General features: G+C 47.1%; 2 protein-coding genes across 3 annotated transcripts; one reads left to right on the plus strand and one right to left on the minus strand.

Annotated features, from left to right (window-relative positions):
- Nucleotides 1-23,208: 23,208 nt before the first annotated feature.
- On the minus strand, nucleotides 23,209-46,907 carry FAM76B (family with sequence similarity 76 member B). 2 transcript variants are annotated; one of them, XM_069759178.1, is made up of 10 exons: nucleotides 46,427-46,907; nucleotides 43,510-43,574; nucleotides 43,091-43,145; nucleotides 42,045-42,200; nucleotides 41,767-41,966; nucleotides 40,117-40,164; nucleotides 39,817-39,897; nucleotides 36,958-37,093; nucleotides 23,818-23,919; nucleotides 23,209-23,450 (listed from the first exon to the last, which is right to left on the minus strand). In XM_069759178.1, the coding sequence occupies exons 1-10, from the start codon at nucleotides 46,508-46,510 to the stop codon at nucleotides 23,361-23,363; spliced, it is 1,017 nt and encodes a 338-aa protein (XP_069615279.1). In that variant the 5' UTR covers nucleotides 46,511-46,907; the 3' UTR covers nucleotides 23,209-23,360. The 2 variants fall into 2 exon arrangements, with proteins under 2 accessions (XP_069615279.1, XP_069615278.1); XM_069759177.1 differs by having other exon boundaries at nucleotides 36,958-37,108.
- Nucleotides 46,908-47,335: 428 nt separating this feature from the next.
- On the plus strand, nucleotides 47,336-59,067 carry CEP57 (centrosomal protein 57). Its single transcript, XM_069759179.1, has 11 exons — nucleotides 47,336-47,464; nucleotides 47,825-47,987; nucleotides 50,315-50,494; nucleotides 50,601-50,722; nucleotides 50,988-51,104; nucleotides 52,333-52,410; nucleotides 52,533-52,631; nucleotides 55,123-55,203; nucleotides 55,449-55,675; nucleotides 57,808-57,952; nucleotides 58,755-59,067. The coding sequence occupies exons 1-11, from the start codon at nucleotides 47,435-47,437 to the stop codon at nucleotides 58,962-58,964; spliced, it is 1,452 nt and encodes a 483-aa protein (XP_069615280.1). The 5' UTR covers nucleotides 47,336-47,434; the 3' UTR covers nucleotides 58,965-59,067.
- Nucleotides 59,068-60,948: the final 1,881 nt, after the last annotated feature.

Genomic DNA, 60,948 nt, shown 5'->3' on the forward strand with positions numbered 1-60,948 from the left:
TGCTTATTATGGCGTTGTCTGCACTAACCAGCCGTGTGCATTCCTCAAAACACTGAAGGACTTGACACATGTCTTGAATCTTCGACCACTGCACACCTGACAACTCCATGTCTGCCATCCTACTGCCTGCCCGTGTATGTGTATCCTCCCACAAAAACATAACAGCCCGCCTCTGTTCACACAGTCTCTGAAGCATGTGCAGTGTTGAGTTCCACCTTGTTGCAACGTCTATGATTAGGCGATGCTGGGGAAGGTTCAAAGAACGCTGATAGGTCTGCATACGGCTGGAGTGTACGGGCGAACGGCGGATATGTGAGCAAAGTCCACGCACTTTGAGGAGCAGGTCGGATAACTCCGGATAACTTTTCAGGAAGCACTGCACCACCAGGTTTAAGGTGTGAGCCAGGCAAGGAATGTGTTTCAGTTGGGAAAGGGAGATGGCAGCCATGAAATTCCTTCCGTTATCACTCACTACCTTGCCTGCCTCAAGATCTACAGTGCCCAGCCACGACTGCGTTTCTTTCTGCAAGAACTCGGACAGAACTTCAGCGGTGTGTCTGTTGTCGCCCAAACACTTCATAGCCAATACAGCCTGCTGACGTTTGCCAGTAGCTGCCCCATAATGGGAGACCTGGTGTGCAACAGTGGCAGCTGCGGATGGAGTGGTTGTGCGACTGCGGTCTGTGGACGAGGTCTCGCTTCTGCAGGAGGACGAGGAGGAGGGGGTGCGAACGGCTACAGCCAACTGTTTCCTAGACCGTGGTCTAGGCAGAACATTGGACGTGGTATATCTCGATTTTTCCAAAGCGTTTGATACCGTGCCGCACAAGAGGTTGGTACACAAAATGAGAATGCTTGGTCTGGGGGAAAATGTGTGTAAATGGGTTAGTAACTGGCTTAGTGATAGAAAGCAGAGGGTGGTTATAAATGGTATAGTCTCTAACTGGGTCGCTGTGACCAGTGGGGTACCGCAGGGGTCAGTATTGGGACCTGTTCTCTTCAACATATTCATTAATGATCTGGTAGAAGGTTTACACAGTAAAATATCAATATTTGCAGATGATACAAAGCTATGTAAAGCAGTTAATACAAGAGAAGATAGTATTCTGCTACAGATGGATCTGGATAAGTTGGAAACTTGGGCTGAAAGGTGGCAGATGAGGTTTAACAATGATAAATGTAAGGTTATACACATGGGAAGAGGGAATCAATATCACCATTACACACTGAACGGGAAACCACTGGGTAAATCTGACAGGGAGAAGGACTTGGGGATCCTAGTTAATGATAAACTTACCTGGAGCAGCCAGTGCCAGGCAGCAGCTGCCAAGGCAAACAGGATCATGGGGTGCATTAAAAGAGGTCTGGATACACATGATGAGAGCATTATACTGCCTCTGTACAAATCCCTAGTTAGACCGCACATGGAGTACTGTGTCCAGTTTTGGGCACCGGTGCTCAGGAAGGATATAATGGAACTAGAGAGAGTACAAAGGAGGGCAACAAAATTAATAAAGGGGATGGGAGAACTACAATACCCAGATAGATTAGCGAAATTAGGATTATTTAGTCTGGAAAAAAGACGACTGAGGGGCGATCTAATAACCATGTATAAGTATATAAGGGGACAATACAAATATCTCGCTGAGGATCTGTTTATACCAAGGAAGGTGACGGGCACAAGGGGGCATTCTTTGCGTCTGGAGGAGAGAAGGTTTTTCCACCAACATAGAAGAGGATTCTTTACTGTTAGGGCAGTGAGAATCTGGAATTGCTTGCCTGAGGAGGTGGTGATGGCGAACTCAGTCGAGGGGTTCAAGAGAGGCCTGGATGTCTTCCTGGAGCAGAACAATATTGTATCATACAATTATTAGGTTCTGTGGAAGGACGTAGATCTGGGTATTTATTATGATGGAATATAGGCTGAACTGGATGGACAAATGTCTTTTTTCGGCCTTACTTACTATGTCCCAAACTTGCTGTCCCCTGTGGACCCTGCATCCACCACATTTACCCAGTGTGCCGTGATGGACACGTAACGTCCCTGGCCATGCCTACTGGTCCATGCATCTGTTGTCAGGTGCACCTTTGTGCTCACAGATTGCCTGAGTGCATGGACGATGCGCTCTTTAACATGCTGGTGGAGGGCTGGGATGGCTTTTCTGGAAAAAAAGTGTCGACTGGGTAGCTCGTAGCGTGGTACAGCGTAGTCCATCAGGGCTTTGAAAGCTTCGCTTTCAACTAACCGGTAGGGCATCATCTCTAACGAGATTAGTCTAGCTATGTGGGCGTTCAAACCCTGTGTACGCGGATGCGAGGCTAAGTACTTCCTTTTTCTAACCATAGTCTCATGTAGGGTGAGCTGGACTGGAGAGCTGGAGATCGTGGAACTAGCGGGGGTGCCGGTGGACATGGCAGACTGAGAGACGGTGGGAGATGGTATTGTTGCCGCCGGTGCCCTAGATGCAGTGTTTCCTACTACGAAACTGGTGATTCCCTGACCCTGACTGCTTTGGCCTGGCAAAGAAACCTGCACAGATACTGCAGGTGGTGCAGAAAATGGTGGCCCTACACTGCCGGAAGGGATGTTGCGTTGATGACTAGCTTCATTGGCCGAGGGTGCTACAACCTTAAGGGACGTTTGGTAGTTAGTCCAAGCTTGCAAATGCATGGTGGTTAAATGTCTATGCATGCAACTTGTATTGAGACTTTTCAGATTCTGCCCTCTGCTTAAGGTAGTTGAACATTTTTGACAGATGACTTTGCGCTGATCAATTGGATGTTGTTTAAAAAAATGCCAGACTGCACTCTTTCTAGCATCGGATACCTTTTCAGGCATTGCAGACTGAGCTTTAACCGGATGGCCACGCTGTCCTCCAACAGGTTTTGACTTTGCCACGCGTTTTGGGCAAGATACGGGCCCGGCAGATGGAACCTGTTGCGATGTTGATGCCTGCTGCGGCCCCTCCTCCTCCGCTTCAGAACTGCTGCCGCCTGCACCCTGTTCCCCCAATGGCTGCCAATCGGGGTCAAGAACTGGGTCATCTATTACCTCTTCTTGTAGCTCGTGTGCAACTTCGTCTGTGTCACCGTGTCGGTCGGTGGTATAGCGTTCGTGATGGGGCAACATAGTCTCATCAGGGTCTGATTCTTGATCAGCACCCTGCGAGGGCAATGTTGTGGTCTGAGTCAAAGGACCAGCATAGTAGTCTGGCTGTGGCTGTTCATCAGTGCACTCCATGTCAGATTCAACTTGTAATGGGCATGGACTGTTAACTGCTTCACTTTCTAAGCCAGGGACGGTATGTGTAAAGAGCTCCATGGAGTAACCCGTTGTGTCGCCTGCTGCATTCTTCTCTGTTGTTGTTTTTGCTGAAGAGGACAAGGAAGCGACTTGTCCCTGACCGTGAACATCCACTAACGACGCGCTGCTTTTACTTTTACCAGTTTCACGAGAGGAGGCAAAAGAGCTAGAGGCTGAGTCAGCAAGATAAGCCAAAACTTGCTCTTGCTGCTCCGGCTTTAACCCCTTAAGCCCCGAGGGTGGTTTGCACGTTAATGACCGGGCCAATTTTTACAATTCTGACCACTGTCCCTTTATGAGGTTATAACTCTGGAACGCTTCAACGGATCTTGGCGATTCTGACATTGTTTTCTCGTGACATATTGTACTTCATTTTAGTAGTAACATTTATTCGATATAACTTGCGTTTATTTGTGAAAAAAACGGAAATTTGGCGAAAATTTAGAAAGTTTCGCAATTTTCCAACTTTAAATTTTTATGCCCTTAAATCACAGAGATATCTCACGCAAAATACTTAATAAGTAACATTTCCCACATGTCTACTTTACATCAGCACAATTTTGGAACCAAAATTTTTTTTTGTTAGGGAGTTATAAGGGTTAAAAGTTGACCAGCAATTTCTCATTTTTACAACACCATTTTTTTTTAGGGACCACATCTCATTTGATGTCATTTTGAGGGGTCTATATGATAGAAAATACCCAAGTGTGAGACCATTCTAAAAACTGCACCCCTCAAGGTGCTCAAAACCACATTCAAGAAGTTTATTAACCCTTCAGGGGTTTCACAGGAATTTTTGGAATGTTTAAATAAGAATGAATATTTAACTTTTTTTCACACAAAATTTATTTCAGCTCCAATTTGTTTTATTTTACCAAGGGTAACAGGATAAAATGGATGCCAAACATTGTTGTACAATCTGTACTGAGTACGCTGATAGCCCATATGTGGGAGTAAACCACTGTTTGGGCGCATGGCAGAGCTCGGAAGGGAAGGAGCGCCATTTGACTTTTAAATGCAAAATTGACAGGAATTGAGATGGGACGCCATGTTGCGTTTGGAGAGCCACTGATGTGCCTAAACATTGAAACCCCCCACAAGTGACACCATTTTGGAAAGTAGACACCCTAAGGAACTTATCTAGATGTGTGGTGACCACTTTGACCCACCAATTGCTTCACAGAAGTTTATAATGCAGAGCCGTAAAAATAAAAAATCATATTTTTTCACAAAAATGATCTTTTCGCCCCCAATTTTTTATTTTCCCAAGAGTAAGAGAAGAAATTGGACCTCAAAAATTGTTGGCCAATTTGTCCTGAGTACGCTGATACCCCATATATGGGTGTAAACCATTGTTTGGGCGTATGGCAGAGCTCGGAAGGGAAGGAGCGCCATTTGACTTTTCAATGCAAAATTGACTGGAATTGAGATGGGACGCCATGTTGCGTTTGGAGAGCCCCTGATGTGCCTAAACATTGGAACCCCTCACAAGTGACACCATTTTGAAAAGTAGACCCCTTAAGGAACTTATCTAGATGTGTGGTGAGCACTTTGACCCAACAAGTGCTTCACAGAAGTTTATAATGCAGAGCCGTAAAAATAAAAAATCTTATTTTTTCACAAAAATGATCTTTTCGCCCCCAATTTTTTATTTTCCCAAGGGTAAGAGAAGAAATTAGACCACAAAAGTTGTTGTGCAATTTGTCCTGAGTGCGACGATACCCCATATGTGGGGGGTAAACCACTTTTTGGGTGCATAGCAGAGCTCGGAAGGGAAGGAGCGCCATTTGACTTTTCAATGCAAAATTGACTGGAATTAAGTTGGGACGCCATGTTGGTTTGGAGAGCCCCTGATGTGCCTAAACATTAAAACCCCCCACAAGTGACACCATTTTGGAAACTAGACCCCATAAGGAACTTATCTAGATGTGTTTTGAGAGCTTTGAACCCCCAAATGTTTCACTACAGTTTATAACGCAGAGCCGTTAAAATAATTTTTTTTTTTTTTTCGCAAAAATTATTTTTTAGCCCCCAGTTTTGTATTTTCACAAGGGTAACATAATAAATTGGACCCCAAAAGTTGTTGTCCAATTTGTCCTGAGTACGCTGATACCCCATATGTGGGGGGGAACCACTGTTTGGGCACATGGCAGAGCTCGGAAGGGAAGGAGCGCCATTTGGAATGCAGACTTAGATGGATTGGTCTGCAGGAGTCACGTTGCATTTGCAGAGCCCCTGATGTACCCAAACAGTACAAACCCCCCACAAGTGACCCCATATTAGAAACTAGACCTCCCAAGGAACTTATCTAGATGTGTTGTGAGAACTTTGAACCCCTAAGTGTTTCACTACAGTTTATAACGCAGAGCCGTGAAAATAAAAATTATTTTTTTTTTTCACAAAAATGATTTTTTAGCCCCCAGCTTTGTATTTTTACAAGGGTAACAGAATAAATTGGACCCCAAAAGTTGTTGTTCAATTTGTCCTGAGTACGCTGATACCCCGTATGTGGGGGGGAACCACTGTTTGGGCGCATGGCAGAGCTCGGAAGGGAAGGAGCGCCATTTGGAATGCAGACTTAGATGGATTGGTCTGCAGGCGTCACGTTGCATTTGCAGAGCCCCTGATGTACCCAAACAGTAGAAACCACCCACAAGTGACCCCATATTGAAACTAGACCTCCCATGGAACTTATCTAGATGTGTTGTGAAAACTTTGAACCCCCAAGTGTTTCACTACAGTTTACAACGCAGAGCCGTGAAAATAAAAAATCCTTTTTTTTCCCACAAAAATGATTTTTAGCCCCCCAAATTTTTATTTTCCCAAGGATAACAAGAGAACTTGGACCCAAAAAGTTGTTGTCCAATTTGTCTCGAGTACGATGATACCCCATATGTTGGGGTAAACCCCTGTTTGGGCGCACGGGAGAGCTCGGAAGTGAAGGAGCACTGTTTTACTTTTTCAATGCAGAATTGGCTGGAATTGAGATCGGACGCCATGTCGCGTTTGGAGAGCCCCTGATGTGCCTAAACAGTGGAAACCCCCCAATTATAACTGAAACCCTAATCCAAACGCACCCCTAACCCTAATCCCAACTGTAACCCTAACCACACACCTAACCCTGACACACCCCTAATTCTAATCCCAACCCTAATCCCAACCGTAAATGTAATACAAACCCTAACCCTAGCCCTAGCCCTAACCCTAGCCCTAACCCTAATGGGAAAATGGAAATAAATACATTTTTTTTAATTTTATTATTTTTCCCTAAGGCTAGGTTCACATTGCATTAGGGAAATCCGTTTAGCACTAGCGGATTGCGCTAACGCAATGTCTTTTTAGGTGTCGTGTTTAGTGGTCGCGTTAACGTCCCCGCTCTGGAAGATCGGGGATCGGACCTCGGGCGCGCCGCGGACGCTGCAAGCAGCGTCTGAGGCGCGCCACAAAAGAACGGCACCTTGCTAGCGCGAGCCGAAAATGGCACGCTCTAGCGATGCGCTACACCCGAAAATCACATTGCTGTCAATGGTTGTGCTAACGGACCCGTTGCACGGCGTTAATTGTGACATTTTCGCCGTGCAACGCTGTCCGTTAGCGTTAACCCATTAACGCAATGTGAACCTAGCCTAACTAAGGGGGTGATGAAGGGGGGTTTGATTTACTTTTATAGCGAGTTTTTTATATCGGATTTTTATGATTGGCAGCCGTCACACACTAAAAGACGCTTTTTATAGCAAAAAAGTTTTTGCGTCTCCACATTTTGAGACCTATAATTTTTCCATATTTTGGTCCACAGAGTCATGTGAGGTCTTGTTTTTTGCGGGACGAGTTGACGTTTTTATCGGTTACATTTTCGGACATGTGACAGTTTTTGATCGCTTTTTATTCCGATTTTTTGTGAGGCAGAATGACCAAAAACCAGCTATTCATGAATTTCTTTTGGGGGAGGCTTTTATACCGTTCCGCGTTTGGTAAAATTGATGAAGCAGTTTTATTCTTCGGGTCAGTACGATTACAGCGATACCTCATTTATATCATTTTTTTTATGTTTTGGCGCTTTTATACGATAAAAGCTATTTTATAGAAAAAATAATTATTTTGGCATCGCTTTATTCTCAGGACTATAACTTTTTTATTTTTTTGCTTATGATGCTATATGGCGGGTCGTTTTTTGCGGGACAAGATGACGTTTTCAGAGGTACCATGGTTATTTATATCCGTCTTTTTGATCGCGTGTTATTCCACTTTTTGTTCAGCGTTATGATAATAAAGCGTTGTTTTTTGGCTCGTTTTTTTTTTTTTTTTCTTACGGTGTTCACTGAAGGGGTTAACTAGTGGGCCAGTTTTATAGGTCGGGTCGTTACGGACGCGGCGATACTAAATATGTGTACTTTTATTGTTTTTTTTGTTTTTTTTTTATGTAAAGAAATGTATTTATGGGAATAATATTTTTTTTTTTCTGCTTTATTTAGGAATTTTTTTTTTATTTTTTTTTACAAGTGTGGAAATTTTTTTTTTTACTTTTTCACTTTGTCCCAGGGGGGGACATCACAGATCACCGATCTGACAGTGTGCACAGCACTCTGTTAGATCGGTGATCTGACATACAGCCGGGCAGGATTAGAGCTGCAGCTGCAGCCTGATCCTGACCCGGAAGTGCTCCCTGCAGGACCCGGATGCAGCCCGGCGGCCATTTTGGATCCGGGGACTGCAGGGAGAAGACGCTCGGTACACGGTGAGCACATCACCGTGTACCGATCGTCTCAGGGAAGCCCGCAGGGAGCCCTCTCCCTGCGCGATGCTTCCCTGCACCGCCGGCACACCGCGATCATCTTTGATCGCGGTGTGCCGGGGGTTAATGTGCCGGGAGCGGTCCGTGACCGCTCCTGGCACATAGTGCCGGATGTCAGCTGCGATAGGCAGCTGACACCCGGCCGCGATCGGCCGCGCTCCCCCCGTGAGCGCGGCCGATCGCATATGACGTACTATCCCGTCCATGGGAATTAAGTCCCAGGTCACCTGGACGGGATAGTACGTCATATGGGATTAAGGGGTTAAAAGCGGTTTTCCTACTCCCAGAAAAGGGAGCGTTCGAGGCCTTGTGTAGCCAGACGACGAACCTGGCTCCACAGCTCCAGACTTAGGTGCAATATTTTTTTTCCCACGACCACCTGATTCTCCACCACTACCACTACCCTCATTACCAGCTGACAATGAACGCCCCCGGCCACGACCTCTTCCACCAGACTTCCTCATTGTTTTAAAAACGTTACCAAACTAACGGTATTTGTTGCTGTCACACAACTTACACGGTGAGCTATAACTTCAGTATGATTTAGCTACCCCTTTACAGGTGGGTGAGACCACAACGAAAATCAGGCACAATGTTACACACTCTGTTGTTGGTGGCAACAAATGAGAGAGATGCCACACACGCAGGACTGTCACTGAAGCGCAAATGTAAATATTAATCTCCCACTGATTTTTTTTTTTTTTTTTAAAAGGGAGACTTTAGAAAAAAAAAAATAATTAAAAAAAATGATTTTTTAAGGAAGAATTTATAAACCAAATAAAATGAAATGATTGTTTCAGGGAGAATTTAGAAAACAAATAAAAAAAAAATAGGCTTTCTATGGCCCACTGAGTGAGAGAGGACGCACACAGGAGTCAGGAGTGCCACACAAGCCCAGAGGCCAATATTTATCTCCCACTGATTGATTTAGTGATTTTTTCAGGTAGATTTTGGAACCCAAATCAAGCAAAAAAATTAATAGGCTTTCTATGGCCCACAATTGGAGAGAGAGAGATGGCACACCCAGGAGTCAAGACTGGCACACAAGCAGAAAGGGCAATATTAATCTCCCACTGATTTGATTTTATTTATTTTTTTCAGGGAGACTTTAGAAAAAAAAAATACAAAAAAATGAATTTTTCAGGAAGAATTTATAAACCAAATAAAATGAAATGATTGTTTCAGGGAGAATTTAGAAAACAAAAATAAAAAAAAAAGGCTTTCTATGGCCCACTGAGTGAGAGAGGACGCACACAGGAGTCAGGAGTGGCACACAAGCCCAGAGGCCAATATTTATCTCCCACTGATTGATTTATTGATTTTTTCAGGTAGAATTTAGAACCCAAATCAACCAAAAAAATAAATAGGCTTTGTATGGCCCACTATTTGTGAGAGAGATGGCACGCTCAGGACTGGCACACAAGCCCAGAGGCCAATATTAATCTCCCACTTTTTTTTTTTTCCAGGGAAAATTTATAAACCCAATAAAAAAAATAATAAATAGGCTTTCTATGGCCCACTATCTGAGAGAGAGAGATGGCACGCTTAGGACTGGCACACAAGCCCAAAGGCCAATATTAATCTCCCACTGATTGATTTATTGATTTTTTTCAGGTAGAATTTAGAACCCAAATCAAGCAAAAAAAATAATAGTCTTTCTATGGCCCACTGAGTGAGAGATGGCACACACAGGAGTCAGGAGTGGCACACAAGTCCGGAGGCCAATATTTTTCTCCCACTGATTGATGTAGTGATTTTTTCAGGTAGATTTTAGAACCCAAATCAAGCAAAAAAATAAATAGGCTTTCTATGGCCCACTGAGTGAGAGATGACACAGACAGGGATGGCACTCTAGCAGAAATGCCAATCTTAATCTCCCACAAAAAAAAAAAAAAAAAAAAAAAAAAAGGAACTGTCCTTCAATTACTATCTCCCTGCAGTAATCTCAGCCAGGTATGGCAGGCAGCAATAAGGAGTGGACTGATGCACAAATTAAATAAAAAGTGTGGACAAACAAACAAGATAGCTGTGCAGAAGGGAAGGAACAAGAGGTTTTGTGCTTTGAAAAAAGCAGTTGGTTTGCACAGCGGCGTACACACAGCAATGCAGCTATCAGGGAGCCTTCTAGGGCAGCCCAATGAGCTACAGCGCTGAGGAAAAAAAAAAAATGTAGCTTCCACTGTCCCTGCACACCGAAGGTGGTGTTGGGCTGTGGAAATCGCTACAGCACAAGCGGTTTGGTGGTTAATGGACCCTGCCTAACGCTATCCCTGCTTCTGACGAAGCGGCAGCAACCTCTCCCTAAGCTCAGATCAGCAGCAGTAACATGGCGGTCGGCGGGAACGCCCCTTTATAGCCCCTGTGACGCTGCGGACAGCAAGCCAATCACTGCAATGCCCTTCTCTAAGATGGTGGGGACCAGGACCTATGTCATCACGCTGCCCACACTCTGCGTTTACCTTCATTGGCTGAGAAATGGCGCTTTTCGCGTCATTGAAACGCGACTTTGGCGCGAAAGTCGCGTACCGCATGGCCGACCCCGCACAGGGGTCGGATCGGGTTTCATGAAACCTGACTTTGCCAAAAGTCGGAGACTTTTGAAAATGAACGACCCGTTTCGCTCAACCCTAATAATGAGTCCAGATTTGTCCACATTGAGCTTGAGGAAGTAAAAGAAGGAGGATATGGCTGATAGACACTCTGGGATTCTGGAGAGCAGAGAGGTGACATCTGGGCCAGAGAGGTAGATCTGAGTGTCATCAGCATATAGATGGTACTGGAATCCATGGGTCCTTATGAGTTGTCCCAGGACGAGTGTATAGATTGAGAAGAGTAAAGGTACCGTCACACTTAGCGACGCTGCAGCGATACCGACAACGATCCGGATCGCTGCAGCGTCGCTGTTTGGTCGCTGGAGAGCTGTCACACAGACCGCTCTCCAGCGACCAACGATGCCGGTAACCAGGGTAAACATCGGGTAACTAAGCGCAGGGCCGCGCTTAGTAACCCGATGTTTACCCTGGTTACCATCCTAAAAGTAAAAAAAACCAAACACTACATACTTACCTACAGCCGTCTGTCCTCCAGCGCTGTGCTCTGCTCTCCTCCTGCACTGGCTGTGAGCACAGCGGCCGGAAAGCAGAGCGGTGACGTCACCGCTCTGCTTTCCGGCTGACCGACGCTCACAGCCAGTACAGGAGGAGAGCAGAGCACAGCGCTGGAGGACAGACGGCTGTAGGTAAGTATGTAGTGTTTTTTTTTTTTTTTACTTTTAGGATGGTAACCAGGGTAAACATCGGGTTACTAAGCGCGGCCCTGCGCTTAGTAACCCGATGTTTACCCTGGTTACCAGTGAAGACATCGCTGAATCGGTGTCACACACGCCGATTCAGTGATGTCTACGGGGAGTCCAGCGACGAAACAAAGTTCTGGACTTTCTTCCCCGACCAGCGACATCACAGCAGGGGCCTGATCGCTGCTGCCTGTCACACTGGACGATATCGCTAGCGAGGACGCTGCAACGTCACGGATCGCTAGCGATATCGTCTAGTGTGACGGTACCTTTAGGGTCCTAGGACAGAGCCTTGAGGGACTCCAACAGAGAGGGGGCGAGATGAAGAGGGTGTATGGGAGTAGGAAACGCTAAATATGTGGTTTGTAAGGTATAAGGAGATCCAGGATAGGGCGAGGTCTTTGACACCAAAGGAGAGGATCTGTAGTAGGAAGCAGTGGTCAATGGTGTCAAAGGCAGAGGACAGGTCTAGAAGGAGTATAGAGAATTGTCTGTTCCCTTTGGCTGTAAGTTGTCAGTAATTTTGGTCAGGGCAGTCTCAGTGGAACGGTGGGGACGGAAGCCAGATTGTAGGTTGTTGAAGAGAGTAAGATGCAAAGTGAGAGGAAAGTTCAGCATGGACATGCTGCTCAAGGAATTACACATACACATGTATTGATATACACACTGCATACATACATTTATATACACTCACTGCACATACACATGTATTCATATACACACACTGCACATACGCACATTTATACACACACACACACACACTGCACATACACATGCTAACTTCGGGGTACCGACCCCAAATGTCTGCTGCGAAACAGACAGGGGATTCCTGAAGCAGGTTGGTCTGGCCAGTCATGAAGCTGTGGTACCGAAGGTGACGGTACAACCCTGCGATATTCCTGGATTAGTGAGGGACAGTACAGGGATAGAAAAAGTTATACTCTGTGAAGAATCTAATGCGGCCTTTGTGACGAAACCGGACACGCTGTGTAAAGAACTGAGTACTTATTTTGTTGGAACTGGATATGGACTGACTCTCATTGCGTGATATTCAAGAGAAGAAAGCCCCAGCAGACTGGAGTGGACTCTGATGTACAAGTAAGTGAATCACCAAGCGCACAACAGAAGGGACAAGGTTTACGTGATGGAGGGCCAGGGTGTGCTATTACTACCACCCTCAGCCATGACTACTAATATATATATATATATATATATATATATATATATATATATATATATATACACATATATACACACTGCACATACAGATTTTATACACGGTTATATACACATGCATTTATACACATTACATTCACACACTGCACATACATTTATATACACACTAATACACACTGCACATTTATATGCACACTGAAATACATGTATTTATACACATACACTGCGCATACAGTACTTGCCAGCCTGTCTCTTCAGTTCCACTAGACTCCTGCAGTTATATGTGACCATGATGCCACCAAATGTTCTTTAAGCAGTCTTCACCTCAGAATACAAATGCTGGCGGCCCTAATTTCTGGTTTGCCCTCACTCCCCTTATAAAGCAGGTCCTGCATAAAATGTCTGTCTCCTCATTAGTTCCTCTAGACTACTGCAGTTAAAAGACTTTTGAGGACTGTGATGTCACCAAAAGGTCCTCAAGAAGTTTTAGCCTCGGAATACAACTGCTGAGGCCACTAAGAGAGTGGGGGCCCTGAGCAATTAACAAAACCAAAAAAAAAAAAAAAAAGGGTATGTTTCCACATTCCAGATACCCCGCGCCGCCCCCTGTTGTACACGCGGTGATTCCAGACGTGTTCATTGAACACATGTGGAATCACCGCATCATATTCATTGACTTATCTTGCGGAGACGGAGCATCTGTGCAAGATAAATAGATATGCTGCGGTCTGGAAAGACGTGCCGCATGTCTGGATACACAGGGCTGCCGGATGTGGCCCTGCACACTTAGTGGAGATGAGATTTCATAAAATCCCCTCCACTATGCTGTAACATCTGAATGCTGGGGATTGGATGCTGCGGCTGTACGCAGCATACAATCCACAGCAAATACTGAACGAATACACCCCATGGAAACATACCCTAAATGCAGTATGTACGCTATGTAGGAACATAGCCTAAAATCTCTCTCACATATTAGGTGGAAACAAAAATAAAAAATTGCAAAGCGAGACTCTTTGCTTCTGAACTGGAAGATACTACTGTGAGCATGTGAGAGAAATGGAGTGTGCAGCATGGAAAAAGCAGCACAGATCTCCCATCTTACTCCATGCAGGCTGTGGTAATATGCGTGTTCTGAAACAGCAAGAGACCAGAAACTGAGGTAAATCCTGTCACAGCTTCTCGGTATATTGTAGCAGTCTGTTTATCCTTTTCTTTACAAGCAGTCATGTCCTCCTTTTGCAGATTTAACCTTTAGAAGCAGTTATGTCCTCCCTCCTTATATAGGACACATACACAGACATGAAGAAATAGGCTGGAAGGGAGGCAAAGTTTTGCCTGATATGCATTTCACTTATTCACCGCCCACTGGGATGAATTGGTCAATTAATGTCACCACATCGGTGAACTTGATAAAAACATGATTCAATTCTCACCATTTTTCCTCTCAGATCTTTACACTATAGAGGATCTAACAAAATAATAAAATACAAATATTTTAACAATATTTTTATTGTGAAATATTGGATTTAGAAAAAAAAAATATACAAAATGCTGACAGTAACATGTGCAAGTACAGTATTCAAATAATCTATACAGGTGAAAAAGCAGACTTATCAAGTTGAAACTGCATATTTGGGACAGATATACATGATGAACACTGCGTATTCACAAGCGTCAAACGCACAAATAAAAAGTTCTCACTTGGTAATACCACTAAACATCTGAAAAATATCCTGAACGAGCACAATATAGGACGTCTTATCCAATCCACATGAAATAAAGCTTCCATTCATTTCAGTTCACTACAGATCTAAGATCAAGAATAGAATTCAAATATATTTTTTCATATTTTTTTTTCTCTTTATTTTAATACAATGCAAAGTTTAAAAAATGAGGTTAAGATATAGTAACATTTACTGTGGACTTAATACTGTGAAGCCCCTAAAAGAAAAAAAAAATAAAGTAATAAAAAAAAAAAAAAAAGGTTAAAAAATACTTAGATGTATCTTTCGGTTTTTTTTAAAAAAAAAGTCATGACTACTAATTAGAAAATAGACGGAGGCAAATTAAAAAGATAAAATACAACCATTTAAGATTAGTCTTCCAATAAAATAAACCTTTACAATGTATGGCAATCTTACAATTCATAATTTTTTTTTTTTTTTTTTTTAAATATGCTGAATATAAAATTCATACAAATCCAGTTTATCACTTAGATTAATAAGACAAATTACAGTGTTGGGTTCTAAATACAGATATATACACATATATATATATATATATATAAAACTTTACTGATTGCAGCCAGACCAAAAAATTAAATAAAAAATACATAAAAAAAAACCACAACCCAGCTTAATAATTTCTACATAAATAACAAAAGCATTTTCCCCATTGCAGTTTGTATACATTTTAAATAATGCAAATTCATCAATATTCTAAAAGGAATGGTCTAATTCTCAATCTTCAGGAGTGCACAGCTTCCCCAGCAGCGACGCGCTCGTGACTCGACAGGTCGGACCAACAGCATGGTCGCACCGCTGGTCCGAGCGAAGTCAGATGCTGCGAGCTTTGCCTCTGCAATCCGCACTTTCAAGCTGTGCGTCAAGGAGCTTGCAAAGCGTTGCACTCCATCCTTGCGTAGGAAAACCGGCCACGTGTGTGGTTGCAGAAGTGGTCGGTAACCTAAGCATTGACCAGTAAACTATACATTTAAAAAAAATAAAGAAATTAAAAAAAAAAAAAAAAATCACTCTGGAGAGGATTTTTTAATAGGTTAATTGCAACTTTGCTTGCTTTGTTTTTTTTTACAAGCACTTTGCATTTTTACCCACGTAAGGCGAGACAACGCCTTGGAAGAGATGGTCAGGCGTCGCTCACATCTGCATGGGGTGTGGCTGACATGGTAACATACACATCCGGCAGGTACAATATACTATTTTTTTTAAAAATTGGAACAGGACGCACAATACCTGGCAAGCATTCGTCAGCAGCGTTTTCTTAGCGCCTGATACCGAACACTTTACGACCTCCTTTAAAATGAGTGTTCTCTCAATGCAAGAAAACCCTAAAGTAAGAGGCAAGACTAGAAAGGTCTACAATTACTGCTCCAATTCTATCCATGTATTTTGTATGGACATGGCAAAGTTTGGAGAAAAAAAAAACAAAACAAAACTTATATTTACAAGACACCCTCTCAATAAATGGAGGAGGTAGAGTTGAGCATTGAGATTTGAACTGGCCGGCGGTACTCGAATGCCTTCACCCTTGTGACTAGGAGTCCTCACGGGGGCCCAGTAACCCCCAGATGTGCCAACATTAGAGCGCTGGCAATGCCCCGGTCAGGCTGAAGTGTGCGCCGTGCAAAGGAAGTGCATATCTCAATGTTAACGCCAAGTAACAGCAGCTTGTTCCGGGTGATAGAGAAGAGCCCGAGGATGGGACCGGGACCCCCACACAATACGTCGAATACCTAAATAGTTCAAATATCCCATGAAATAGGCTAGAAGTCGATAGCACTGACTACTTTGATCAGAGAGCTGGAGGCGATATTACATTGGCCTGTAGTAAACCTTGTCCTAGCTACACAGATGGAAACTATGGGAAGCAGCAGCTTCATTTCATTCCTCACGCTCTTTCTAGAATTGCATAAATTGCCTTTGGTTTTGCCAGAAACGCTAACTAAAATGAATATTTACAAGGTAAGCAATTCTTGGGGTAAGGGGACGAAGCCAGCAAGGTTTATAGGTTGTACAGAAGCGCTAGGTCTGGAAAGTTAGGAACTTTACATGGAGTGTGACTCAAATACGGCCTTTCTGAAAACTTCGATATTATAATAATCAATTAGGGTGAAAAGGAGCCGACAAAAATGTCAAATTTGACTTTGTGGAGAACCACCCCTGCGGAACACATTGCAAAGGAAGTGGCTGAAAGCTCGTCCATATGGACATGGATAGGCGGCACAGAGAACAAAATGAGCATTTTGGTTCAAGATTTACACCCCCTTTTGATGCAGATCTGTTGGTGAATTCATGATTGAGGGTCATTCCACATCAAGTGATGCAAATATGATTATTTTTTTTACCTGACGTCTTTAGATTTTTTTGTTTTTATGAAGTACAACTTTAGTTAATTACAAATTAAAAGTTTTGAATTTATTTTCTTCATCAGTTAATTTACAGATTTCTAAAGTTTTGAAAAAACGCGAATTTTGGCCTGGTATAGCTTTACATTTTTTATCATATCTCGGGCTAGAATTAAGATACAGAGGTGGGAGAGGCATCCTTTGGGCCCCTTTCCACTTGTGAGAAAAAAAAACGGTCCGTAATCTGGACCAAAAAAACGGATGTAACGTATGCGATTGTCATGCGTTTGTGATGCGAGTTCAATGCGATTTTTTCATAGCACCATCCGTTTTACATCCGTATCCAATCCGTTTTTTTTCTCTGCAACTATTTTTATAGTCATTTACAGGACTCTTTACAGTGTTCTATGCCACAGAATGGTAAGGTATCCGTAAAAAACGGATGGAATACGGATGGTCCGTATTCCATGCGTTTTTTTTCTCGCACCCATTGACTTGCATTGGCGAGTCTCGTCCGAGACTCGCAGCATGCTGCGATTTTTTTCTCAGTCCGATTTCAGCTGAGAAAAAAAAAAAAAAAAAACGCAAATGGAATGTCACCTATTGAATAACATTGGTCCGAGTGCAATCCGATTTTTTATCGGATTGCACTCGTCCGTTTTCCTCGCAAGTGGAAAGGGGCCCTTTATCTCAGAACGGTACTGGCTTTCATTTCACAAGACTGTTTCTTTTGATTTTGTTTTGGAGAAATCAATTTCAAAATTTTGATGCGCAATTGTGAAAAAAACACATGTTTTAAACTTGTGAAAACATGCATGTGTGTTACTTGTGTTCTTGATTATATTTGTACAGGGATTCAACTTGGGACCTATCAAATTTGTAATTTTTTTTTTAAGCCTTGAATCATCTGATTTTATGTTTGCGTGAGTTTCTTCCTTTTTTAATTACAACTTATTGAATTTAACATTTATATGTAACAATAAAGAAACACAAAAAACAAGTAGTGAAGTGCCAGAATAAATACATCTTAATCATCATAACACAACCTGCTCAGCATTTTCAACCTGAATTCATTGAACAAACAAAAAGAAAAAAGGTGATCACATCCTCAAGTGTGATTTTCTAAATACAGTCTGACCCTAATTATGTTAAAAACAAGATTAAAAGAACCAATATTTTTACCACCTATTTATACATGTAAGGCTACTTTCACACTAGCGTCGGAATCTCCCCGTCGCAATGCGTCGGGGAGAGATTCCGACGCTAGCGTTTAACGCATTGCACAATGGAGGCAGGGGATGCATTTCTCCGGCGCATCCGCTACCCCATTGTAAGGTGCGGGGAGGTGGGGGCGGAGTTCCGGCCGCGCATGCGCGGTCTGAAAAAGCGGTCCGTCAGGAGCAAAAAACGTTACATGTAGCGTTTTTTGCTCCCGACGGTCCGCAGAAGCACGACGCATCCGTCGCTCGACGGATGCGAAGTGTGGCAATCCGTCGCAAATGCGTCGTCAATAGAAGTCTATGGGGAAAAAACGCATCCTGCAAGCACTTTTGCAGGATGCGTTTTTTCTGCAAAACGACGCATTGTGACGGATTGCAGAAAACGCTAGTGTGAAAGTAGCCTAACAATTTTTTATCTACTATATCACTAAACATGTAATTTATAAAGTGTTTAAGAATAGTACAGTAGTTAAATCCTCGTTTTATAAAATATGAACTAATCAAACAATTAATAGTAGGTTTTTAAACTGTTCTTTTATCATCAATGTGTCCTTTCTAGTATCTTGTCCATAAGTGCTTACTAGCAATGTACGGCCGGTCATGGTGTTCGGCTCCACCTGAGTTACAAGCTGATTTTTCTAACTTTTACAACGTCTGGTTTTCTTGGATACACAGAGGACGGCGCTGGACCAGAAGCTGCAGAAAAGTCCTTTCTACTTCTTCATTTTCACAATCTTTGGAGAGTCCAGTAGCCGCCACCAGCGCCGATCATAGTCACAGGTCACATCACCAGTTATGTCATCCATTGCCAGTCCTGTGAGCCCTAACAAAGCTTTCTCCTCTGTCCTCTCCTGCTTCTATAATAAAATAATACAGTAATATCTAAAAATCATGGATTATTTGGTAAAAATGGACCCCACACGTTTAACACCACAGGCTGAACAGATCTGAATCGGAGATTTTCGAATTGAGACTGTAATCGTTTTATTTTTTAAAATATGATCCCATCACGATCCCAGCTTGTATTTTGGTACAGATGTGGCTAGGAGCATAGCAGGCACATGTGCAGTTTTTGAAAATAAAAGCTTTTTTCGGAAATGCGTTTTAAAATTTTGCGTTTGCATGGGTAAAATATTATCAAAGATACTCTTGTGACATATCTGGTGAAAGCCTGTACAGTTCTGAGTAGAATGGTGCTTATTTTGTTTCTCCATCTTTTTTCTAGCCCGAGTTATGAGGAGAAATGTAAAGGCAGGCATCACCGAAATTCGCACAATTTCCGAACTTTGAAAATCAATTAAGAAAAAAAAAAAAAAAAAAAAAATATTCTAGAATTTTTTTTTTCTTCCCATTTTGCATTCTCTGACACTGTTACCAAATAACAAAATCTCAAAAGAATTAAAAATGGAGGTAAAAACCATTGGTTTGCTTGACATGGAATGACCCTTGAAACTTGGCCTGGTCAACATGAATCTCGTGTCAGGATCCCGTTAAAGACGATTCAATGCAACATTTCAATACTGAAACGGATTAGCACCACCTAAAATCGCTCTACAGTAAGAAAACAGCAAAAGACTGAACCCCTTCTGGACATGTGATGCAATATGGAGCGGACTCAGGACCTGAGCCTGCATTATACCAGAAAGTTACCGGCCATTATACCCAGCTGACATCTTCCTGTATCAGCAGTGGCCGGAGCAGTCTCTGATCGCTGCTGTCAATCTTTGGACAGTGGCATATATAAATACCGTGACTGCTGAGAACCGTGACACCCGAGAGCTACTGAAGGCTCCTAAAATGGCCATCTTTAAAGGTGAACCATGGTACTACAGTATATATTATAAGCAAGCACACAATTGCAGGTCTATTAGAAAAAAAAGTAAAAAAAAAACCCCAACCCTTATCTCTAACTTTTTCCACCATTAAAGAAAAAAAAAATATTATAAAAATTAAAACTGAACATATTTCATAATGGCCATTCCAACATAGATTTTAGCAGTAAGTATACCAGCCCCATCAGTATCAGGTGACTGTGCCACCTTATACCGTCTATACCACGTGCTACAGACTTGACACTTCATACACAGAAAAGTAGTACACAAAATGCCTCTTATAAGTGGCGAGGTACTGAATATGTGCCAAATATAAATACTGTCAGGATATTAAAAAGATTCACTTAAAAAAAAAAAAAAAGTTTATTATTTGCATCGGAGCCATTTTTTTTTTGCCATGTAAAGTTGACAAGCAGGAGGCAGAGGAGCAGTAAGCTCCTGGATATAAAAAAAACAAAAAAAAAAAACATTTATATGATGTAGTCATTATTGACCGCAGCATTTAAGGGGTTAAACAGATATGGACGGTGCCACCACTGATCGTGGCTGATGCAGCAAATTGTCAGCTATAGCGTACAGAAGCTGTCTTGTCACCTATATGGGGTATGCTAGTTTCTTATACCGCAGGTCAGTAAAAAGACGTATTGGCGGTCACTAAGGGGTTAAGCTACTGCGATGCCCTACACATGGGGTAAGCGAATCAGAAAAACTATACTACATTTCTCATTGGGAGGTATTTGCTAATATTATATCTACTACATATTAGGATAGGATCTTAAGAGATAGGAATACTTCTTTAAAGAGTTGTTTTGTTTGTTTTTTTTTTCACCCAAGAGCGCACTGTTCCTCTGCCTCCTGCTTGTCAGGGGCAGCAAGTCAATGATGGACTGTTCAGACTGACCTGAGACATGCGGTCTTTCTGATGCTGTTGAATAAGGTAGCTTTGCCTCTTGCAGCATTGGAAGAGCGCAGAGGCAATCAAGCAGACAAGAACAAGCGATCTGGCCAGCTTCAAAGCAGCACGTGCAAGCTCTAAAGGAAAGAGCTTGTAAGCGAGTGCTCCTTACCTAGGATACAAGTCACCACTGATTGAGACCGCAAAAGTGGTAGGCAACGAGGAGTAAATAATAAAATAAAACAAACATCTGTTTTTAAGAACGGTGAGGACTTGCAATTTTTTTTCTATATTCTGTTGTTGAATAAACCACTTAAAAAGTGAGGAGGCGAGGGGGGGCGTCCTGACTTACAGCCACTGGTGTGTGACCAAATTACAGCTGTGTAAAACTGGTATGAAGGTGAAAGCTGCGGAGCAGAGTGAAGTCCATCAGCTCAACACACACGTATGAAAGGGGGTTATAATGCCCAAATGGAGCAATACTATCACTGGCACTTTGGCACAGAAGGTTTAAAAAAAAAAAAAATAAAATAATAAAAAATATCTGATCGTTGGATTTCTACCAAATTGCACAAAGGAAAAAAATAAAATAAAAAAACATAACAGAGAAAGGTTCTATACACACACACACACACATCACACCCTGCACGACTATAAATTAAAAAGTTACACCAAAGGCACTTGCAAGTAAAAATCCACAGCAGATCTTACAAAAAGCGCACAGGAGACAGACGAGGGATCGCCTCCATTCTGGTACGAACTCACCAACTACTAGAAAGAGAGGAGACATCCCCGTAATGTGAGCGTCCACGAGAGAGCAGCATTTATTCTAAACTGATGCAAAACTCTGGGCCCATTTCAGAATTTATTTTTTTTAAATTAATACAAAGCTACAAACCCTCCGCTAAAATGACTGCGTGCAGTAGTAAGAGCTTAGCGCACACTTTAAAGCTTGAGCTCAGTGCACGAACAGTAGGGGGCAAGGTCTTGAAGAAGTTGTCAACCACTTGGACAACTTTTCATTCCCTTCGTTTGGCCCCAATAAAACTTATACTCCTCTCCCAAGCTGGTGCTGTTCCCGCGGTGTCGGCACTTGTTCTACCTTGTTGTTGTTGTGACCCCGATGCCCAATCAGCGTTGGCGTCACTGTCTCCTATCGAATTGAGCATGGACAGGAAGTCCAAGAGCAGCTGCAGCCTTGACTTCCTCTTCATGTTTGATTTGTCCGTAGGCGGGGACAGTGACGCCAGCGCTGATTGGGCGCCGGCGTCATGTGACAACACCACACGAGAGACCGGGGATTGCTGACACGGGAGGAGACTATAGGCTTTATTATTTTATTGGGGCCAAACATTTTGATCAAGTGGACAACCCCTCTAACCCTGGTATTTTTTTCTTTTTTACAGCATTTGTCATATGGGGTTAATAATTTTACATCTGCATAGAGCGGTCTGTCATAGATATAGCAACATTATTTTTTTTGTACTGGTAAATATTTTTACAACCTTTAAAAAGTTTTAGAACTTAAAGGGACACTGTCACCTGAATTTGGAGGGAACAATCTTCAGCCATGGAGGCGGGGTTTTGGGGTGTTTGATTCACCCTTTCCTTATCCGCTGGCTGCAATATTGGATGGAAGTTCATTCTCTGTCCTCCGTAGTACATGACTGCACAAGGCAAGATTGCACTGTGCAGGCGTGTACTACGGAGGACAGAGAATGAACTTCAATCCAATATTGCAGCCAGCGGATAAGGAAAGGGTGAATCAAACACCCCAAAACCCCGCCTCCATGGCTGAAGATTGTTCCCTCCAAATTCAGGTGACAGTGTCCCTTTAAGGGCTTGAATCGGCGATAATCCAGTATTACAATACATGGGGATATTACCGATAGCCTATATGAAGCCCAGCTGCAGCCCGAGCTTCTTAGTGGTATTAAGATGGCAGAGATGGAGGTGGTCACCTTAGATAGACCTCATCGGCCTCCCCAAGGGGATTGCATCACTTAGATCCCCCTGTCAGGAACGGACTGCAGCATTTAAGTGGTTAAAGAGCTGTTTTGAAAGTTAATTGCTGGCTGTATAACACTGCCGGTACCTGCCCTGAGACTGCCACAGACACCCGCGCCCGGCAGGGACAACTGGGCGACAATCATGGACACTAACCCCTTAGGAATTTGCTTTTCCCATACGGAGGGCCAACTAGTTCTTACAAGTCCAGTGGAAGCTGGAAACATCACCGTGACTGGTTTCCCTATAGATGGGGGACTGTTTACAAGGACTTCTGTTAATTTTCTTTTTTCATCCAGCAAGGATCCTGGTGTGATATTAGACGACCGAACACACACAAAAATAAAATCTATAAATATGCGATTTAAAAAAAAAAAAAAAAAAAAAAAAATACAGCAGATGTCATGGACTTGCTACAAATACAAGCCGTTTATTAAAAACAAAGGCCGACGGCTGCCTCGGAGTTTTATTTCTTTTTTAGACTTTTTATTGCCGTATAAGTTTCTGAAAATGGCGTTACTGCAGCGACGCACATTCGATAAATTGGCCTTTGCAAAAACAACCAGGCGTCTTCAAGCCGGCTGAAGTTGGTTTGCCTTTAAAAATTGATTAATGAGTCCGGTCAATGATTAGAAAAAAAAAAAAAAGTTTAAAATATTCCCTTATTACTATATAATTTTTTTAAGGGCTTCACAGAATAAGAGGGAGAAAATAAAAATCCCAAAAAACCGAGTCCTCCATGCTAAAACAGGCCCTCAAGGAGAGGTCAGGATGCTGCCGCTTTTGTCAAATTTTTTACCCTTCGATAAAGCTGCCACCTGCTTCAGCAATTCACGATTTTTGCCCTAAAACAAAGATGAAAAACAGAATTGATAAATGTCAGGTTATATTGCAGGCCAATGTCTGGATCAGCAGCTGAGGAAATATGAGCTTTTTTGAGCTACAAATTGATTTATGAAAGGAGGAAAAGACATGAATTCTAGGTACTGAAACCAAGCTCCTATTGAGGTGAATGGGAGCAGAGAAGCGGGAGACAAGATTGTTTTGGAGCCCTGTGATAGCAGAGGAATCCTTCAAAAGATGGACAAGTCCATGATCTGATGCTGCTGATCCGAATTGGCAATCTTCAGGAGTGCACCGCCACCACCAGCACTGCAAGCAGGAAGCCAGGGGAGCGGTGCACTCTTGCAACTCCTGTAATTGTTGCCATACCTGCATCTGCTCCACAGATTCCTTATGAGCTTTTTCCATGCCATTCATCTTTGTCCTCAAATTATTCTCTTGGTACTGGAAGTCCGCTTTTAGCTCTGTAAGCTAAAAATAAAAATAATTTCAGTGAGTGGATAACATAAAAAAAAATTATTTGTAAAATACAGAGGCCGAGACCATGCTCATTTAAAAGGTTTTTATAGCCAGCGCTGTAAAGAGGGATTTTTGGTTCTTACCATAAAATCTTTCTTGGAGCCTTCATTGGGGGACACAGGTAACCATGGGTGTATGCTGCTGTCGCTAGGAGGCTGACACTATGCAAATAAAGAAGTAACTCCTCCCCGGCAGTATACACCCTCCGACAGGCACCAGGCAACTCAGTTGGTGCAAAAACAGTACTAGGAACAAGTAATATGAAACTCAACCTATGTACCAACCCACAACAACGGCACGTTGGCCATCACGGTACAACTTCAAGGGAAGGTGCTGTGTCCCCCAATGAAGGCTCCAAGAAAGATTTTACGGTAAGAACCAAAAATCTCTCTCTCTTTCTCGCTTCATTGGGGGACACAGGTAACCATGGGACGTCCAAAAGCAGTCCCTAGGGCGGGATATTCTGCAGAAAAAAAAAAAGAGGAGTTAGGTCGGCCGGTGAGAAACCGCCGCCTGCAGTATCCTCCTACCCGGGCTCGCGTCCTGAAAAGCCTGAGTATGCACCTTGTAGAATTTTACAAAGGTGTGAATGGATGACCACGTTGCGGCCTTGCAAACCTGCGAGGTCGAAGCTTGGTGACGAACTGCCCAGGAAGCTCCCACAGCCCTCATCCCCGAAGGAGGCAGTTTATCTTGGACACGGTATGCCTCCAGAACCGTAGAACGGATCCAACGAGCAATTGTGGACTTGGAGGCGGGGAGCCCCTTTCGACGCCCTTCCGAGACGATGAACAGAGGATCGGCCTGACGAAAGGGAGCAGTTCTGGAAAGATAAATCCGGATAGCCCTGACCACATACAACTTGTGAAGAGATTTCTCCAAGGGATGAACCGGGGAAGGGCACAAGGAAGGGAGGATGATGTCCTCATTGATGTGAAAGGCCGAGACTACCTTTGGTAGAAAGGAAGGAACCGGTCGAAGAACCACTTTGTCCTGGTGCAGGACTAGAAAGGGAGAACGACAGGATAATGCCACCAGCTCCGACACTCTTCTAATGGAGGTGATGGCGACCAAGAAGGCTACCGTCCCAGATAGAAGCGAGAAGGAAACGTCCTGAATCGGTTCAAAAGGCGCATGCTGGAGGGCGGCTAACACGAGGTTGAGATCCCAAGGCTCGACAGGAGGATGATAAGGGGGAGCTATATGTAACTTGTATGTAACCCCTTCTCATGTACAGCACCATGGAATCAATGGTGCTATATAAATAAATAATAATAATAATAATAATAATAATAATATGAGCGACCCCCTGAATAAAGGTCCTCACCTGAGGAAGGGAGGCCAGGTCTCAGGGATGGAAGGGAAAAGGTCATAGGAAACAGACTGTTGTCCTCGCACCATCGGAAAAAGGCCTTCAACATCTGTGGTAGATACGAGAGGAAGCCGGTTTTCTCGCTCTTATAGTCTGGATGACGCTGTGAGAAAAGCCTGCATCCTTCAGGACCGTGGCCTCAACGGCCATACCATTAAATTCAGAGACCGAGAATTAGAAAGGCCCCTGCGAAAGAAGATCCGGTAGTCTCCATGGAACGTCCGATAGCATGTTCACTAGTTCCGCATACCAGGCCCTGCGTGGCCAATCTGGAGCTACCAAGAGAATGGGGACCCCTTCCGACTTTATCTTTTTTACGACCCTTGGGATGAAGGGGAGGGGTGGGAACAGATAGGGCATCTGGAACTGGGCCCACGAGATCACGAGAGCATCGCATCCGACAGCCATCGGATCCAGAGATCTGGAAACGTACTGGGGAACCTTGTGGTTTGCCCGGGAGGCCATTAAGTCGACGTCTGGGACGCCCCACCGCTGACAAATCTGGCTGAAGATTGAGGGGAGGAGAGACCACTCGCCCGCCATGATGCCTTGGCGACTTAGTCGGCTTCCCAATTGTCCACCCCTGGGATGTGGACGGCAGATAGAGAGGGAACGTGGCTCTCCGCCCAACACAGAATTTTTGCCACTTCCGTCATGACTTGTCTGCTGCGAGTCCCTCCCTGATGATTTATGTGAGCCACGGCTGTGGCGTTGTCCGACTGAAAGCTGACCGGATTTCCCGAGAGGAGAGACTCCCAGCGGATGAGGACTAGAAAGATGGCTCTGATTTCCAAGAGGTTGATAGGGAGACACGCCTCTTGAGCAGTCCAGCGGCCCTGGGCCATGAGGTGGAGAAAAACCGCTCCCCAACTCTGGAGGCTGGCGTCGGTGGTGATAACCTGCCAGTGGGGAGGGAGAAATGACCTCCCGCGCAGAATGGAGGTGGACAGCGTCCACTGAGAGACTGCTTCACCTTGGAAGAGAAGCGAAACGGGCAGTCCAGGGAAAGTGGGTTCCTGTCCCAGGCAGTCAGAAGGGCCAGCTGGAGGGGACGGGAGTGGAACTGGGCATAGGGGACCGCTTCCATAGAAGCGACCATTTCCCCCAGAACCCTCATGGCGAGGCGGAGGGACAGAGGGTTCCCGAGACCAAGGAGCCTTTAGTGAGCGCAGACCTAGTGGATGACCGTAGTGGAATAGCCTGGTGCGGGGTCGGATATAGGTAGAGGTATTACCTTGTACCGCAGGCGCGGAGACGTACTGCAGGGAGGAGTAGAGCCGAGAGAGCAGTAGCGCCAAGCCTACCGAAAAAACAGCGGCAGCCGCAGGAATCTGTGTCCCCCAGGGATCCTCGTGTCCCACGCGATGCGAAGGAGACGCAGCAGGAAGAGGAAGTCCGCCTGTGGAGCGCGGGAACAACGCGACGGAGGTAGGTGTGTCCAAGCGCAGAAGGGAGGGAGGAACTCCAAAGAGAAAAAGACGCCCCCGAGAGAGACTCCGGGGAAGGCGTGTCCGCGGGGACACAAGGCGGGACAATGCCGCAGGGGGGGCGTGGTCAGCCGGGCGCCGAAAGGCTGCCTGAGTACAAAAAAAAAAAAAAAAGGCACGCACCGCGCCGGAGTGTGAAAGAAGGGGGGAAAATTAAAGACACCTGCCGCGCTAGTTGCCTAAGGGACAAGATCGGCTCTGACTGGAGCGGCGCAAGATTAACAGGTGACTCCATAGAAAGCAGAGGTGAGCCCTCCTAAGAGATCGATGGGGGGGGGTTACTGGCTCTGCACGTTCGCCATCCTGGGCTGCCCACTAAATGAACGCTTGTTGATTGAAGATTCCCTACCTGAGGAACGCGTCAGGAGCCCTTGTTCGAGGAGAGGGTCCTGGGAATGAAGTCCTCCTTCCCGCGCCATGAACTCCGGCGCAGAAGACGGCGTCAACCCCTAAACAGGGGGAGAGGGTCTCTGGAAGTGACCGCCATCTTCCTCTCAGCCCACTCCGAGGAGAGGGATGAGGAGGGGAAACGGGCAAGGACTGGCCACCGAGAAAAAGGTCACCCTGAACACCCGAAGGGGTGACAGGGGACGAAGTCCTGCCCAGCGGGTCCGAGAGGGTGCGATGTGGGTGAAACCACACTGCTCTCTCGGTCGCTCAAAGTGGGGAAAACAGGGTGATAAAACTGCACCCTGTTACCCTGAAGAAAGTATCTGAAAAAGAAAGGGGGAAATGATTAATAACACACAACAAATCCCTGTAAAAGAAATGCGGATCTGGGGTTAGATCCAGGTCCGCCTCCTACAAACACTAAGCAAAATCTGAGTTGCCTGGTGCCTGTCGGAGGGTGTATACTGCCGGGGAGGAGCAACATCTTCTTTATTTGAATAGTGTAGCCCCCTAGCGACAGCAGCATACACCCATGGTTGCCTGTGTCCCCCAATAAAGCGAGAAAAAAAATTAAAACGTTACAAACCAGTGAATGAGACTTCGTCCCTGTGTGCGCTACACCCTTCACCCTGGTATTTCTGGGTTTTAGAGGGGCTCCAATAAGCCAGGAAGCAAGAGAAGCACTGATAGATGAATTGTAGCCAAGTATGTGTGACACCTTACAAGTTTTCTGTAGAAGGAAATCCCACAAGTCAGTAGGACTTGTAATGTGTCACTTAATCTCCTGAATGACATCTATGCTTTTAAATAAACTGAAATATCACCTGGAAAGCAACTACGGTAGTATTCCAATATGCAAAAGCTAGTTTTGCACTACTAGAAAGTACAAGATTGCACAGACAATATTCACACACAAATTTTTTTAACATGCTGTATGTTTTCATATTCAGGCATGGCATTCTTGAAATTGTTCCAGAAAATGAAGCATTTCTCCCAGAAATGTATTGTATTTACACGTTTATTTCCTTTATTTTTGTGTGTTGTTCCAATACAGTATACATAGAAAAAAAAAAAGAAAAGGCAAATTGGATATATCTCCACCACCCACCCCACCCCCTAACCAAAAAATAAAAATGGTCTGGACAAAATTGTTGGCACCTTCTCAAAATTATGAGTAAGCAACTTTGTTTCAAGCATGTGATGCTTGTTCAAACTCACCTGCGGCAAGTAACAGGGGTGGACAATATGACAATCAAGCCTGAATCAGATAAAAAGGGGAGAAGATAACTCAATCTTTTCACTGTGTGTGATACACTAAGCATGGAGAACAGAAAGACGACAAAAAAAAAAAAAAAAAAAAAAAATTGTTGCTGAAAAAATATCAACAATCTCCAGAGATCTTGATCTTCCTTTGCCCACGGTGCGCAACATAATCAAGAAGTTTACAACACATGGCACTGTAGCCAATCTCCTTAGTACGGTGGTGAGTAAGCAGCCTCAATCATGTGCCAAAAGAAATATAAGATGTCCTGCAGACTCAGGATGTATCAGTGTCAGTGCGAACTATCCATCAACATTTGAAGGAAATAAAACATTGTGGCAGGATACCTAGGAGGACCCTACTGCTGACAGACATAAAAAAGCTAGCCTGCAGTTTGCCAAATGTACTTGAGTAACCAAAATCCTTCTGGGAAAGAGTCTTGTGGACAGATGACACTAAGATACAACTCTTTATTAAAGCACATCATTCTGTTTACCGAAAACAGAATGAGGCCTACAAAGAAAAGAACACAGTACCTACAGTCAAACATGGTGGAAGTTCAATGATATTTTGCTGCCTTTGGCACTGGGTGCTTTGCCTGTGTGCAAGGCAGCATTAAATCTGAACATTACCACAGGATTTTGGGATGCAATGTAGTGCCCAGTGTCAGAAATCTGGATTTGTGTCCTGGGTCATGGGTCTTTCAGCAGGACAATGACCCCCACACATACTTCAAGAAGCCCCCAGAAATGGATGGAAACAAAGCACTGTAGCGTTCTGAAGTGGCAGCAAGGAGTCCAGATCTAAATCCCATTGAACACCCGTGGAGAGATCTTAAAAACAGGATTTTTGGTTGCTTACCGTAAAATCTGTTTCTCGGAGCCTTCATTGGGGACACAGGAACCATGGATGTATGCTGCTGCTACTAGGAGGCTGACACTATGCACAAAAAAAAGTTAGCTCCTCCTCTGCAGTGTACACCCCACCGACTGGCATTATGCACCTCAGTTAGTGAGAAAGCAGTAGGAGAAAAACAATAAGGTAGAAACATATCCACAAATATGAGAACAGTCATAAAACACAGAACAACAGGAACTGAATAATATGGGAGGGTGCTGTGTCCCCCAATGAAGGCTCCGAGAAACAGATTTTACGGTCGGTAAGCAACCAAAAATCCTGTTATCTCTATCGCCTCTCATTGGGGGATACAGGAACCATGGGATGTCCCAAAGCAGTCCCTGGGGTGGGAAAAACAGACTTCCATCAGGTCAGAGGACTCACCACTGCCACCTGTAAGATCCTTCTGCCTAGGCTGACTTCCACCGAAGCGTAGGTATGGACCTTGTAAAATTTGGCGAACGTGTGGATGGAAGACCAGGTTGCCGCTTTGCAAAGCTGTAGGGCGGAATCCCTGTGGTGCACTGCCCAGGAGGCGTCGACTGCCCGGGTAGAGTGAGCCTTTATCCCAGGAGGGGGCACTCTGTTCTTGACCCGGTAAGCCTCCAAAATTGCCGTTCTGATCCAGCGAGCTATAGTCACCTTGGAAGCCGGCAGGCCTCTAAGTGTGCCATCGGGAATGACGAAAAGAGAATCAGTCTTCCGGAAAGCAGCTGTTCTAGCCAGGTAGATCCTCACTGCACTTACGAGGTCCAGCTTGTTCAACGATCGCTCCAGAGGATGAATAGGAGCTGGACAAAAGGAAGGCAAAACAATGTCCTCGTTGAGGTGAAAGGTGGAAAGGAAGGAAGGAAGGAAGGAAGGAAGGAAGGAAGGCGGAGGCCTGAGGACCACCTTGTTCTGGTGGATAACCAAGAAAAAAAGTCGGCAAGAAAGTGCCGCCAACTCGGAAACGCGGCGGATAGAAGTTATGGCCACAAGAAAGGCCACCTTCCAAGATAGAAGTGACAGGGAAACCTCCCTGAGAGGCTCAAAAGGGGGAACCCCTCAGAACGTCCAGCACAAGATTTAAATCCCATGAATCCACAGGGGCCCTATAGGGAGGGGCAGCATGGGCTACTCCTTGAAGGAAGGTCTTAACCTGTGGCCGAGAAGATAAGGTCTTCTGAAAAAGGATAGAGAGCGCAGAAACCTGGCCCTTTGGGGAACTAAGAGCAAGGCCCGAATCCAGTCCCGTCTGAAGGAAGGCCAAAATGGAAGGCCGGGAAAAGGACATAGGTGAAACGCGGTTGGACTCGCACCAACTAAAGTAAGCCTTCCAGGTACGATAGTAGATCCTGGAAGATGAAGGCTTCCTAGCCTGGATCATGGTGTGAATCACCCGGTCCGAAAGGGCGGACGCTCTTAGAACTGCGGTCTCAATAGCCACGCCGTTAAACTGAGCGACCGAGAATTCGGGTGGCAGATCGGACCATGAGACAGCAGATCGGGCCTGTCTGGAAGGCGCCAGGGGGCGTCTGCGAGAAGATTGACGATCTCCGCAAAACAAGCTCTCCTGGGCCAATCCAGAGCGATCAGAATGACCGGCACCCCCTCCACCTTGATCTTCAACAGCTTGGGAAGCAAGGGAAGGGGTGGGAACAGATATGGGAGCTTGAACTGCGACCAAGGAATGGCCAGAGCATCGACACCCACTGCGAGAGGGTTGCGAGACCTGGAGACGAACCGAGGAACCTTTCTGTTCATTCGGGACGCAGTGAGGTCCACGTCCGGAGTCCCCCATTGAAGACAAATCTGATGGAAGACCTCCTGATGCAAGGACTATTCCCTTGCCACGAAGCCCTCGCGGCTGAGGAAGTCGGCGGCCCAATTGTCCACGCCGGGGATATGCACCGTGGATATCACCGGAACCGTTGCTTTTGCCCAGAGGAGGATCTTGGATACCTCGGCCAAGGCGCACCGAGTCCCCCCCCCTGATGGTTGACATGCCACCGCCGTGTCATTGTCCGTCTGGAATCAGATAGGAAGACCCCTGAGAATCCATTCCCAGTGACGAAGGGAGAGAAAGATGGCCCAAATCTCGAGGACGTTGATCGGCAGAGAAGACTCCTACCCTGAACAGTCAGGTGGCGAAACACCGTGCACCAGCCGAGCAGGCTGGCATCCGTCGTCACCACCTGTCAGTGAACTGGAAGGAAGGACCTGTCCTGGGAGATGAGAGGTGACGACAGCCACCAGTTGATGATGGACAGTTTGACCCGGGGAGAGAGTCGGATCGAACGATCCAGGAACAAGACAGACCTGTCCAACTGTGACAGGATGGCCTGCTGAAGAGGTCATAAGTGAAATTGGGCTAAGGGAATCGCTTCAAATGTTGCTACCATCCTCCCCAGAACCTTCATGGCCGATCGGAAGGAGGGAAGACGAGGACCCTGGAGCAAGTGTACGTTCCGAAGAAGGATGGATCTCTTGTCCTCGGGAAAGAAAACTTTGGTCTGACGAGTGTCGAAGATCATGCCTAGAAAAACAAGGCGCTGGGAAGGAACAAGACAGGATTTTTTGTTGTTGACAAGCCACCCGAAGCGGGCTATAGTGTAGAGGACGATGGACAGGCTCTCGTGAGCCTGAGAAACGGACGGAGCCTTGATGAGGAGGTCGTCGAGGTACGGAGAAATTACTAGTCCCCTGACCCTTAAGATGGCTATCAGCGCCGCTATAATTTGCGAGACCAAACGGCAGGGCGATTAACTGAAAATGGTCCTGGAGCACCGCAAAGCGCAGGAATCGGTGACGTCCTGGGAATATCAGGACATGGAGGTAGGCATCCTGAATATCTATGGAACACAGAAATTTTTGAGTCTCCATGGAAGCAATTACCGAACGAAGGGATTCCATCCTGAAGTGTCTCAGACGAACTCTCCTGTTCAGCAATTTGAGATCCAGAATGGGACGAACCTTGCCGTCTTTTCGGTACCACAAAAAGATTGGAATAGAAACCTGTGAACTGTTCTTTTTCTGGGACGGGAACGATTAATTCAGATTTGAGGAGAGAAACGATGGCTGAAGAAACCCGGAACTAGAGCGGGGTCCCTTGGTGGTCGTGATTCGAAGAAACGATCCCGGGGTCGTGAAAAACTATTTTGTATCTAGAGGATACAACTTCCCTCACGCATGCGTCCTCTACTGAGGAGATCCAGAAATCCCTGAAGAAAAGTAGACGGCTGCCCAGCCTGGGAAGTGAGCTGGGGTCTTGCCGCGAGTCATGCCGAGGTTGATCTTCCAGTAGTTAGAAACACGTGTGCACAACCGTATGAGGTGCACGGGTAGGTTCCCAAACCGTAATCAGCAAATAATACAAAACTCGGCACTCAACTTTGTGGTGTGAAGAAACGAAAGATTTATTATCCCAAATCAGAAAACGTTTCGGTCCCACAGCTGGACCTTCATCAGTAACGTTTACTGGGACAATGTATAGATTCAAGTGGCTATATGGCCTGCCCGGAGGTTGCTACCAATATAGTATTGGATATCCAGAGAGAAAAGTTACAGCCTATATGGGTGCTGTCATCGCGGCGTCCACCGCTGATTAGCAGTCCTGGAAGATCTACCCTGGGAGTATCGGGAACGCCAGGAAGGAGTGGGTCTAAAGGATACTGTCTTCTCTTGACGTGCCTGTGGCCTCTGCTGCTGCTGGGAAAAGGAGTTTGACGCCGCAAAACGACGAAAGGGCCGAAATTGCCGTCTAGGAGGAGGGCGACGAGAATTAGACTGGGGAAGAAGAGAACTTGTGCCCCTGGTGGCGTCCTTAATGATTTGGTTCAGTTTAGAACCAAATAGACGTGAACCTTGAAATGGCAGGCTGGTAAGGGACTTTTTAGAAGACAAATCCGCCTGCCAGGCCTTGAGCCAATTGGTCCGGCGGATGGCAACAGCATTGCTGGACGCCTGAGCTGCACAAGACGTGGCATCCAGGGAGGCGGAGACCAGGTATTCACTCGCGTGAGAAATCTGGTTGCAAACTCCGCCAGCTGTCCGGGTGGAGCCCCATCCAGAATGCCCCGACGGAGTTGTTTGGCCCATTTGGATATGGATTTTGAAACCCAAGTGGAAGCAAAAGCCGGGCATAGAGTAGCTGCGGCCACTTCAAAGGCTGACTTTGCAAAGGATTCTATGACTATCGTTAGAATCCTTCAGAGATGCTCCTCCGGACAGTGGAAGGACGTGTTGGTGGACCGCCTGGAAACTGGAGGATCCACCGAAGGAGAATCAGTCCAATTGGCAGTAAGTTCTGGAGAAAAGGGATATAAAACGCCAAGACGCTTTCCCTTCTGAAAACGTCTGGTCGGATTCTCTTTCTCTGGTCATGATCTCCTCGAATTCAGGGTGAGGAGCGAAAAACTTGGAAGGTTGTTTAACCCGTCTAAACGAAACCGCCTGATCTGCGGGTTCCGTAGAGGTATCTTTGATGCCACAGGTCTGATTTATCGCTCCAATGAGATTCTGAACCATATCCCTCATGGCAGCGATTTGGTTAGAATCCAGCTCCGAAATATCCTCCGAGGGCGCATCAGAGAACGCCTCGCCTGACTCAGGGGAGGTGGACCAGGAGGAAGCCGACCGCAGAGAAGGCGAGGCGAGATGGAACGAGAAGAGGACTCAGACCGGCTTTCCTGTCTGGACCTTTTGCGGCTTAGAATGCAGGACTCGGACGGAGGCTCCTGTGACCCGCTGGCTACTGCAGGGGTAATCGATCCAGCACGGACACAAGAGTTTGAGACACCAGAGTTAGATCCGCTACCGATTGTGACAGAGAGGAAGCCCAACCTGGGGTGGAGGTATCACTCAAGCAGAGCGGCCGGGGGATCCTGGGCGGTGGGAACAATCGGGTTGCTGCAGGCCTGATAGAGTGGAGAGGACTGACCTGAGGGAAGTTTGCCGTTACAAGACGAACATGCAAAATATTTGACTAAGGCAGAAGAAGTAGAGGAAGAAGTAGGAGGACGAGAGCGGCCTCCCTTAGAGGTAGACATCTTGAAGGGTCCCTGAAGAAAATGCCAGAGGGTTAGGGGAGAGCGGAGTGTCAGTCTGCAGTGCAGAGCTACTCACGGCAAACAAAAAACGGATTCCAGATGGAGGAAGCTGTCGGCTTGCGGTGGACCTCCAGAGAAGTAGCCCCTTTAGGCAGGAAGGCTGTGGAACACGCAGATGGAAGGACGCCAGAATGCGCGCTCTGCAAGGGGCGGAGCGGCGATGTGTGGCGCGGGCGGAATCTGCCGTGCACCCGGGAGCACCAAGATGGCGCTGGTGGGCGGAGACTGCGGGGAGAAAGATTGTCGGGCGGGAGAAAAACCGCCCACCCGAGCAAACCAGAAGTGGGCGTCGTCGTAAGTAGGCCCGGGCAGAAGCCAGGGCCTAAATTAGAGGCGCGACCGCCAGAGAGGGCCACTGCGCTGAGGAATGAGAAGTGCGCCTGGCGGGAAGATGGCGACCGCTGAGGGAAAACAGTGTGGCTGCCTGCTAAGGCCACCGCGCCACAGAGAAACGTGGCCGCCGGAGGAAGTTGGCCGCGGGGCTGCCTGTAAGATAGTGCATAGTGTCAGCAGCGTACATCCATGGTTCCGGTGTCCCCCAATGAGAGGCGATCGAGAAATTGCTGTTGGGAGAAGACACATTCAAATACACAGCTCAAATAAATAAAGGGAACACAATATAACTACACATCACATTTCTGTCAAATCAACTTGTCCAGTTATGAAGCAACACTGACTGTGAATCGATATCTCCTGTTTTTTTGTGCAAATGGAACAGACAGGTAGAAATGATGGGCAATTAGCAAGACAACCCCTATAAAGGAGTTGTTCTGCAGGGGGTGACCACAGACCATTTCTCAGTTTTTTTGGCTGTTTTGGTCACTTTTGTCATTGCTCTCACCCCTAAAGGTAGCATTAGGCGGTGTCTATAACCCACAGAAGTTGCTAAGGTGGTGCAACTCATCCAAGATGGCACATCAATGAGAGCTGTGGCAAAAGGTATCAGCAGTGTCCAGAGCAGGGAGCAGATACAAGGAGACCGGCCAGTACAACAGGAGACATGGAGGGGGCTGTAGCAGGGCAACAACCCAGCAGAAGGACCGCTACCTCCTCCTAGGAGGAACAGTGTCAGAGCCCTGCAAAATAACCTCCAGGATGTCACTAACATCCATGTGTCTGTTCAAACTGTCAGATACAGACTCCATGAAGGTGGTATGAGGGAATGACATCCACAAGTGGGTGCTGTGCTTACAGCCCAACACCGTGAAGGGCGACTGGCATTTGCCAGAGAACACCAAGATTAGCACCCTGTGCTCTTCATGGATGAGAGCAGGTTCACAGTGAGAACATGTGACAGACTTGACAAAATCTGCAGACTCCGAGGAGAACATTCTGCTTTGTGCAACTTCCTTCAGCATGACCGGTTTGGCAGTGGTTCAGTAATAGTGTGGGGTGGCATTTCTTTGGAGAGCCGCACAGCCCTCCATGTGGTCGCCAGAGGTAGCCTGACTGCCATTAGGTACCGAGATGAGATCCTCAGACCCCTTGTGAGACCATATGCTGGTGCGGTTGGCCCTGGGTTCTTCCTAATGTAGGACAATGCCAGACCTCATGTGGCTGGAGTGTGTCAGCAGTTCCTGCAAGATGAAGGCATTGAAGCTATGGATCGACCCGCCCGTTCCCCAGACCTGAATCCGATTGAACACATCTGAGACATCATGTCTCGGCACCATCCACCAACGTCACGTTGCACCACAGACTGTCCAGTTGATTGATGCTTTAATCCAGGTCTGGGAGGAGATCCCTCGGGAGACCATCCGCTGCCTCATCAGGAGCATGCCGAGGCGTTATAGAGAGGTCACACACACTACTGAGCATCATTTCCTTGTCTTGAGGCATTTCCACTGAAGATGTATCAGCCTGTAATTTGATTTTCCGTATCATGCCAGATGCAGACCTCCATGGGATATTAATTTTGATTTATATTCATCATATTTATGTTTTATTGTTCTCAACACATTCCACTATGTAGTGAATACAGACTTGCAAATTAAATATTTCATTCAGTGATATCTAGGACGTGGTATTTTAGTGTTCCCTTTATTTTTTTATGTATGAGAGACCTGAAGCAATTTGCGAAAGAAGAGTTGTCCAAAATTCCAGTTGAGAGATGTAAGAAGTTGTTGATGGTTATAGGAAGTGATTGATTGCAGTTATTTATTCCAAAGGGGGTGCAACCAAATATTAAGTTGAGGGCGCCAACAATTTTGTCCGAATCATTTTTGGAATTGTGTGAAATTATGTACAATTTGCCCTTTTCTCTTTTTCTGTGTTGTACCAATACACACACAAAGGAAATAAACATGTGTAATTACAAGTGCAGATTTATCAATATTATCCAATTCTTAGCCACATCTCCAGTCGTTTTGCTGGACGTGCCTTTGCTGCCAGAAGGACAGTGAGTTTTACAGTATGTGTGTTGTGTAGGCTTTAGGGCGGGAGTTTTTCTCGAACAGCACCAGAGGCGGCGCTCTTGAGCAGCAGGTAGCTTACCTTCTTATCTTTCTCCAGGATGGTCTGATCTCGCTGCTGTAAGAGCCGCTTCAGGGACATGACTTCCTCTTTCAATTGACTGATTAGCACAAAGTTGTCTGTGCCGCCGCTGTCCGTCGACTGATTGATTGAACTACTAAAATAATACATGCTGGAATTTAAACATTTATTGTAATATCGAAAATAATAAGACGTCTGTAATACGAGCAAAATATACAAAGTGGTGGAACAGAAAATAAAGTCTCAGTACATATATAAATCTAACACATAGGACAGCAGTGGAGCAAAAGTCTGCAGAAAATAACTCCCCAATCAGAAGCAGATTAGGCACCAGCACTGCCACTCCTGCAGCGTGACCACTGCAGTCAATCACCGCTGTCAGCAGACACGGCAGCTTCACCTGACACCAATGCCAGGGGTTCAGAGGGGGGCATGTTGTTATCGCTACAAGACCTTGGAGAGTAACAATGGAGCTCAATTTTTATTCTACAGTCCTCTGCCCCACTAATTCTGTGGATCAGACTGTAGAGAAGGCTTGTACTTGGGGTTAAAAGGGTCATCTTACTAAGTGGGTAAAATTGCAAAGTGCTTGTAAAAACAAGCAACCTGGCAATACACTTCTGATTAAAACCACATGCATTTTTCAATCCGGAGTACTGCTCGTTGCCTAGGTTACCAGCCACCCCTGCATTCTATCAGAGGTGGACAGTCTCCTAGGTAGGATAGTAGCACTCACATGCTCTGCAGCTGGGAGGATCGCTGGGGGCAGCCAGCTTCAGTGTGTGTCTTACGATGCTGCCTCTGCTTTTTTCTTCGGAGGGCACAGTTTGGTCTGGAGGCTCAAACATGCTGTTTATCCGAACTGGCAATCTTCAGGAATGCACCGCCACCACCGGCAAGCAGGAAGCAAGGGGAGCAGTGCACTCTTGCAGAAAGATCATGAGACAACCCCTTTAACTGTTCCCACAAACAAGAGCTGACCGATTTGAACTTAACCCTGCAGTGGAACCATGGGGTCATATGGACCCCAGCGCGGAATAAATTGAAATGTTTCTAAAACTGGTCAGTCTCAGACATTGACCTATGTATTTTCAAGAAACATATTTCTATTTATGTTGATGATATTTTGAATTTGTTTTTCAATGTTGTTTCAAAATTATTTTCAATTTTCTGTGTTTGGGACTTTCCTAACCCCATAGTACCCTTAGGGTATGTTCACACGTTCCTGATTTCCATCCTTTTTTTTTCAGGACTGTTTTTTAAAAAACTGCAGCTCTTGGCAGAAAACGCAGGTCCTTTTTTTGATCCTTTTTTTTAATGCAGTTTTCTATGCAGTTAAAATGGCTGAAAATACCCTAACCCTACCCCTATTCTAACCTTAGTGGAAAAAAAAAAAAAAAAAAATTCTTAATTTTTTTTTTATTGTCCCTATCTATGGGGGAGACAAAGGGGGGGGGGGTGTCATTTACTATTTTTTTTTATTTTGATCACTGAGATATAACCTATCTCAGTGATCAAAATGCACTTTGGAACGAATCTGCCGGCCGGCAGATTCGGCGGGCGCACTGCGCATGCGCCCGCCATTTTGCAAGATGGCGGCGCCCAGGGAGAAGACGGCCGGACGGACGCCGGGTAAGTATAAGGGGGGAGATTAGGGCACGGGGGGGGGGGGGGGGCATCGGAGCACGGGGCGGTGGGATTGGAGCACGGGGGGGCAGCCACACTCCGCCCACGCACTTCCGCCCGCTTCCCCGCACTTTCTGCTGCAGCGGTTCGGCACCACAAACCGCAGTAAAACCCGCAGATATTTTTTTCATCTGCGGGTTTTACTGCGGGTTTGACCTCACAATGGAGGTCACTGGGTGCAGAACCGCTGCGGCTCCGAAAAAAGAAGTGACATGGTACTTCTTTTTTACCGCGGCTATTCAGCGCGGCTTTTTTTCCCGATTCCCGCATCATGTGCACAGTGGTTCCTGTTTTCCATAGGGTACAGTACACTGTACCCTGCATGGAAAACAGCTGCGGAACCGCAGCGGCAAAAACGCTGCGGTTCCGCAGGAAAAAAAACGCACTGTGTGAACATGGCCTTCTTGTCTGACATTTTATTTTTGAATATTTTCTGCTTATTCACAGGTTTTGTAATAGAATTGTAAATAAACAATGGCTGGTCACTTCCAAGTGACACCAGCAGTGCTACAGGACAGTGCAAACTGTGCCATGTTTGGCCTCGATCGAAGGACAAAAAGAAGAGATTTTTTTGCAATGACTGCAAGAAGTTCATTTGTGAAGAACATGGCGCTATGACGTGCAGTGAATGCAAGGGCTACATTTATTGCCAGATCATCCATTGTCATTATGTCTTTACTAAAATCCACACAGTTGCAGTTATTCTGCATTTTTTATTGAATTTGAATACTTTGAGTTATTAGTAAAGCATTTTGGTATAAATTTCAGTTTGTGTTTGATGATGACAAATAAATCACTTCAAAGTTACGTTTGATTTCATCACTGTGTTCGGTAATGATGACTGAATAACACTTGATTATTCTGAACAGCCAGCATGTTCATTTTAATGAAATATGACAATTTTGACCCTGGGGGGTTACATAGATCCCATGGTACCAAAGCAGTGATTTTTTTTTTCATGGTTCCACAGCAGGGTTAAAAGATCATAAGCCGGATTGACAAAATGAATGTGCAGCTGTATAGGACAAAGTTATTCACACAACTATTGGGAATATGGAATATTGGGGGTCCGTTTAGAGGGTTGGAGCGGCCCCAGGAATGAAGATCTCTGACAAATACTCACATATCCATACTATAAGTGCAACAGAAAATCTTTAGCTTTGATACACGTACCTTTCTCCGTTGGATGGCTTGGATTCCAGTTTGGGCTTTTTCTTTGGAGTTTCATTCTGAATTGCTGTAGTAGATTTATGACTGCAATAAGAAGAGTCTGTAACTCACTGATCGACATGATACACAGACTTTATATCAGATATTCCCCAACAGGACAAACGCCTCAAAGCAAACAGCCTCCATCTGCGGATCGTTGAGGTCCCAAGTCATCAGCCGATATGTGGCCACAAGCTCACGCTCCCATTCACATGAATGGGCCAAGATATAGGACACGACAAGCATTTTATAAGTGATTTGTACCTTTGCTTCCAGATTCCCTGGTCTCCTTCGGGGCTTAGGCTACTTATTCTATGGGAAAGGAGAAGAAAAAAAAAAAAAAACTTTGGGTTATTACCAAACATATACCTAATAAACACAACTACTTATCAAGATACAAAAACAAGCACATGCCCTTCAGCCGTCAAGGCTTGCAGAGAATGGCAGATTCACCTTCACGCCGCAGCCAATTTTCATTTTTGCATGTCGGTTTTTTGCTCCATTTCTTCCCAGAGCCATAACTTTTTTTTATTTTTGGGTCAATATGACCATGTGAGGGCTTGTTTATTGCAGGACGAGTTGCACTTTGGAATGACACCATTGATTTTACCATACAGTGTGCTAGAAAATGGGAAAAAAAATTCCAAGTGCGGTGAAATTGCAAAAAAAAAAAAAAAAGTGCAATTCCACAATAGTATGAAGGTTTTTTTTTTAACCATGCTCACTAAATCCTAAAACTGTCCTGCCATTATGATTATCCAGGTCATTACGAGTTCATAGATAAATAAAAAAAAAAAAAAAAAAATGATAACGTACATATTTTCTAAGTGGTGAAAAAAAAATCCAAAGTTTGTTAAAAAAAAAAAAAAAAAAAATTAAATTCAGGGCACTATTTTCCGAGGCCTGTAGTGTCTCCATTTTTCGCAATCTAGGTAAGGGCTATTTTTTTGTGTGCCAAGCTGAGACTTCTAGAGGTAGATGTGATGTTTTAATCACCTGTTATTGCAATGTTGCATGTGACGGTTATGTGACACAGGCACTGATGTGCGGGGTTTGTGACATGCTTCCGGCACGTGCATGTTAAATGCTGCTGTCAAGGCTGGACAACGACATTTAAAATAACAGCCGTGGGTGGAACGAGATTCGAGATTCCACCCGCGGCTGTTAGGGACCCAAGACAGCTGATCAAGTCAGTTGATGTGCGCAGAAAAAGATGCGGGCTTAGAGCCGGAACCCACATCAAAGGGGGAGAACAGACATGTGACATACATGTACGGCGCATGTCATGAAGGGGTTCAGGGCAAATACCCTGAATTGAAAGTTATTCTTCGACATATCAACAGAGGGATTAACAACCCGATGTCTACAGGTTCTGCAGAGCATACGCACCTCCACTCCCTCCAACACTGGGCTCTGCAGAACCCACACGGTTCAGTTTCTTATCTCCTGATTCCAAGGTTGGAGAATAACTTTCAGTTCTGGGAATTCCTCTTTAAACTACAATTCTGTACAAGCTTTAGCAGCATGTGCGGGTTTATAGCTTGCTCTGCTCCATTCATGGTCAATGGAACTGGTAGAAATAGCAGAACTTTCAACTTGTTACTGGATATATTAGTGAATTGATTTTCAGGTCCCTGGTCCAGTGACCTTATCAGTAGCCCGAAGCCTTGTGAACGCCTCCTACCTGCAGTCATCTCTGCCGATCAGTAGGCCCGATGCAATGTCACATTATAACAATGACCTAGAAATCAGAAGAGGTGTCGGGATCCCAGCAGGTAGGAGCAGATGACCGAGCTCCCACCCGGAGGTCACGGAATACTGAAGAAACTCCTGAGCCAGGGTCCTGGGACTCGATCCGCTCATATCGGTCCTACAGCCAAATGCATTACTGCGAAGTAAAATCTCGCCGCTTACTTGTGACTGCTGCTATGCCGGTGGTGGTGATGATGATGGTGGTGATGATGGTGTTTAGAGTGAAGCTGGTCTTTCTCAGTAAGAGAAGAGGATGAAGAATTTGAATGTGTGGAGCCCAAGCTCTTCCGCTGCTCCTTAGTCTTCTGGAGAACCCTCTTGTAGGAGAGCGTGCAAAGCCAACACAGCAACTTCCCATCAACCTGGAGACAGATGCAAAAGTGAATGGATCAGAAGTAATCATGTAATCTGGTGCCGCCACATCGTGTGATCTGTTCTACCTTTCTTCTGCCTTCTTCCTTCCGGTCAAAAGCGCACTGCTGTTTGCATTGTTCGCAGGTTTGTGGAGGTCCGTATTTTTTCTCTGAGTTGGTGCAACGCTGACACTTGGTGCCGATAAATGCTGCTATAATGTTACAGTACTGGCAAGGCTTGGGCTGAGGAGAAGAAATGGTACAGATTTAGGATTATCACAATGTGTAGCAAGAAGGAACATTGCATGGCGAGCTGAGGGAGTGAAGACGAGGGGCCCTTGTGTTACTCGGGAACGTGGAGAGCCCCCTCAATGAGGAATCCGTTATTCTGAGTCTATGATGTTTAGGATATACCCGCACCCATCTGGTTCCGTCTTGTGCCGTTTAAGTCAATGGGACTTTGAAAATTGCTGAACATCCCTGAAGGCATGAGAAAAGGGGTCCTGCTCTCGGGACAGGTGCGGGTACCAGAGGTGGGTCTCACGCCATACATTGAAAGCACCACTCCAGCATTTGTTTGCACTACAGCACTGGAGTGGTGCCACTAAGTTCCCTGTCTCTGGTCTCATGCTCACCGGCCATCGTTGTCCGTTATTGGCGCTGCTCCGGTCGTCTTATGCTGGGCGACCTGGAGGTCACTTCTCAATGGAAGGTCTCAGCCTTACACAGAGCTGGAGAGTTCGGCTACTTTCACACTGGTGTTGTTTTGAATACGCCGCAATGCGTCGTTTAGGGGAAAAAACACATCCTGCAAAGTTGTTTGCGATGGTTGCGCCGTGTTGTGGCGGACCGCCGGGAGCAAAAAACGTTAAATGTAAGTATAAGCCTAGGTGCAAGGACCTTATGTGAGTAGCATCACTCCAGTGCTAAAACAAAGCACCGGAGTGGTGCTTTACAGGGGTATTACAGCGCCGTTCACAAATACAGCGATACTGAGGTTATATCCCACACTATTCGGCAGGTGCTCTGCAAGTGTCCTGCTCTAATGTGAGCTCACAACATCGGTTAATGAGCAGATATAGATCCACACGGACGTCTACCAGTAAATGGGCGATCACAGACGGACGACTTACCGTTCCAAACTGCTTAACGTTCTGAGCGCACTTCTTGCATATAGTGTTGGTTTTGCTAGAGAAAGACAAAAAGGATGAAGACATTAGAGAGGAGGAAACCTCTGCGGTACACGGCCATTATTAATGACTAATATAAGTGCTGGGAACGCCTCGCTGCAATCCGGGTCAGTGGAGAAACCTGCAGATCAGCCCGCAGGTCGGTGTGTGGGGTAATCACGGCATCTACGTATGTACGCAGATTACTGGGTGACACAGGGGGAGGCTGACAGCCGGGGTGAAGGCTGAAATGGAGCCACGGCTCTCACACAATTTCTGGTAGGAAAGTTCTCTCGGGAAAACGTCCTCGGACTTTACAAATAAATTACTAAAATAAGACTCATGATCTACAAACCAGAGGAAAAATGCCGAACCGTCCGTACCTCTCCTGCTGAAACTCCGACCGGCAGTACGTGCACTTGACAATGGGATGAGCGATGCGGCACTCCTGGAGGAAGAACAATACGGGAATATCAGCGAAGTCAGACTACAGCCATGGTCACCGAGTGCGGAGGAAGTCATCACCCCGTATACAATGATATCACTTATCATAAATCATAAGAGATGGCATTAGTGATCTCCGGGGGCGACTGCCGGACCCTCCATCAGAATGTCCGAATGGAAACATCTCTGCTCCAGTCACCATCTGCAAGACTGGCAGACAGCCGAGGACAAAGCTCCTCATCTCTGCCAGTACTATAGGCAATGAATGGAGCTGAGGGGGCATTCTCCACCTTCTCTAGATCAAAGGGGTCCCAGACACTGATAAGCCACATCAATAGCCACAGAGCACCAAATGACAACCCACCTAAATGGCCACAGAGCACTCCATGACATCCCACCCTGGGGGGCCGCACAACGCGCCCTGTGACATCCCACCCAGGGCCACACAGAGCGCCCAATAACATCCCACCCTGCGGTCCATATAGAGCGCCTCGTGACATCCCACCCTGGGGGCTGCACAGAGCGCCTCGTGACATCCCACCCTGCGGTCCATATGGAGCGCCTCGTGACATCCCACCCTGCGGTCCATATAGAGCGCCTCGTGACATCACACCCTGCGGTCCATATAGAGCGCCTCGTGACATCCCACCCTGCGGTCCATATAGAGCGCCTCGTGACATCCCACCCTGCGGTCCATATAGAGCGCCTCGTGACATCCCACCCTGCGGTCCATATAGAGCGCCTCGTGACATTCCACCCTGCGGTCCATATAGAGCGCCTCGTGACATTCCACCCTGCGGTCCATATAGAGCGCCTCGTGACATCCCACCCTGCGGTCCATATAGAGCGCCTCGTGACATCCCACCCTCCGGTCCATATAGAGCGCCTCGTGACATCCCACCCTCCGGTCCATATAGAGCGCCTCGTGACATCCCACCCTGCGGTCCATATAGAGCGCCTCGTGACATCCCACCCTGGGGGTCCGCAGAGCGCCTCGTGACATCCCACCCTGCGGTCCATATAGAGCGCCTCGTGACATCCCACCCTGCGGTCCATATAGAGCGCCTCGTGACATCCCACCCTGCGGGTCCATATAGAGCGCCTCGTGACATCCCACCCTGCGGTCCATATAGAGCGCCTCGTGACATCCCACCCTGCAGTCCATATAGAGCGCCTCGTGACATCCCACCCTGCGGGTCCATATAGAGCTCCTCGTGACATCCCACCCTGCGGTCCATATAGAGCTCCTCGTGACATCCCACCCTGCGGTCCATATAGAGCTCCTCGTGACATCCCACCCTGCGGTCCATATAGAGCTCCTCGTGACATCCCACCCTCCGGTCCATATAGAGCGCCTCGTGACATCCCACCCTGCGGTCCATATAGAGCGCCTCGTGACATCCCACCCTGCGGTCCATATAGGGCGCCTCGTGACATCCCACCCTGCGGTCCATATAGAGCGCCTCGTGACATCCCACCCTGCGGTCCATATAGAGCGCCTCGTGACATCCCACCCTGCGGTCCATATAGAGCTCCTCGTGACATCCCACCCTCCGGTCCATATAGAGCGCCTCGTGACATCCCACCCTGCGGTCCATATAGAGCGCCTCGTGACATCCCACCCTGCGGTCCATATAGAGCGCCTCGTGACATCCCACCCTGCGGTCCATATAGAGCGTCTCGTGACATCCCACCCTGCGGTCCATATAGAGCGCCTCGTGACATCCCACCCTGCGGTCCATATAGAGCGCCTCGTGACATCCCACCCTGCGGTCCATATAGAGCGCCTCGTGACATCCCACCCTGCGGTCCATATAGAGCTCCTCGTGACATCCCACCCTGCGGGTCCATATAGAGCGCCTCGTGACATCCCACCCTGCGGTCCATATAGAGCGCCTCGTGACATCCCACCCTGCGGTCCATATAGAGCGCCTCGTGACATCCCACCCTGCGGTCCATATAGAGCGCCTCGTGACATCCCACCCTGCGGGTCCATATAGAGCGCCTCGTGACATCCCACCCTGCGGTCCATATAGAGCGCCTCGTGACATCCCACCCTGCGGTCCATATAGAGCTCCTCGTGACATCCCACCCTGCGGTCCATATAGAGCTCCTCGTGACATCCCACCCTGCGGTCCATATAGAGCGCCTCGTGACATCCCACCCTGCGGGTCCATATAGAGCGCCTCGTGACATCCCACCCTGCGGTCCATATAGAGCTCCTCGTGACATCCCACCCTGCGGGTCCATATAGAGCGCCTCGTGACATCCCACCCTGCGGGTCCATATAGAGCTCCTCGTGACATCCCACCCTGCGGTCCATATAGAGCTCCTCGTGACATCCCACCCTGCGGGTCCATATAGAGCGCCTCGTGACATCCCACCCTGCGGTCCATATAGAGCTCCTCGTGACATCCCACCCTGCGGTCCATATAGAGCTCCTCGTGACATCCCACCCTGCGGTCCATATAGAGCTCCTCGTGACATCCCACCCTGCGGTCCATATAGAGCTCCTCGTGACATCCCACCCTGCGGTCCATATAGAGCTCCTCGTGACATCCCACCCTGCGGTCCATATAGAGCGCCTCGTGACATCCCACCCTGCGGTCCATATAGAGCTCCTCGTGACATCCCACCCCGGCGGACCAAAGACTCCCTATTAGTCATAAAGAGGTTCTGCAGCAGCTGACAGATGTCATGTCACCCTCTACTCTGCACTTGCTGCAGCACCTCTTGGCTCCTCAGTGATGTGACTCCGTCCTGATATCACGTGTATTATGGCGGCGGTGCTCGTCCTTCAGTGACCTGCGCCCACAGAGGGCAGGCGGCCGCCCCGCACTAGGCCTCAGCACGCACCTTGCACAGCTGCTGGCCCTGAGAGAGCTCCTCGAACGGATACCGCTGGTTACACTTGGTGCAGGCGTACAGCGCCGAGGCCATCCTGCGGCCGCAGTGACGGAGCAGCGCCGGGGCTGAGGACGCAGCTGCGGGCACGGAGGAGACGCTGCGCTGTTATTTCTGCCTCCCGGATGGCGGCGTCTCAGAAATTGGATAGTTCGTGTCCGGCGCCCGCCCGTCGCTGAATTTCCTCCTCTGTCCCCGTCACTCAGCGGCTCCCCCCTGGCGTTTACACAATCCGCCCACCGGATGAGGACGTCGCTGCCGGTTCCTCTCTTTTCCGTTTTTTATCTCGTCACTTCGGGCATATCATTATCTCTCCGGTTCTGTGTCCTGCCCTCCCGCCCTGAAAAAAAAAACACTAATAAGAAATAAACAAAAGGACGAAAAAACAACCCAAGAAAGCCGTAACCGGAAACTGACAAATCTGCATCACTACAAAGGAAGGGCCGCGGGAGCCAATCACTGCGCCGCTCTCAGGAGCGGGAAACTCCCGTTTGAAATAACTAGCCTATAGGAATGAAGGATAAATGTTCACTTGACCAATCAGAGTACGGGAACCTAGATGCATCTTAAAGCGCTATTGGTCGGTTAAGACGAACCAATGAAAATTACAATCGGTATATATAGTCACTACTAACCACGCCCATGAACAGTTCTATTGGACAAGTTTACTTTCTAAACAGATATTTATTATAACAGATCTGTATAGAATGGATATAATTTCCAAAAAGAAATAATGTTTATTAAAAAAATCCCTGTACGGAAATGCCGATTATTATGACGCTGATCTTAGGCACCGCCTCCTTCGATTTTCAATGTTCTGATTAGCTGGTGACTATGTCAATCATTCTAGTGACGTCGGCCGGCCTCTGCTTCCCTCTGGTGGTCAGTGGTGTGTACTGCGGCTTGTGTATCATTGTGACCCGGATTAGCACACACACACAGCTGTTGCCCGGAAGAGAGATGGCGGCGGGTGTATTCAGCTCCAGGACGGTGAGATGTTTTTTTTTTTCTTTTGCAGTGTCTAGAGAACTACAGGTCTCAGCATGACTGTGCTGCAGGCTGCATGGTCGTCGGAAGAGGTTGTGAAGGATGATATGAGCCCAGCTCAGTCCTGCGCGGGGAGGGGGCTGGGTTTTATACACCAGGTGCAATGGGGCTGCATAAAAAACCCTGAATTTAATGATTAACCCTTCATGTTTGTGCTTTTGTCCCCCGTGATGTGAAGCAGCTGCATCTGTCGCTCCTGTATACCCTCCACATATGGACCGCGGGGGTCCGGCGGCTCCTCTAGGGGCTGCATCATATCTTCTTGCATATAATCTTTCTCGCTTTTTTTGTGTTTTTTTTCAGCCTCACAGTCCGTTATCGGGAACGTACAAAGGACTCGGCAGTAAAGATGCGGCCTCCTCCACGTCTTACTATTCCTACCCCAGAGGGAACCTGAGCGTCACCTCCGACCTCCAGCGTCCCCCCAGCAGAGCGCCCCCCGCGTATCCCGAGAGCAACAGCAAAGGTGATGGCGAGACTGCAGACAGACTGGTAGAACGGCAGCGGGGGTCTCGATAACGGGAAAATCCCCGACTGCGCCCCTCCTGTCCGGGGTGTAAGTCTGGTATATCACGTCTCGGAGACATCCCCTGCGTGTTCAGTACCGCTCCCCCCCTGTGCTTCTGAATGATTGACAGTTCAGACCGAACTGCGCGCTCCCCCTGCTGTCCTGTGAAGGCGCTTGTCCTCTGCAGCCTCGGAGGAGCGATCTCGCCAGCTTCAGAGCGGCGCATGCAATCTCCGTATTCTGCGCTCAGGAAACCGGCCACCTCTTTATAGTTTGCAGTGGTGGTTGGTAAATCGGCTAACGACAATGTCGAGAAATCTCCTTTAAGTGCTCTTTAAGATGAACCGTGATAATCGACCCAATGTCAGATCGCAAGGGCTCCCGACCGCCGAGTACATTTCCATTATGTGTCACGCTCTGGTCAGGAGATGTGTGGCCCGTCCGTGCTTTGCGCCCTGACATCAGACCGATTATCCCTGACCTCAGAATGAGCCTTAACGCACCTCAGCAGCACCTATGTTTAAGGATAAAATGTTGCGAGCCTGCTCCTCAGCGATCTACCGCTGCCCTCACTAGCGTCACGCCGGGATGCAGCAAAGTTGTGCGCACTGGTCTACATGGCCAAAAGCGCAGCGGGAAATTGCATCTCGGGCAAATACCGAATTGCATTCAAAGCAATGTAAATCTAACCCTGGTGACGTAGCATGAACTGCACTGAAAAGCGATTACCCAACAAGCAATTGTCCATTTGAAACCATACAGATCCATCCCCCTGGTGGTGGTGGTGGTGGCAACTGCATTCAAAGCGACTGCCCATTAACAAGGCGTGTTCAGATAGTGATGATCGTACGGTCACAGTCAGTCTCGGGACCCCCCACAGTGAATTAAAGGAGTATCCCTTTTGGAATAAGCTATCATTTATCCACTGGATAGGTGATAAGGGGTCCCCAACTGACAGCCAGAACCAGCCCATGCTCAGCCGCTGCTCCATCCATCTAGATTGGGGGTCCCCAACTGACAGCCAGAACCGGCCCATGCTCAGCCGCTGCTCCATCCATCTAGATTGGGGGTCCCCGACTGACAGCCAGAACCTGCCCATGCTCAGCCAATGCTCTATCCATCCAGATTGAGGTCCCTGACTGACAGCCAGAACCGGCCCATGCTCAGCCAATGCTCCATCCATCTAGATTGGGGGTCCCCGACTGACAGCCAGAACCGGCCCATGCTCAGCCAATGCTCCATCCATCTAGATTGGGGGTCCCTGACTGACAGCCAGAACCGGCCCATGCTTAGCCGCTGCTCCATCCATCCATCCGGCACCGCTCGGCCAGCATTCAGAGATGAGCGCCACGTCTGCACCCGGGGGAATGTTGCCCATCCCGCTGACCGAATCCCTAACGATGGTGCCCGCGTCCTGGCAGTTATAGTCAGACGTGATGTCATCATGCCCAATGCAGACGTCGACGGCTCTGGACCACCCCTTTAACTGACCACCGGTGTCACTGAAGTGTAATTGTGGCACAAAAAGGTTCTGCAACTCTAATATCCTTCCTCACCAAGATCTCTGCTTGCTCTTTCCTCCACTTTTACTTCTCTGCTTCCTTGACTGATCACGTGCGGTTTTCAGTGGCGTTTTTGGCACACCCGGAGGTCTCGGTAGTCAGATCCTGACCTGATGGGACACTTTATGGTGTTCACAGTGGATTATTGCCATAAATCGGATCCTGTAGCCGTGTAACATCGGATCGCTGCTCCTCCATGACCGCAGCCGTATAAATAATTTCACAGCTCGGTCACTGATAGCGCGGCATTAAATATTCACAGCATCGTCCTCCTAACATCTGCTGGAAACACACGTGTGCCGCCAAAGGGACCAGCGTCTTAAAGAAACACTACACCGCATGTCGTTTACTTCTCCGGTCACATCTAAAGCGGAAGCAAAAATTCAGTTGTTTATTTGCCTTCTACAGACAAATTAAAAGGCACCTGTCATGTCAGGATAAGGAGTCGTGTGCGTACGGGAGGAATAACGGCTGCCATGATGTCGCCCGTACACGGCACTCACACGAGGGATTCCTGCTCAGGAGCAGCATGGATGACACTATACAGCAGGACTGAGCAGTGTAGCTGTGAATCCAGCTCTAGGATTTACTAGAAAGCAGCAGCTCCCGTCTGTGCGTCTCCTCCATCCTATAATAGAATTCATTAGACGGCTGTAATCTGATCCCTCAGTGATCTGACCACTTCTTCTTTACTTACTAAATTCTCCCATCTATGATTTGCAGCCATCATCTCGGCTTTGAAAAACCTTCAAGAAAAGATTCGTCAGCTGGAGCTAGAGAGGATAAAAGCCGAGGATAACATCAAGCTCCTGTCCAGGGAATCGAAGGACTACAAGCATCAGCTGGAAACACAGAGCCGGTCTACGGATCACATCCGAGATGATGTCTGCAGGCAGAACAGAGGTAATGACTCTGCCGACACAATATTCTCTGTGCAGAACAACTTTATACTGATTTTTAGTATTTCTTCTCATTACTAATTAACCCTTTCCCGTTGTTTCTTGCGTAGATCTCTCCCGGCAGCTGTCGGCGGCAGAATGTCGGTGCAGCCTCCTAGAGAAGCAGCTGGAATATATGAAGAAAATGGTGCAAAATGCACAAACCGAGAGGAACTCAGTCCTGGCAAAACAGGTACCTGGAAGTAGGGGCACAAATCACGGGGACGGCACTAGCCAGCGAGGGGCTGATGGGTGGGTGACCCAAAATGTAGACCCCCGTCACACGATGTACCATCATGTTCTAAAAAGGGAATATACCCCTTTTAATTAATCTTTTGAAGGCTTTTTTGTAATTTTTTGTAATGTATAACCTTTCGGTTGCTTTTTATATCGGTTGTATTTTTTTTTATTTGTGTGATATAAAATGGCCAAACTTTTCTTTTTTTTAATATGATCAGGTATCTCTGGAGGGAGACAAAGCTCTTGAAAAATCAAACCTACAAGCCAAGCTGGAAAAGCTGGACACGCTGGAAAAAGAATACTTAAAGCTGACCACCATGCAGGTGCTGGCCGAGGTCAGTGACTACAGAGGGGCCTATAGCGCAGGCGGACCGGGGGAGGGGAATAGGAGAAAACACAAAGGGGCAGATCACAAATAAGGCCGAGCTCCGTTCTCTGGATCGGTCACAGCGGCTGGATGCCATAAGATTGGTGAAGACTGTAGGATTGGTGCGTGTTACGAGGATGGAACTCCGAAAAGCCCGATCGCAGTGGAGCGGAGGTGGTGCGATACCTGCTACCGATCCTTTTATTCTCTATGGGACTGCCAGGAAAACGCCAAGACCTGTTGTTTTTTTTTGAGCAAGCCCCGTATAGGACAAATTGAATGGTGGTGCATGAGTGCTGCCCCTGTATATGATACAAGCTCGGGAACTGTGCCTCTGCGTCGGCTATGGGCTCAGAAACCGGGCCTCTGCATCAGGTACGGGCTTGGAAACCGGGCCTCTGCATCAGGTACGGGCTCGGAAACCGGGCCTCTGCATCAGGTACGGGCTCGGAAACCGGGCCTCTGCATCAGGTACGGGCTCGGAAACCGGGCCTCTGCATCAGGTACGGGCTCGGAAACCGGGCCTCTGCATCAGGTACGGGCTTGGGAACCGGGCCTCTGCATCAGGTACGGGCTCGGGAACAGGGCCTCTGCATCGGGTACGGGCTCGGGAACTGGGCCCCTGTGTCGGGTACGGGCTCGGGAACAGGGCCCCTGCGTCGGGTATGGGCTCGGGAACTGGGCCTCTGCATCAGGTACGGGCTCGGGAACAGGGCCTCTGCATCGGGTATGGGCTCGGAAACCGGGCCTCTGCATCAGGTACGGGCTCGGGAACTGGGCCTCTGCATCGGGTATGGGCTCGGGAAAAGGGCCTCTGCATCGGGTACGGGCTCGGGAACTGGGCCTCTGCATCGGGTACGGGCTCGGGAACAGGGCCCCTGCGTCTGGTACGGGCTCGGGAACTGGGCCTCTGCATCGGGTACGGGCTCGGGAACTGGGCCTCTGCATCGGGTACGGGCTCGGGAACTGGGCCTCTGCATCGGGTACGGGCTCGGGAACTGGGCCTCTGCATCGGGTATGGGCTTGGAAACCGGGCCTCTGCGTTGGGTACAGGCTTGGGAACTGGGCCCCTGTGTTGGATAGTTTTTTTGGGGGGTTGCTACAACATCGAAGAAAAATGTAATAAAAAATGATCCCTTTTAGAGCTGGAGAAAGATTCCATCAAATATTTACTTGTATTTATTTTTCTTTTTAAGAATAAAATCCGTGATATTGAGCAAAAGCTGCGAGAAGAGGAACATCAGCGGAAACTGGTCCAGGAGAAAGCGGCTCAGGTACGCGGGTGATGGTGTGCACGATTTATGAAGAGGCCGTCCAGCAGTGGTCCACATAATAGGTTCCATCTTGTGCCAAGTTCTCGGCTGGTGCTGACTCCGTGCCACTTCTTGTCTCACAGCTGCAGACGGGTCTAGAGACAAATCGTATTTTGCTCAAGTCTTTAACTCCTCCGACAAAGCAGGTGAACGTGAAGCGTCAAACGTCACACGTCGACAAGGTGATAACCGAGCCTCTTATTCATCTAGGGGACGGGCGTGGAGAACCATGAGTGGCACATTGGAAGGGCAGCTAAAAATTAGAGAAAAATCAAGTATGTAAGCACTTTGATCGAAGCTTCTGAGCGCAGCTGTGGCCATAGTGTAGTGGCTGCTGCCGGGTACTGCAGGACGGCTCTGTGATGCACCACGAACGGACTGCTGAGCGAGGCTCTGGTTCAAGTGTTTACATGCGGCTGCAAAAACGGCTGAACAGTGGGGGGCACCAGCTGTCAGACTTCTCGTATTGATGACCAGGGCTGTGGAGACGGGAAGGTAAATCTTTGACTCTGACTCCACAGCACTGGTCACTACTGAGCATGTACATAAAATGCAGCACAGATTCATCTCATCTATGGCTCCACAGCACTGGTCACTACTGAGCATGTACATAAAATGCAGCACAGATTCATCTCATCTATGACTCCACAGCACTGGTCACTACTGAGCATGTACATAGCGTCCAGCACAGATTCATCTCATCTATGACTCCACAGCACTGGTCACTACTGAGCATGTACATAATGTGCAGCACAGATTCATCTCACCTATGACTCCACAGCACTGGTCACTACTGAGCATGTGCATAAAGTGCAGCACAGATTCATCTCAACTATGACTCCACAGCACTGGCCACTACTGAGCATGTGCATAAAGTGCAGCACAGATTCATCTCAACTATGGCTCCACAGCACTGGTCACTACTGAGCATGTACATAAAGTGCAGCACAGATTCATCTCATCTATGACTCCACAGCACTGGTCACTACTGAGCATGTACATAAAGTGCAGCACAGATTCATCTCATCTATGACTCCACAGCACTGGTCACTACTGAGCATGTACATAGCGTCCAGCACAGATTCATCTCATCTATGACTCCACAGCACTGGTCACTACTGAGCATGTACATAATGTGCAGCACAGATTCATCTCACCTATGACTCCACAGCACTGGTCACTACTGAGCATGTGCATAAAGTGCAGCACAGATTCATCTCAACTATGACTCCACAGCACTGGCCACTACTGAGCATGTGCATAAAGTGCAGCACAGATTCATCTCAACTATGACTCCACAGCACTGGCCACTACTGAGCATGTGCATAAAGTGCAGCACAGATTCATCTCAACTATGACTCCACAGCACTGATTACTACTGAGCATGTACATAAAGTGCAGCACAGATTCATCTCAACTATGACTCCACAGCACTGGTCACTACTGAGCATGTGCATAAAGTGCAGCACAGATTCATCTCAACTATGACTCCACAGCACTGATTACTACTGAGCATGTACATAAAGTGCAGCACAGATTCATCTCAACTATGACTCCACAGCACTGGTCACTACTGAGCATGTGCATAAAGTGCAGCACAGATTCATCTCAACTATGACTCCACAGCACTGGTCACTAGGGTTGAGCGACCTTGACTTTTTTAGGGTCGAGCCGGGTTTCGCGAAACCCGACTATCTCAAAAGTCGAGTGAAATCGGCCGATTATGGCGAAAAGTCGAGGATCGACCGAAACACGAAGCCCAATGCAAAGCCAATGGGGATTTTTTTTTTTTTTTTCTCTCTCTCTCTCCCTCTCCCTCTCCCTCTCTCCCTCCCTCCCTCTCTCTCTCCCCCTCTCTCTCCCCCTCTCCCCCCTCCGTCCGTCCCTGAACTGAAAAGCTGGTGTTACACAGTGCAAATCGCTACAGCGCACAAGCGACAACATGGCGATAGGCGTCCACGCCCCTAAGACCTGTGTCATCACTGCCCACGCCCCTTCATTGGCTGAAAAAAATGGCGCCAAGCGCGTCATACGAAACGCGACTTTGGCGCGAAAGTCGCATACCGCATGGCCAACCCCACACAGGGATCGGGTCGGGTTTCATGAAACCCGACTTTGCTAAAAGTCGGCGACTTTTGAAAATGAACGATCCGTTTCGCTCAACCCTACTGGTCACTACTGAGCCTGTACATAAAGTGCAGCACAGATTCATCTCAACTATGACTCCACAGCACTGGTCACTACGGAGCATGTACATAAAGTGCAGCACAGATTCATCTCACCTAAAAGCAGAGATCCTGAGATCAGGAAGAGAACAGACATTTATAGGACATTTCATAACTTTCCCAAATTATTCAGAAAAAATATTCAGCCCATCCTGCACTGAACTACTGTACACAATGTATTATATAATTTAGGAATCGGTCTATTTTTTAATGACTCCACCAAAATGGACACGGACACTGACTTCACAGTCCTGTTGATGACCACGCACACGCACACACACGCCTCATTATATGAAGCTGCTCATTCCCCGCTCGTATATACTCTCTGGACAGTAGGTCATCGGGGAGCTCATGTGTCAGGGACAAGTCCAATAGTCCAGAACATCCGGTAATTTAGACCCTATTAGGCCCAGTTATTCTTTGGTGAAATATTTTCTCTTTATTTCAGAAGGGTGATCATCAGTGCTGCAGCCACACACAGCCTCACTACAGGCTAAGCCTGGGAGACGTGCCTTTTGTTGCTGGGAAGGTGAGCAATATGGTGGACAAATCAATAATATCAGTCTGCACAGTCCCCCCCGGCTGTACTAACCCATATGATGATGACTGTACCTGGAGCTAGACCCCAAGATCGAGGCGATCATTGCTGTCTGTGCTTGGAACCTTATTGTCGCCCTCCAGTGGTGAATTGTGGAACTTGCACATGGGATATATTTGCATGCAGTTTTGCATGAATATGAATAGTTTTGCTTATGTTGTTTTTTTTTTTTTCAGTCTACTGCTCCTAGTCACTCTGTACGAGCCAACGTGCAACACGTCCTCCACCTGATGAAGCAGCACAATAAAGTCTTCTGCAATGAGCGGGTGGTGAGCGATCAGGCTTTAGAGTGGAAAGGAGGCGACGTCCGGTGGACCGATCATGTGGCGACATCGTCCTCATCTTATCGGGAGCTCTCTGAGGTCCTACTCATGCTGGAAGATGAATTTGGGCAGATGAGCTTGTGAGTATTGATGGCAGCAGACTGTGCCGAGGAAGGAGGAGTTGAGATTGCACACAAGGGGGGTGGGATTGCACACAAGGGGGTGGGGTTGCACACAAGGGGGGTGGGGTTGCACACAAGGGGGGTGGGGTTGCACACAAGGGGGGTGGGATTGCACACAAGGGAGGTGGTGTTGCACACAAGGGGGGGTGGTGTTGCACACAAGCGGGGGTGGTGTTGCACACAAGGGGGGGTGGGGTTGCACACAAGGGGGGTGGGGTTGCACACAAGGGGGGTGGGGTTGCACACAAGGGGGGTGGGATTGCACACAAGGGGGTGGGGTTGCACACAAGGGGGGTGGGGTTGCACACAAGGGGGGTGGGATTGCACACAAGGGAGGTGGTGTTGCACACAAGGGGGGGTGGTGTTGCACACAAGCGGGGGTGGTGTTGCACACAAGGGGGGGTGGGGTTGCACACAAGGGGGGTGGGGTTGCACACAAGGGGGTGGTGTTGCACACAAGGGGGGTGGGATTGCACACAAGGGGGTGGAGTTGCACACAAGGGGGGTGGGGTTGCACACAAGGGGGGTGGGATTGCACACAAGGGAGGTGGTGTTGCACACAAGGGGGGGTGGTGTTGCACACAAGGGGGGGTGGTGTTGCACACAAGGGGGGGTGGTGTTGCACACAAGGGGGGGTGGGGTTGCACACAAGGGGGGTGGGGTTGCACACAAGGGGGTGGGGTTGCACACAAGGGGGTGGGGTTGCACACAAGGGGGGTGGGGTTGCACACAAGGGGGTGGGGTTACACACAAGGGGGGGGGTTAGCCACAAGGGGGGTGGGGTTACACACAAGGGAGGCGTGGGAAAGTTTTCATTAACGCTCTGGTGAACATTATTGGCAGCATTGATTTGCGTATTGTAAGAAAGCCAAATTTCTCATGAAATAAGCGCCAACTGTGTATCATTATAATAGCATGTCCCTATCCATTGTCTAAAAAGTCTCCCGGTCCCCATAGTATTGCACTTGTCTCCAGGTTTCCTTGTCACCCTGAAGCTGTAGAGTTCAGGTCTGAAGACCCACGGCCAGTCCATAATCGTAACGTAAAACCTGCCTGTGTGAAATGAGCCTTAGACTGCTTGTGCTTGGTGATCATAGCATGTCTGGTCTGCTAATACAAATCTCTTGTCTTTATCATTGTGAACAGGGAATAAAACCGACCTTTTTACTCATCAAACCAGTCATAAACCAAGTAAAGGGAATGTGTCTCATGATAATGAGACTTCTAAAAAGTCTGATCAGGAAAATAGCCCCAGTGGCCACGATGAAAATTGCAAGATTTTTATTTCTTTTTTTAAATTGACAATTTTATTTTTATTTTTTGTAACTATGTTTAAAGGCAGCCGGTCACCCCAAATTTACTTCAAACTAACCACATCTCCTTGTCTCCTCTGCCATCACTTCAGTGCAATAGAGCACTCATAAATCGCTCTCTCCTCGCTGCTGACATCGCTACACTCAAGAGATTTGTGTGCTCTTTTCTGAACAGGGACAGAGATCAAATAATTTTGATTTATAGTCAGCATGGTCTCTGCAAAATTAGAGCTGTCAATCAGTGTAGAAGGGGGGCAGCCATAATGTAAATACTGGGTGGAACAGTTCGTCAACACATTTATCAATGCCAAGTTGGCATCTGCCTCTAACAGCAGCGACTAGAGCCACCTCTGATCACTGCTTGTACCAGCACTGCTTGCCATTGCCACTGGTTGCCATTGCGGTCCTCCTGTGACGCGCTGCTTTATGGCAGAATGTAATGTCTACTACACGCTGCGATATTTCAGTTTATAGCACGAGCGATCCAACGATCGCAGGTTCATGTCTAAAAGGGACTAAAAAATATACAATGGACAAAAAAAGTTGAAATCGCCGCTTTCCCCCTCCCCCGTTCAAAAAAAAAAAAAAAAATGAAGAAAATGCGAAATCTGTAATGAAACCCAATCGCAAAAATGATTTTTCGCTCCAAGTACATGCATTTGAAACCATGAAAAGTAGGAAGGTGCCAATAATGGGGACCACGACTGTACAGGAGAAGGAGATGCCGGCCAGTGGATTCTGGTGATGGAGATGTGATCTGGGATTTCTCTCTTCTAGTGATCACCAGGAGCTGGTGAAGCAGATGAATGAAGCCCATTCTCAGCGTCTTAAAGAAGATCTCGAGGAAGAACTGGACGTTCTGGTGAGGAGAATGGAGGCAAAAGCCGATCAGATCACCAAAGTACGCAAGCACCAAGCCACGGTGAGTCACGTGTTGGCCTAGCCGCTGAAAGGGAAGTCACATAAATTATATTTTTTAATATTTAAAAGGTGATTTTTTTTTTTGGTTCTTTTTATAATCTGTTTTTATTTTCTGGTTGTAGATTCGTATTTTTTTTTTAATTTTCCATACATAATTACGGGGGCGGCCATATTGCCCGAGTTGCTGCTGCTGTTAGAGTTGTAGGACATAGCGTGCGGCAGTCATAGGAAGTAAGCATGCGCTGACTGTGCAGAGGTCACTGAGCGGAGAGTGGGAGGAGGTGATCTGTGATATCGCCTGTCGGGAGTAGATCTGATCTCTGAGTATATACCGTAGATTAATTCTGAGTTATCCATACACAGTCCGATTATCATTTTAGTCCTGCCTCTGATGATAATGAGACTGCTGAGAAGTGATCGCTACAGAACGGGAAGTGTCAGCTTATTGTGAAGCTCTACGTGAAAACTGCAAGAGTTCAAGAATTATAATATATTATCAGAATTTTATACTTTTACTCTTTTTTTTTTTTTTTTATTATACAGATTTTTTTTAATAATATAGTCATATTTAATTTAATTTAAAAAAAAGTAACTTTTTAATTTTAATTGACCATGGGTCATTTTTTTATTATACAAAAATGCATTTGCAAAATTAAAGGGACTATCGCTTCACACACGCCCTTTGATACGGGACAAGTCCATAAATTGCTGATCTTCCTCCCTATATGACCCTCTTGGAAACGTGGAAGTTTTGCCTGTAGCCACCGGTCGGATTTCATCTCTTCTTCTTTCTCTGCACACAGCTTGCGAAATTACTGAAGGAGACAAAGCTGAAAAAGAAAAACTCTTATGAATCTTCCAAACCCGTTCGGAGCGTAAAATACCAGCAGGCGACTAAACGAGACCCCAACAGAGTGAGTCCGGGGGAGAAGAGCAGGAAGAGTCTGCAGTTACTGCGAGAGATGCAGACGCTGCAGGGCTCGCTGCAGAGGGACGACGTGCACTGGGAATGACGTGCGCCCCCCGCGCTGCCGACCTCTGGGGGATACAGAGACTGGGGCTACGAAGCAGCGTCTGTTCCCCATGATCTTAGGAATAAAGTGATCGTCTTCCAGATCTCCTGCAGGTGGCGCTCTTCTTAAATGCATTGTATTCTTACATATACAGGAAGCTCGTGGGATCCTTAAAGGGGTTGTCCATTACCATCATATTAATGACACACCCATATGAGGGTCTGACACCTGGCATCCTAACTGATCAGCTGTCGCTTGCTCCAGCAGGTATAGCCACACAGAACGTAGCTGAAACGCGTAGCGGCCATTGCTGGGTACCGCAGAACAGATCCTGTCGGATAGGTCATAAGTATAATGTGACCGGACAACCCCTTTAATAAGGCGGTGAAGCCTTTGGATTTAATTAGAGACTGTCGGAAGTATTTCGCCACCTCCATCCTAGAAGCGGGTGAGGGGTCATGTCAGGAGTTGTAGTTTGGAAAACCAAAAGGATTATCTAGGATTAGAACAACTTGAATGCAGTCTTCCTAAAGAGAAAAAAAACAAAACAAACAGCGCCACGTCGGTCCGCAGGATGACTGAGGTATTGCAGTTTAGTACACAAGTCATGGAGAGAGACGGCACTATGAATATAAGAAAGCAGACATGTTCTTCTAATGCTGATTAATGTGTCTACGTACTGATCCTGCCTGAAGAAGACTGACCGGACAAACCACGGGCAGCAGTGATTATTGCAGCCAGGTATGTTTTACTCTGAATTACTGCCGCTTTTTGGGAAAAACAGACTTAGAAAATCTGACCAAAGACTTGTGCGTCTTGGAAGGAGTAGTCCAAGAAAGGTCCCCGACTACTTCTTCCCCAGACTGACAGGTGTGTCTGTGTGTATCTGGGGAGACACCAGTCAGATGGCGACCTGCTTATCAAAGTACGCTTTCTCTTAAACTCCACAGAGATTCAGAGTAAAACATAAATGGCTGCAATAAGGCCTCCAGTGTCCGATTACTGCTGCCCGTGGTTTGTGCAGTATGAATTTCCCGTAATGCTGTTTGGCTCCTGAGGAAGTGGCGAAACGCTGACAGCTACAAGTGCAGCAACAGCTGGAAAGCTTAGGCCTCATTCAGCTATACTTCCCTCTCTGCATCAGTGTGCTGTTTTACATTTTCCTCCTTTTTTCATCCTCCTATCCATTCCCTATGAAGCGCCGTGGCTCCTTTTTTTTTAAGCATCTCGTTACAAGGGAGTCCTGAGGAAGGTGGCGAAACTCTGACAAATAAAAGGGCAGCGACAGCTGGAAAGCTTAGGCCTAATTCAGAAGTCGTTCCCCCTCTCCAGCAATGTGCTGATTTAGAGTTTTGGTCTGCATTTCCGTTTTTCTCAAATACAAAATTCCCCGATCTTCTAGCCATTACACTGTAAAAACCAGCAGCACCCACAGATTTTTTATTTTTAGCTCCATTGATTTGAATGAGCGCGTTTGATCCAAAATTGACTTTTTTTTGTGGACGCGTGAACAATCCCATTATCGGGAAGGCCGAGGATGCGTCAGTCTCGTCCCCGCAGGGCGGTTTTATGTGCTCATCCACATGGGCGGCACTATATTGAGCCTGTTGTATAGATTGTGTAAATGCTCCTCCTCGGGGATTTTGTGGGGCGTCTCGCAGAATGTCTCTTTTTTTTTTTGCACTGATAATTTATACATTTTTTTTGCATTATAGAGCATTTTACCTGCAGTCAATCACCCATTAATAGACATCCTCGTATCAGTTTTTGGGAAAGATGGATGACTAAGTAGCATGGTGATCACTGCAGGAGCGCTCACCCAGCTTTCCTGCAGTCCAGAAAGACAGATTCACCCTTTTTGTAATGGCCAGTGTACAGTCTGGCAAAGTTTGGTGTTCACTTCAGGGAGGTTATCATCACGGTCCTTGTCTATAACTGCTCGGCTTGTGACCGCTGCAGCCAGTCAGTAAACAAAGTACTCATG

This window comes from Ranitomeya imitator, chromosome 3 (assembly GCF_032444005.1).
Source record: "Ranitomeya imitator isolate aRanImi1 chromosome 3, aRanImi1.pri, whole genome shotgun sequence".
Classification (NCBI taxonomy): domain Eukaryota; kingdom Metazoa; phylum Chordata; class Amphibia; order Anura; family Dendrobatidae; genus Ranitomeya; species Ranitomeya imitator.

Coding starts and splice junctions, on each gene's coding strand:
- FAM76B (XM_069759177.1), bottom strand. CDS start 46,510: ATGGCCTCGGCGCTGTACGCCTGCACCAAGTGTAACCAGCGGTATCCG. Junction 41,967..42,044: donor AGGAAGAAGGCAGAAGAAAG/GTAGAACAGATC, acceptor ATCTGTCTCCAG/GTTGATGGGAAGTTGCTGTG. Junction 23,451..23,817: donor AATCTGTGGAGCAGATGCAG/GTATGGCAACAA, acceptor TCTTTGTTTTAG/GGCAAAAATCGTGAATTGCT.
- CEP57 (XM_069759179.1), top strand. CDS start 47,435: ATGGCGGCGGGTGTATTCAGCTCCAGGACG. Junction 51,105..52,332: donor CCATGCAGGTGCTGGCCGAG/GTCAGTGACTAC, acceptor TTTCTTTTTAAG/AATAAAATCCGTGATATTGA. Junction 55,676..57,807: donor GAATTTGGGCAGATGAGCTT/GTGAGTATTGAT, acceptor TCTCTCTTCTAG/TGATCACCAGGAGCTGGTGA.